This window comes from Ursus arctos, unplaced genomic scaffold, assembly GCF_023065955.2.
Source record: "Ursus arctos isolate Adak ecotype North America unplaced genomic scaffold, UrsArc2.0 scaffold_1, whole genome shotgun sequence".
Classification (NCBI taxonomy): Eukaryota; Metazoa; Chordata; class Mammalia; order Carnivora; family Ursidae; genus Ursus; species Ursus arctos.
In genome coordinates this window covers 110196-181309 of record NW_026622763.1, presented here as the reverse complement: position 1 = coordinate 181309, position 71114 = coordinate 110196, and the positions used below count along the sequence as shown (strand labels likewise).

General features: G+C 50.6%; 1 long non-coding RNA gene across 4 annotated transcripts; it reads right to left on the bottom strand.

The window, feature by feature from the left end:
* Positions 1-31917: 31917 nt before the first annotated feature.
* Positions 31918-60991, bottom strand: LOC130544582 (uncharacterized). Of its 4 annotated transcripts, none has more exons than XR_008960986.1 (4): positions 60867-60991; positions 59598-59799; positions 58922-59031; positions 31918-31964 (listed from the first exon to the last, which is right to left on the bottom strand). It is a non-coding gene; the product is annotated as an uncharacterized LOC130544582 (long non-coding RNA). The 4 variants fall into 4 exon arrangements; XR_008960984.1 differs by lacking the exon at positions 31918-31964 and adding an exon at positions 55241-55806; XR_008960989.1 differs by lacking the exons at positions 31918-31964; positions 60867-60991 and adding exons at positions 55241-55806; positions 59991-60249.
* Between the last annotated feature and the right edge of the window lie 10123 nt (positions 60992-71114).

The following is a 71114-nucleotide window of genomic DNA, read 5'->3' as shown; positions in this document are numbered from 1 at the left end:
GGCACTGTGGTTTCTTCCAGAGAAGTGCATGGCATTTGCTTTACCTTGCCACAACCACTTGGGATAGGGTCTGCACCTCAGGAAAACTGTCTCCGTGGGAAGCCGGCTTTTTGCAAAGGGGTCTCAGGGCCGTGTGCCTCGGCTGTCCCTCCGGCTCCCCAAAGCACAGGGACGAGGTGAGGGGCTTAGACCATGCCTGGGCAATGTTGTTTCTTACACCTGGGTGTGTGGCATTTTGTTGAGCTGGCTACCCCCACTTGGGATAGTGTTCCACAGCAAGCACCTATTGTTTGTCGGAAGCCGTTTTTGCCCCAGGGGTCTCCGGGCTGTGTTCGTTGTGGTTGAACTCCTGCTAGCAAAACCGCCGGGTTGAGGGAAGGGTTCAGACTGTGCCTGGGCCCTGTGGTCTCTTCCAGGTCAGTGTATGGCATTTCCTTCCCCTTGCCCCAGGCACCTGGGAGCATGTCTGCACGTGGAGAAAGACTTTCCCGTGGGAAGCCGGGTTTTGTCAAACGGGTCCCAGTGCTCTGCTCCTCTCTTTTCACTCCTGCTGCCAGAAGCCCAGGGAGGATGGGAGGGCTTAGAACATGGCTGGGCACTGTGGTTTCTTCCAGAGAAGTGGAGGGCATTTGCTTTACCTTGCCACAACCACTTGGGATAGGGTCTGCACCTCAGGAAAACTGTCTCCGTGGGAAGCCGGCTTTTTGCAAAGGGGTCTCAGGGCCGTGGGCCTCGGCTGTCCCTCCGGCTCCCCAAAGCACAGGGACGAGGTGAGGGGCTTAGACCATGCCTGGGCAATGTTGTTTCTTACACCTGGGTGTGTGGCATTTTGTTGAGCTGGCTACCCCCACTTGGGATAGGTGTTCCACAGCAAGCACCTATTGTTCGTCGGAAGCCGTTTTTGCCCCAGGTGTCTCCGGACTGCGTTCATTGGGGTTGAACTCCTGCTAGCAAAACCGCCGGGTTGAGGGAAGGGTTCAGACTGTGCCTGGGCCCTGTGGTCTCTTCCAGGTCAGTGTATGGCATTTCCTTCCCCTTGCCCCAGGCACCTGGGAGCATGTCTGCACGTGGAGAAAGACTTTCCCGTGGGAAGCCGGGTTTTGTCAAACGGGTCCCAGTGCTCTGCTCCTCTCTTTTCACTCCTGCTGCCAGAAGCCCAGGGAGGATGGGAGGGCTTAGAACATGGCTGGGCACTGTGGTTTCTTGCAGAGAAGTGGAGGGCATTTGCTTTACCTTGCCACAACCACTTTGGATAGGGTCTGCACCTCAGGAAAACTGTTTCCGTGGGAAGCCGGCTTTTTGCAAAGGGGTCTCAGGGCCGTGTGCCTCGGCTGTCCCTCCGGATCCCAAAGCACAGGGACGAGGTGAGGGGCTTAGACCATGCCTGGGCAATGTTGTTTCTTACACCTGGGTGTGTGGCATTTTGTTGAGCTGGCTACCCCCACTTGGGATAGGTGTTCCACAGCAAGCACCTATTGTTCGTCGGAAGCCGTTTTTGCCCCAGGGGTCTCCGGGCTGTGTTCGTTGGGGTTGAACTCCTGCTAGCAAAACCGCCGGGTTGAGGGAAGGGTTCAGACTGTGCCTGGGCCCTGTGGTCTCTTCCAGGTCAGTGTATGGCATTTCCTTCCCCTTGCCACAGGCACCTGGGAGCATGTCTGCACGTGGAGAAAGACTTTCCCGTGGGAAGCCAGGTTTTGTCAAACGGGTCCCAGTGCTCTGCTCCTCTCTTTTCACTCCTGCTGCCAGAAGCCCAGGGAGGATGGGAGGGCTTAGAACATGGCTGGGCACTGTGGTTTCTTCCAGAGAAGTGGAGGGCATTTGCTTTACCTTGCCACAACCACTTGGGATAGGGTCTGCACCTCAGGAAAACTATCTCTGTGGGAAGCCGGCTTTTTGCAAAGGGGTCTCAGGGCCCTTGGCCTCGGCTGTCCCTCCGGCTCCCCAAAGCACAGGGACGAGGTGAGGGGCTTAGACCATGCCTGGGCAATGTTGTTTCTTACACCTGGGTGTGTGGCATTTTGTTGAGCTGGCTACCCCCACTTGGGATTGGTTTTCCACAGCAAGCGCCTATTGTTCGTCGGAAGCCGTTTTTGCCTCAGGGGTCTCCGGGCTGTGTTCGTTGGGGTTGAACTCCTGCTAGCAAAACCGCCGGGTTGAGGGAAGGGTTCAGACTGTGCCTGGGCCCTGTGGTCTCTTCCAGGTCAGTGTATGGCATTTCCTTCCCCTTGCCCCAGGCACCTGGGAGCATGTCTGCACGTGCAGAAAGACTTTCCCGTGGGAAGCCGGGTTTTGTCAAACGGGTCCCAGTGCTCTGCTCCTCTCTTTTCACTCCTGCTGCCAGAAGCCCAGGGAGGATGGGAGGGCTTAGAACATGGCTGGGCACTGTGGTTTCTTCCAGAGAAGTGGAGGGCATTTGCTTTACCTTGCCACAACCACTTGGGATAGGGTCTGCACCTCAGGAAAACTGTCTCTGTGGGAAGCCGGCTTTTTGCAAAGGGGTCTCAGGGCCGTGGGCCTCGGCTGTCCCTCCGGCTCCCCAAAGCACAGGGACGAGGTGAGGGGCTTAGACCATGCCTGGGCAATGTTGTTTCTTACACCTGGGTGTGTGGCATTTTGTTGAGCTGGCTACCCCCACTTGGGATTGGTTTTCCACAGCAAGCGCCTATTGTTCGTCGGAAGCCGTTTTTGACTCAGGGGTCTCCGGGCTGTGTTCGTTGGGGTTGAACTCCTGCTAGCAAAACCGCCGGGTTGAGGGAAGGGTTCAGACTGTGCCTGGGCCCTGTGGTCTCTTCCAGGTCAGTGTATGGCATTTCCTTCCCCTTGCCACAGGCACCTGGGAGCATGTCTGCACGTGGAGAAAGACTTTCCCGTGGGAAGCCGGGTTTTGTCAAACGGGTCCCAGTGCTCTGCTCCTCTCTTTTCACTCCTGCTGCCAGAAGCCCAGGGAGGATGGGAGGGCTTAGAACATGGCTGGGCACTGTGGTTTCTTCCAGAGAAGTGGAGGGCATTTGCTTTACCTTGCCACAACCACTTGGGATAGGGTCTGCACCTCAGGAAAACTGTCTCCGTGGGAAGCCGGCTTTTTGCAAAGGGGTCTCAGGGCCGTGGGCCTCGGCTGTCCCTCCGGCTCCCCAAAGCACAGGGACGAGGTGAGGGGCTTAGACCATGCCTGGGCAATGTTGTTTCTTACACCTGGGTGTGTGGCATTTTGTTGAGCTGGCTACCCCCACTTGGGATAGGTGTTCCACAGCAAGCACCTATTGTTCGTCGGAAGCCGTTTTTGCCCCAGGTGTCTCCGGACTGCGTTCATTGGGGTTGAACTCCTGCTAGCAAAACCGCCGGGTTGAGGGAAGGGTTCAGACTGTGCCTGGGCCCTGTGGTCTCTTCCAGGTCAGTGTATGGCATTTCCTTCCCCTTGCCACAGGCACCTGGGAGCATGTCTGCACGTGGAGAAAGACTTTCCCGTGGGAAGCCGGGTTTTGTCAAACGGGTCCCAGTGCTCTGCTCCTCTCTTTTCACTCCTGCTGCCAGAAGCCCAGGGAGGATGGGAGGGCTTAGAACATGGCTGGGCACTGTGGTTTCTTGCAGAGAAGTGGAGGGCATTTGCTTTACCTTGCCACAACCACTTTGGATAGGGTCTGCACCTCAGGAAAACTGTTTCCGTGGGAAGCCGGCTTTTTGCAAAGGGGTCTCAGGGCCGTGTGCCTCGGCTGTCCCTCCGGATCCCAAAGCACAGGGACGAGGTGAGGGGCTTAGACCATGCCTGGGCAATGTTGTTTCTTACACCTGGGTGTGTGGCATTTTGTTGAGCTGGCTACCCCCACTTGGGATAGGTGTTCCACAGCAAGCACCTATTGTTCGTCGGAAGCCGTTTTTGCCCCAGGGGTCTCCGGGCTGTGTTCGTTGGGGTTGAACTCCTGCTAGCAAAACCGCCGGGTTGAGGGAAGGGTTCAGACTGTGCCTGGGCCCTGTGGTCTCTTCCAGGTCAGTGTATGGCATTTCCTTCCCCTTGCCACAGGCACCTGGGAGCATGTCTGCACGTGGAGAAAGACTTTCCCGTGGGAAGCCAGGTTTTGTCAAACGGGTCCCAGTGCTCTGCTCCTCTCTTTTCACTCCTGCTGCCAGAAGCCCAGGGAGGATGGGAGGGCTTAGAACATGGCTGGGCACTGTGGTTTCTTCCAGAGAAGTGGAGGGCATTTGCTTTACCTTGCCACAACCACTTGGGATAGGGTCTGCACCTCAGGAAAACTGTCTCTGTGGGAAGCCGGCTTTTTGCAAAGGGGTCTCAGGGCCCTTGGCCTCGGCTGTCCCTCCGGCTCCCCAAAGCACAGGGACGAGGTGAGGGGCTTAGACCATGCCTGGGCAATGTTGTTTCTTACACCTGGGTGTGTGGCATTTTGTTGAGCTGGCTACCCCCACTTGGGATTGGTTTTCCACAGCAAGCGCCTATTGTTCGTCGGAAGCCGTTTTTGCCTCAGGGGTCTCCGGGCTGTGTTCGTTGGGGTTGAACTCCTGCTAGCAAAACCGCCGGGTTGAGGGAAGGGTTCAGACTGTGCCTGGGCCCTGTGGTCTCTTCCAGGTCAGTGTATGGCATTTCCTTCCCCTTGCCCCAGGCACCTGGGAGCATGTCTGCACGTGCAGAAAGACTTTCCCGTGGGAAGCCGGGTTTTGTCAAACGGGTCCCAGTGCTCTGCTCCTCTCTTTTCACTCCTGCTGCCAGAAGCCCAGGGAGGATGGGAGGGCTTAGAACATGGCTGGGCACTGTGGTTTCTTCCAGAGAAGTGGAGGGCATTTGCTTTACCTTGCCACAACCACTTGGGATAGGGTCTGCACCTCAGGAAAACTGTCTCTGTGGGAAGCCGGATTTTTGCAAAGGGGTCTCAGGGCCGTGGGCCTCGGCTGTCCCTCCGGCTCCCCAAAGCACAGGGACGAGGTGAGGGGTTAGACCATGCCTAGGCAATGTTGTTTCTTACACCTGGGTGTGTGGCATTTTGTTGAGCTGGCTACCCCCACTTGGGATTGGTTTTCCACAGCAAGCGCCTATTGTTCGTCGGAAGCCGTTTTTGACTCAGGGGTCTCCGGGCTGTGTTCGTTGGGGTTGAACTCCTGCTAGCAAAACCGCCGGGTTGAGGGAAGGGTTCAGACTGTGCCTGGGCCCTGTGGTCTCTTCCAGGTCAGTGTATGGCATTTCCTTCCCCTTGCCACAGGCACCTGGGAGCATGTCTGCACGTGGAGAAAGACTTTCCCGTGGGAAGCCGGGTTTTGTCAAACGGGTCCCAGTGCTCTGCTCCTCTCTTTTCACTCCTGCTGCCAGAAGCCCAGGGAGGATGGGAGGGCTTAGAACATGGCTGGGCACTGTGGTTTCTTCCAGAGAAGTGGAGGGCATTTGCTTTACCTTGCCACAACCACTTGGGATAGGGTCTGCACCTCAGGAAAACTGTCTCTGTGGGAAGCCGGCTTTTTGCAAAGGGGTCTCAGGGCCCTTGGCCTCGGCTGTCCCTCCGGCTCCCCAAAGCACAGGGACGAGGTGAGGGGCTTAGACCATGCCTGGGCAATGTTGTTTCTTACACCTGGGTGTGTGGCATTTTGTTGAGCTGGCTACCCCCACTTGGGATTGGTTTTCCACAGCAAGCGCCTATTGTTCGTCGGAAGCCGTTTTTGCCTCAGGGGTCTCCGGGCTGTGTTCGTTGGGGTTGAACTCCTGCTAGCAAAACCGCCGGGTTGAGGGAAGGGTTCAGACTGTGCCTGGGCCCTGTGGTCTCTTCCAGGTCAGTGTATGGCATTTCCTTCCCCTTGCCCCAGGCACCTGGGAGCATGTCTGCACGTGCAGAAAGACTTTCCCGTGGGAAGCCGGGTTTTGTCAAACGGGTCCCAGTGCTCTGCTCCTCTCTTTTCACTCCTGCTGCCAGAAGCCCAGGGAGGATGGGAGGGCTTAGAACATGGCTGGGCACTGTGGTTTCTTCCAGAGAAGTGGAGGGCATTTGCTTTACCTTGCCACAACCACTTGGGATAGGGTCTGCACCTCAGGAAAACTGTCTCTGTGGGAAGCCGGATTTTTGCAAAGGGGTCTCAGGGCCGTGGGCCTCGGCTGTCCCTCCGGCTCCCCAAAGCACAGGGACGAGGTGAGGGGTTAGACCATGCCTAGGCAATGTTGTTTCTTACACCTGGGTGTGTGGCATTTTGTTGAGCTGGCTACCCCCACTTGGGATAGGTGTTCCACAGCAAGCACCTATTGTTCGTCGGAAGCCGTTTTTGCCCCAGGGGTCTCCGGGCTGTGTTCGTTGGGGTTGAACTCCTGCTAGCAAAACCGCCGGGTTGAGGGAAGGGTTCAGACTGTGCCTGGGCCCTGTGGTCTCTTCCAGGTCAGTGTATGGCATTTCCTTCCCCTTGCCACAGGCACCTGGGAGCATGTCTGCACGTGGAGAAAGACTTTCCCGTGGGAAGCCGGGTTTTGTCAAACGGGTCCCAGTGCTCTGCTCCTCTCTTTTCACTCCTGCTGCCAGAAGCCCAGGGAGGATGGGAGGGCTTAGAACATGGCTGGGCACTGTGGTTTCTTCCAGAGAAGTGGAGGGCATTTGCTTTACCTTGCCACAACCACTTGGGATAGGGGCTGCACCTCAGGAAAACTGTCTCCGTGGGAAGCCGGCTTTTTGCAAAGGGGTCTCAGGGCCGTGGGCCTCGGCTGTCCCTCCGGCTCCCCAAAGCACAGGGACGAGGTGAGGGGCTTAGACCATGCCTGGGCAATGTTGTTTCTTACACCTGGGTGTGTGGCATTTTGTTGAGCTGGCTACCCCCACTTGGGATAGGTGTTCCACAGCAAGCACCTATTGTTCGTCGGAAGCCGTTTTTGCCCCAGGTGTCTCCGGACTGCGTTCATTGGGGTTGAACTCCTGCTAGCAAAACCGCCGGGTTGAGGGAAGGGTTCAGACTGTGCCTGGGCCCTGTGGTCTCTTCCAGGTCAGTGTATGGCATTTCCTTCCCCTTGCCCCAGGCACCTGGGAGCATGTCTGCACGTGGAGAAAGACTTTCCCGTGGGAAGCCGGGTTTTGTCAAACGGGTCCCAGTGCTCTGCTCCTCTCTTTTCACTCCTGCTGCCAGAAGCCCAGGGAGGATGGGAGGGCTTAGAACATGGCTGGGCACTGTGGTTTCTTGCAGAGAAGTGGAGGGCATTTGCTTTACCTTGCCACAACCACTTTGGATAGGGTCTGCACCTCAGGAAAACTGTTTCCGTGGGAAGCCGGCTTTTTGCAAAGGGGTCTCAGGGCCGTGTGCCTCGGCTGTCCCTCCGGATCCCAAAGCACAGGGACGAGGTGAGGGGCTTAGACCATGCCTGGGCAATGTTGTTTCTTACACCTGGGTGTGTGGCATTTTGTTGAGCTGGCTACCCCCACTTGGGATAGGTGTTCCACAGCAAGCACCTATTGTTCGTCGGAAGCCGTTTTTGCCCCAGGGGTCTCCGGGCTGTGTTCGTTGGGGTTGAACTCCTGCTAGCAAAACCGCCGGGTTGAGGGAAGGGTTCAGACTGTGCCTGGGCCCTGTGGTCTCTTCCAGGTCAGTGTATGGCATTTCCTTCCCCTTGCCACAGGCACCTGGGAGCATGTCTGCACGTGGAGAAAGACTTTCCCGTGGGAAGCCAGGTTTTGTCAAACGGGTCCCAGTGCTCTGCTCCTCTCTTTTCACTCCTGCTGCCAGAAGCCCAGGGAGGATGGGAGGGCTTAGAACATGGCTGGGCACTGTGGTTTCTTCCAGAGAAGTGGAGGGCATTTGCTTTACCTTGCCACAACCACTTGGGATAGGGTCTGCACCTCAGGAAAACTGTCTCTGTGGGAAGCCGGCTTTTTGCAAAGGGGTCTCAGGGCCCTTGGCCTCGGCTGTCCCTCCGGCTCCCCAAAGCACAGGGACGAGGTGAGGGGCTTAGACCATGCCTGGGCAATGTTGTTTCTTACACCTGGGTGTGTGGCATTTTGTTGAGCTGGCTACCCCCACTTGGGATTGGTTTTCCACAGCAAGCGCCTATTGTTCGTCGGAAGCCGTTTTTGCCTCAGGGGTCTCCGGGCTGTGTTCGTTGGGGTTGAACTCCTGCTAGCAAAACCGCCGGGTTGAGGGAAGGGTTCAGACTGTGCCTGGGCCCTGTGGTCTCTTCCAGGTCAGTGTATGGCATTTCCTTCCCCTTGCCCCAGGCACCTGGGAGCATGTCTGCACGTGCAGAAAGACTTTCCCGTGGGAAGCCGGGTTTTGTCAAACGGGTCCCAGTGCTCTGCTCCTCTCTTTTCACTCCTGCTGCCAGAAGCCCAGGGAGGATGGGAGGGCTTAGAACATGGCTGGGCACTGTGGTTTCTTCCAGAGAAGTGGAGGGCATTTGCTTTACCTTGCCACAACCACTTGGGATAGGGTCTGCACCTCAGGAAAACTGTCTCTGTGGGAAGCCGGATTTTTGCAAAGGGGTCTCAGGGCCGTGGGCCTCGGCTGTCCCTCCGGCTCCCCAAAGCACAGGGACGAGGTGAGGGGTTAGACCATGCCTAGGCAATGTTGTTTCTTACACCTGGGTGTGTGGCATTTTGTTGAGCTGGCTACCCCCACTTGGGATTGGTTTTCCACAGCAAGCGCCTATTGTTCGTCGGAAGCCGTTTTTGACTCAGGGGTCTCCGGGCTGTGTTCGTTGGGGTTGAACTCCTGCTAGCAAAACCGCCGGGTTGAGGGAAGGGTTCAGACTGTGCCTGGGCCCTGTGGTCTCTTCCAGGTCAGTGTATGGCATTTCCTTCCCCTTGCCACAGGCACCTGGGAGCATGTCTGCACGTGGAGAAAGACTTTCCCGTGGGAAGCCGGGTTTTGTCAAACGGGTCCCAGTGCTCTGCTCCTCTCTTTTCACTCCTGCTGCCAGAAGCCCAGGGAGGATGGGAGGGCTTAGAACATGGCTGGGCACTGTGGTTTCTTCCAGAGAAGTGGAGGGCATTTGCTTTACCTTGCCACAACCACTTGGGATAGGGTCTGCACCTCAGGAAAACTGTCTCCGTGGGAAGCCGGCTTTTTGCAAAGGGGTCTCAGGGCCGTGGGCCTCGGCTGTCCCTCCGGCTCCCCAAAGCACAGGGACGAGGTGAGGGGCTTAGACCATGCCTGGGCAATGTTGTTTCTTACACCTGGGTGTGTGGCATTTTGTTGAGCTGGCTACCCCCACTTGGGATAGGTGTTCCACAGCAAGCACCTATTGTTCGTCGGAAGCCGTTTTTGCCCCAGGTGTCTCCGGACTGCGTTCATTTGGGTTGAACTCCTGCTAGCAAAACCGCCGGGTTGAGGGAAGGGTTCAGACTGTGCCTGGGCCCTGTGGTCTCTTCCAGGTCAGTGTATGGCATTTCCTTCCCCTTGCCCCAGGCACCTGGGAGCATGTCTGCACGTGGAGAAAGACTTTCCCGTGGGAAGCCGGGTTTTGTCAAACGGGTCCCAGTGCTCTGCTCCTCTCTTTTCACTCCTGCTGCCAGAAGCCCAGGGAGGATGGGAGGGCTTAGAACATGGCTGGGCACTGTGGTTTCTTGCAGAGAAGTGGAGGGCATTTGCTTTACCTTGCCACAACCACTTTGGATAGGGTCTGCACCTCAGGAAAACTGTTTCCGTGGGAAGCCGGCTTTTTGCAAAGGGGTCTCAGGGCCGTGTGCCTCGGCTGTCCCTCCGGATCCCAAAGCACAGGGACGAGGTGAGGGGCTTAGACCATGCCTGGGCAATGTTGTTTCTTACACCTGGGTGTGTGACATTTTGTTGAGCTGGCTACCCCCACTTGGGATAGGTGTTCCACAGCAAGCACCTATTGTTCGTCGGAAGCCGTTTTTGCCCCAGGGGTCTCCGGGCTGTGTTCGTTGGGGTTGAACTCCTGCTAGCAAAACCGCCGGGTTGAGGGAAGGGTTCAGACTGTGCCTGGGCCCTGTGGTCTCTTCCAGGTCAGTGTATGGTATTTCCTTCCCCTTGCCACAGGCACCTGGGAGCATGTCTGCACGTGGAGAAAGACTTTCCCGTGGGAAGCCAGGTTTTGTCAAACGGGTCCCAGTGCTCTGCTCCTCTCTTTTCACTCCTGCTGCCAGAAGCCCAGGGAGGATGGGAGGGCTTAGAACATGGCTGGGCACTGTGGTTTCTTCCAGAGAAGTGGAGGGCATTTGCTTTACCTTGCCACAACCACTTGGGATAGGGTCTGCACCTCAGGAAAACTGTCTCTGTGGGAAGCCGGCTTTTTGCAAAGGGGTCTCAGGGCCCTTGGCCTCGGCTGTCCCTCCGGCTCCCCAAAGCACAGGGACGAGGTGAGGGGCTTAGACCATGCCTGGGCAATGTTGTTTCTTACACCTGGGTGTGTGGCATTTTGTTGAGCTGGCTACCCCCACTTGGGATTGGTTTTCCACAGCAAGCGCCTATTGTTCGTCGGAAGCCGTTTTTGCCTCAGGGGTCTCCGGGCTGTGTTCGTTGGGGTTGAACTCCTGCTAGCAAAACCGCCGGGTTGAGGGAAGGGTTCAGACTGTGCCTGGGCCCTGTGGTCTCTTCCAGGTCAGTGTATGGCATTTCCTTCCCCTTGCCCCAGGCACCTGGGAGCATGTCTGCACGTGCAGAAAGACTTTCCCGTGGGAAGCCGGGTTTTGTCAAACGGGTCCCAGTGCTCTGCTCCTCTCTTTTCACTCCTGCTGCCAGAAGCCCAGGGAGGATGGGAGGGCTTAGAACATGGCTGGGCACTGTGGTTTCTTCCAGAGAAGTGGAGGGCATTTGCTTTACCTTGCCACAACCACTTGGGATAGGGTCTGCACCTCAGGAAAACTGTCTCCGTGGGAAGCCGGCTTTTTGCAAAGGGGTCTCAGGGCCGTGGGCCTCGGCTGTCCCTCCGGCTCCCCAAAGCACAGGGACGAGGTGAGGGGCTTAGACCATGCCTGGGCAATGTTGTTTCTTACACCTGGGTGTGTGGCATTTTGTTGAGCTGGCTACCCCCACTTGGGATAGGTGTTCCACAGCAAGCACCTATTGTTCGTCGGAAGCCGTTTTTGCCCCAGGTGTCTCCGGACTGCGTTCATTGGGGTTGAACTCCTGCTAGCAAAACCGCCGGGTTGAGGGAAGGGTTCAGACTGTGCCTGGGCCCTGTGGTCTCTTCCAGGTCAGTGTATGGCATTTCCTTCCCCTTGCCCCAGGCACCTGGGAGCATGTCTGCACGTGGAGAAAGACTTTCCCGTGGGAAGCCGGGTTTTGTCAAACGGGTCCCAGTGCTCTGCTCCTCTCTTTTCACTCCTGCTGCCAGAAGCCCAGGGAGGATGGGAGGGCTTAGAACATGGCTGGGCACTGTGGTTTCTTGCAGAGAAGTGGAGGGCATTTGCTTTACCTTGCCACAACCACTTTGGATAGGGTCTGCACCTCAGGAAAACTGTTTCCGTGGGAAGCCGGCTTTTTGCAAAGGGGTCTCAGGGCCGTGTGCCTCGGCTGTCCCTCCGGATCCCAAAGCACAGGGACGAGGTGAGGGGCTTAGACCATGCCTGGGCAATGTTGTTTCTTACACCTGGGTGTGTGGCATTTTGTTGAGCTGGCTACCCCCACTTGGGATAGGTGTTCCACAGCAAGCACCTATTGTTCGTCGGAAGCCGTTTTTGCCCCAGGGGTCTCCGGGCTGTGTTCGTTGGGGTTGAACTCCTGCTAGCAAAACCGCCGGGTTGAGGGAAGGGTTCAGACTGTGCCTGGGCCCTGTGGTCTCTTCCAGGTCAGTGTATGGCATTTCCTTCCCCTTGCCACAGGCACCTGGGAGCATGTCTGCACGTGGAGAAAGACTTTCCCGTGGGAAGCCAGGTTTTGTCAAACGGGTCCCAGTGCTCTGCTCCTCTCTTTTCACTCCTGCTGCCAGAAGCCCAGGGAGGATGGGAGGGCTTAGAACATGGCTGGGCACTGTGGTTTCTTCCAGAGAAGTGGAGGGCATTTGCTTTACCTTGCCACAACCACTTGGGATAGGGTCTGCACCTCAGGAAAACTGTCTCTGTGGGAAGCCGGCTTTTTGCAAAGGGGTCTCAGGGCCCTTGGCCTCGGCTGTCCCTCCGGCTCCCCAAAGCACAGGGACGAGGTGAGGGGCTTAGACCATGCCTGGGCAATGTTGTTTCTTACACCTGGGTGTGTGGCATTTTGTTGAGCTGGCTACCCCCACTTGGGATTGGTTTTCCACAGCAAGCGCCTATTGTTCGTCGGAAGCCGTTTTTGCCTCAGGGGTCTCCGGGCTGTGTTCGTTGGGGTTGAACTCCTGCTAGCAAAACCGCCGGGTTGAGGGAAGGGTTCAGACTGTGCCTGGGCCCTGTGGTCTCTTCCAGGTCAGTGTATGGCATTTCCTTCCCCTTGCCCCAGGCACCTGGGAGCATGTCTGCACGTGCAGAAAGACTTTCCCGTGGGAAGCCGGGTTTTGTCAAACGGGTCCCAGTGCTCTGCTCCTCTCTTTTCACTCCTGCTGCCAGAAGCCCAGGGAGGATGGGAGGGCTTAGAACATGGCTGGGCACTGTGGTTTCTTCCAGAGAAGTGGAGGGCATTTGCTTTACCTTGCCACAACCACTTGGGATAGGGTCTGCACCTCAGGAAAACTGTCTCTGTGGGAAGCCGGATTTTTGCAAAGGGGTCTCAGGGCCGTGGGCCTCGGCTGTCCCTCCGGCTCCCCAAAGCACAGGGACGAGGTGAGGGGTTAGACCATGCCTAGGCAATGTTGTTTCTTACACCTGGGTGTGTGGCATTTTGTTGAGCTGGCTACCCCCACTTGGGATTGGTTTTCCACAGCAAGCGCCTATTGTTCGTCGGAAGCCGTTTTTGACTCAGGGGTCTCCGGGCTGTGTTCGTTGGGGTTGAACTCCTGCTAGCAAAACCGCCGGGTTGAGGGAAGGGTTCAGACTGTGCCTGGGCCCTGTGGTCTCTTCCAGGTCAGTGTATGGCATTTCCTTCCCCTTGCCACAGGCACCTGGGAGCATGTCTGCACGTGGAGAAAGACTTTCCCGTGGGAAGCCGGGTTTTGTCAAACGGGTCCCAGTGCTCTGCTCCTCTCTTCACTCCTGCTGCCAGAAGCCCAGGGAGGATGGGAGGGCTTAGAACATGGTTGGGCACTGTGGTTTCTTCCAGAGAAGTGGAGGGCATTTGCTTTACCTTGCCACAACCACTTGGGATAGGGTCTGCACCTCAGGAAAACTGTTTCCGTGGGAAGCCGGCTTTTTGCAAAGGGGTCTCAGGGCCGTGTGCCTCGGCTGTCCCTCCGGCTCCCCAAAGCACAGGGACGAGGTGAGGGGCTTAGACCAAGCCTGGGCAATGTTGTTTCTTCCACCTGGGTGTGTGGCATTTTGTTGAGCTGGCTTCCACCACTTGGGATAGGTGTTCCAGGGGAAGCACCTATTGATCGTCGGAAGCCGTTTTTGCCCCAGGGGTCTCCGGCCTGTGTTCGTTGGGGTTGAACTCCTGCTAGCAAAACCGCCGGGTTGAGGGAAGGGTTCAGACTGTGCCTGGGCCCTGTGGTCTCTTCCAGGTCAGTGTATGGCATTTCCTTCCCCTTGCCACAGGCACCTGGGAGCATGTCTGCACGTGGAGAAAGACTTTCCCGTGGGAAGCCGGGTTTTGTCAAACGGGTCCCAGTGCTCTGCTCCTCTCTTTTCACTCCTGCTGCCAGAAGCCCAGGGAGGATGGGAGGGCTTAGAACATGGCTGGGCACTGTGGTTTCTTCCAGAGAAGTGGAGGGCATTTGCTTTACCTTGCCACAACCACTTGGGATAGGGTCTGCACCTCAGGAAAACTGTCTCCGTGGGAAGCCGGCTTTTTGCAAAGGGGTCTCAGGGCCGTGTGCCTCGGCTGTCCCTCCGGCTCCCCAAAGCACAGGGACGAGGTGAGGGGCTTAGACCATGCCTGGGCAATGTTGTTTCTTACACCTGGGTGTGTGGCATTTTGTTGAGCTGGCTTCCCCCACTTGGGATAGGTGTCCCACAGCAAGCACCTATTGTTCGTCGGAAGCCGTTTTTGCCCCAGGGGTCTCCGGACTGCGTTCGTTGGGGTTGAACTCCTGCTAGCAAAACCGCCGGGTTGAGGGAAGGGTTCAGACTGTGCCTGGGCCCTGTGGTCTCTTCCAGGTCAGTGTATGGCATTTCCTTCCCCTTGCCCCAGGCACCTGGGAGCATGTCTGCACGTGGAGAAAGACTTTCCCGTGGGAAGCCGGGTTTTGTCAAACGGGTCCCAGTGCTCTGCTCCTCTCTTTTCACTCCTGCTGCCAGAAGCCCAGGGAGGATGGGAGGGCTTAGAACATGGCTGGGCACTGTGGTTTCTTCCAGAGAAGTGGAGGGCATTTGCTTTACCTTGCCACAACCACTTGGGATAGGGTCTGCACCTCAGGAAAACTGTTTCCGTGGGAAGCCGGCTTTTTGCAAAGGGGTCTCAGGGCCGTGTGCCTCGGCTGTCCCTCCGGCTCCCCAAAGCACAGGGACGAGGTGAGGGGCTTAGACCATGCCTGGGCAATGTTGTTTCTTACACCTGGGTGTGTGGCATTTTGTTGAGCTGGCTACCCCCACTTGGGATTGGTTTTCCACAGCAAGCGCCTATTGTTCGTCGGAAGCCGTTTTTGCCTCAGGGGTCTCCGGGCTGTGTTCGTTGGGGTTGAACTCCTGCTAGCAAAACCGCCGGGTTGAGGGAAGGGTTCAGACTGTGCCTGGGCCCTGTGGTCTCTTCCAGGTCAGTGTATGGCATTTCCTTCCCCTTGCCCCAGGCACCTGGGAGCATGTCTGCACGTGCAGAAAGACTTTCCCGTGGGAAGCCGGGTTTTGTCAAACGGGTCCCAGTGCTCTGCTCCTCTCTTTTCACTCCTGCTGCCAGAAGCCCAGGGAGGATGGGAGGGCTTAGAACATGGCTGGGCACTGTGGTTTCTTCCAGAGAAGTGGAGGGCATTTGCTTTACCTTGCCACAACCACTTGGGATAGGGTCTGCACCTCAGGAAAACTGTCTCTGTGGGAAGCCGGATTTTTGCAAAGGGGTCTCAGGGCCGTGGGCCTCGGCTGTCCCTCCGGCTCCCCAAAGCACAGGGACGAGGTGAGGGGTTAGACCATGCCTAGGTAATGTTGTTTCTTACACCTGGGTGTGTGGCATTTTGTTGAGCTGGCTACCCCCACTTGGGATTGGTTTTCCACAGCAAGCGCCTATTGTTCGTCGGAAGCCGTTTTTGACTCAGGGGTCTCCGGGCTGTGTTCGTTGGGGTTGAACTCCTGCTAGCAAAACCGCCGGGTTGAGGGAAGGGTTCAGACTGTGCCTGGGCCCTGTGGTCTCTTCCAGGTCAGTGTATGGCATTTCCTTCCCCTTGCCACAGGCACCTGGGAGCATGTCTGCACGTGGAGAAAGACTTTCCCGTGGGAAGCCGGGTTTTGTCAAACGGGTCCCAGTGCTCTGCTCCTCTCTTCACTCCTGCTGCCAGAAGCCCAGGGAGGATGGGAGGGCTTAGAACATGGTTGGGCACTGTGGTTTCTTCCAGAGAAGTGGAGGGCATTTGCTTTACCTTGCCACAACCACTTGGGATAGGGTCTGCACCTCAGGAAAACTGTTTCCGTGGGAAGCCGGCTTTTTGCAAAGGGGTCTCAGGGCCGTGTGCCTCGGCTGTCCCTCCGGCTCCCCAAAGCACAGGGACGAGGTGAGGGGCTTAGACCAAGCCTGGGCAATGTTGTTTCTTCCACCTGGGTGTGTGGCATTTTGTTGAGCTGGCTTCCACCACTTGGGATAGGTGTTCCAGGGGAAGCACCTATTGATCGTCGGAAGCCGTTTTTGCCCCAGGGGTCTCCGGCCTGTGTTCGTTGGGGTTGAACTCCTGCTAGCAAAACCGCCGGGTTGAGGGAAGGGTTCAGACTGTGCCTGGGCCCTGTGGTCTCTTCCAGGTCAGTGTATGGCATTTCCTTCCCCTTGCCACAGGCACCTGGGAGCATGTCTGCACGTGGAGAAAGACTTTCCCGTGGGAAGCCGGGTTTTGTCAAACGGGTCCCAGTGCTCTGCTCCTCTCTTTTCACTCCTGCTGCCAGAAGCCCAGGGAGGATGGGAGGGCTTAGAACATGGCTGGGCACTGTGGTTTCTTCCAGAGAAGTGGAGGGCATTTGCTTTACCTTGCCACAACCACTTTGGATAGGGTCTGCACCTCAGGAAAACTGTTTCCGTGGGAAGCCGGCTTTTTGCAAAGGGGTCTCAGGGCCGTGTGCCTCGGCTGTCCCTCCGGATCCCAAAGCACAGGGACGAGGTGAGGGGCTTAGACCATGCCTGGGCAATGTTGTTTCTTACACCTGGGTGTGTGGCATTTTGTTGAGCTGGCTACCCCCACTTGGGATAGGTGTTCCACAGCAAGCACCTATTGTTCGTCGGAAGCCGTTTTTGCCCCAGGGGTCTCCGGGCTGTGTTCGTTGGGGTTGAACTCCTGCTAGCAAAACCGCCGGGTTGAGGGAAGGGTTCAGACTGTGCCTGGGCCCTGTGGTCTCTTCCAGGTCAGTGTATGGCATTTCCTTCCCCTTGCCACAGGCACCTGGGAGCATGTCTGCACGTGGAGAAAGACTTTCCCGTGGGAAGCCGGGTTTTGTCAAACGGGTCCCAGTGCTCTGCTCCTCTCTTTTCACTCCTGCTGCCAGAAGCCCAGGGAGGATGGGAGGGCTTAGAACATGGCTGGGCACTGTGGTTTCTTCCAGAGAAGTGGAGGGCATTTGCTTTACCTTGCCACAACCACTTGGGATAGGGTCTGCACCTCAGGAAAACTGTCTCTGTGGGAAGCCGGCTTTTTGCAAAGGGGTCTCAGGGCCCTTGGCCTCGGCTGTCCCTCCGGCTCCCCAAAGCACAGGGACGAGGTGAGGGGCTTAGACCATGCCTGGGCAATGTTGTTTCTTACACCTGGGTGTGTGGCATTTTGTTGAGCTGGCTACCCCCACTTGGGATTGGTTTTCCACAGCAAGCGCCTATTGTTCGTCGGAAGCCGTTTTTGCCTCAGGGGTCTCCGGGCTGTGTTCGTTGGGGTTGAACTCCTGCTAGCAAAACCGCCGGGTTGAGGGAAGGGTTCAGACTGTGCCTGGGCCCTGTGGTCTCTTCCAGGTCAGTGTATGGCATTTCCTTCCCCTTGCCCCAGGCACCTGGGAGCATGTCTGCACGTGCAGAAAGACTTTCCCGTGGGAAGCCGGGTTTTGTCAAACGGGTCCCAGTGCTCTGCTCCTCTCTTTTCACTCCTGCTGCCAGAAGCCCAGGGAGGATGGGAGGGCTTAGAACATGGCTGGGCACTGTGGTTTCTTCCAGAGAAGTGGAGGGCATTTGCTTTACCTTGCCACAACCACTTGGGATAGGGTCTGCACCTCAGGAAAACTGTCTCTGTGGGAAGCCGGATTTTTGCAAAGGGGTCTCAGGGCCGTGGGCCTCGGCTGTCCCTCCGGCTCCCCAAAGCACAGGGACGAGGTGAGGGGTTAGACCATGCCTAGGCAATGTTGTTTCTTACACCTGGGTGTGTGGCATTTTGTTGAGCTGGCTACCCCCACTTGGGATTGGTTTTCCACAGCAAGCGCCTATTGTTCATCGGAAGCCGTTTTTGACTCAGGGGTCTCCGGGCTGTGTTCGTTGGGGTTGAACTCCTGCTAGCAAAACCGCCGGGTTGAGGGAAGGGTTCAGACTGTGCCTGGGCCCTGTGGTCTCTTCCAGGTCAGTGTATGGCATTTCCTTCCCCTTGCCCCAGGCACCTGGGAGCATGTCTGCACGTGGAGAAAGACTTTCCCGTGGGAAGCCGGGTTTTGTCAAACGGGTCCCAGTGCTCTGCTCCTCTCTTCACTCCTGCTGCCAGAAGCCCAGGGAGGATGGGAGGGCTTAGAACATGGTTGGGCACTGTGGTTTCTTCCAGAGAAGTGGAGGGCATTTGCTTTACCTTGCCACAACCACTTGGGATAGGGTCTGCACCTCAGGAAAACTGTTTCCGTGGGAAGCCGGCTTTTTGCAAAGGGGTCTCAGGGCCGTGTGCCTCGGCTGTCCCTCCGGCTCCCCAAAGCACAGGGACGAGGTGAGGGGCTTAGACCAAGCCTGGGCAATGTTGTTTCTTCCACCTGGGTGTGTGGCATTTTGTTGAGCTGGCTTCCACCACTTGGGATAGGTGTTCCAGGGGAAGCACCTATTGATCGTCGGAAGCCGTTTTTGCCCCAGGGGTCTCCGGCCTGTGTTCGTTGGGGTTGAACTCCTGCTAGCAAAACCGCCGGGTTGAGGGAAGGGTTCAGACTGTGCCTGGGCCCTGTGGTCTCTTCCAGGTCAGTGTATGGCATTTCCTTCCCCTTGCCACAGGCACCTGGGAGCATGTCTGCACGTGGAGAAAGACTTTCCCGTGGGAAGCCGGGTTTTGTCAAACGGGTCCCAGTGCTCTGCTCCTCTCTTTTCACTCCTGCTGCCAGAAGCCCAGGGAGGATGGGAGGGCTTAGAACATGGCTGGGCACTGTGGTTTCTTCCAGAGAAGTGGAGGGCATTTGCTTTACCTTGCCACAACCACTTGGGATAGGGTCTGCACCTCAGGAAAACTGTCTCCGTGGGAAGCCGGCTTTTTGCAAAGGGGTCTCAGGGCCGTGTGCCTCGGCTGTCCCTCCGGCTCCCCAAAGCACAGGGACGAGGTGAGGGGCTTAGACCATGCCTGGGCAATGTTGTTTCTTACACCTGGGTGTGTGGCATTTTGTTGAGCTGGCTTCCCCCACTTGGGATAGGTGTTCCACAGCAAGCACCTATTGTTCGTCGGAAGCCGTTTTTGCCCCAGGGGTCTCCGGACTGCGTTCGTTGGGGTTGAACTCCTGCTAGCAAAACCGCCGGGTTGAGGGAAGGGTTCAGACTGTGCCTGGGCCCTGTGGTCTCTTCCAGGTCAGTGTATGGCATTTCCTTCCCCTTGCCCCAGGCACCTGGGAGCATGTCTGCACGTGGAGAAAGACTTTCCCGTGGGAAGCCGGGTTTTGTCAAACGGGTCCCAGTGCTCTGCTCCTCTCTTTTCACTCCTGCTGCCAGAAGCCCAGGGAGGATGGGAGGGCTTAGAACATGGCTGGGCACTGTGGTTTCTTCCAGAGAAGTGGAGGGCATTTGCTTTACCTTGCCACAACCACTTGGGATAGGGTCTGCACCTCAGGAAAACTGTTTCCGTGGGAAGCCGGCTTTTTGCAAAGGGGTCTCAGGGCCGTGTGCCTCGGCTGTCCCTCCGGCTCCCCAAAGCACAGGGACGAGGTGAGGGGCTTAGACCATGCCTGGGCAATGTTGTTTCTTACACCTGGGTGTGTGGCATTTTGTTGAGCTGGCTACCCCCACTTGGGATTGGTTTTCCACAGCAAGCGCCTATTGTTCGTCGGAAGCCGTTTTTGCCTCAGGGGTCTCCGGGCTGTGTTCGTTGGGGTTGAACTCCTGCTAGCAAAACCGCCGGGTTGAGGGAAGGGTTCAGACTGTGCCTGGGCCCTGTGGTCTCTTCCAGGTCAGTGTATGGCATTTCCTTCCCCTTGCCCCAGGCACCTGGGAGCATGTCTGCACGTGCAGAAAGACTTTCCCGTGGGAAGCCGGGTTTTGTCAAACGGGTCCCAGTGCTCTGCTCCTCTCTTTTCACTCCTGCTGCCAGAAGCCCAGGGAGGATGGGAGGGCTTAGAACATGGCTGGGCACTGTGGTTTCTTCCAGAGAAGTGGAGGGCATTTGCTTTACCTTGCCACAACCACTTGGGATAGGGTCTGCACCTCAGGAAAACTGTCTCTGTGGGAAGCCGGATTTTTGCAAAGGGGTCTCAGGGCCGTGGGCCTCGGCTGTCCCTCCGGCTCCCCAAAGCACAGGGACGAGGTGAGGGGTTAGACCATGCCTAGGCAATGTTGTTTCTTACACCTGGGTGTGTGGCATTTTGTTGAGCTGGCTACCCCCACTTGGGATTGGTTTTCCACAGCAAGCGCCTATTGTTCGTCGGAAGCCGTTTTTGACTCAGGGGTCTCCGGGCTGTGTTCGTTGGGGTTGAACTCCTGCTAGCAAAACCGCCGGGTTGAGGGAAGGGTTCAGACTGTGCCTGGGCCCTGTGGTCTCTTCCAGGTCAGTGTATGGCATTTCCTTCCCCTTGCCCCAGGCACCTGGGAGCATGTCTGCACGTGGAGAAAGACTTTCCCGTGGGAAGCCGGGTTTTGTCAAACGGGTCCCAGTGCTCTGCTCCTCTCTTCACTCCTGCTGCCAGAAGCCCAGGGAGGATGGGAGGGCTTAGAACATGGTTGGGCACTGTGGTTTCTTCCAGAGAAGTGGAGGGCATTTGCTTTACCTTGCCACAACCACTTGGGATAGGGTCTGCACCTCAGGAAAACTGTTTCCGTGGGAAGCCGGCTTTTTGCAAAGGGGTCTCAGGGCCGTGTGCCTCGGCTGTCCCTCCGGCTCCCCAAAGCACAGGGACGAGGTGAGGGGCTTAGACCAAGCCTGGGCAATGTTGTTTCTTCCACCTGGGTGTGTGGCATTTTGTTGAGCTGGCTTCCACCACTTGGGATAGGTGTTCCAGGGGAAGCACCTATTGATCGTCGGAAGCCGTTTTTGCCCCAGGGGTCTCCGGCCTGTGTTCGTTGGGGTTGAACTCCTGCTAGCAAAACCGCCGGGTTGAGGGAAGGGTTCAGACTGTGCCTGGGCCCTGTGGTCTCTTCCAGGTCAGTGTATGGCATTTCCTTCCCCTTGCCACAGGCACCTGGGAGCATGTCTGCACGTGGAGAAAGACTTTCCCGTGGGAAGCCGGGTTTTGTCAAACGGGTCCCAGTGCTCTGCTCCTCTCTTTTCACTCCTGCTGCCAGAAGCCCAGGGAGGATGGGAGGGCTTAGAACATGGCTGGGCACTGTGGTTTCTTCCAGAGAAGTGGAGGGCATTTGCTTTACCTTGCCACAACCACTTGGGATAGGGTCTGCACCTCAGGAAAACTGTCTCCGTGGGAAGCCGGCTTTTTGCAAAGGGGTCTCAGGGCCGTGTGCCTCGGCTGTCCCTCCGGCTCCCCAAAGCACAGGGACGAGGTGAGGGGCTTAGACCATGCCTGGGCAATGTTGTTTCTTACACCTGGGTGTGTGGCATTTTGTTGAGCTGGCTTCCCCCACTTGGGATAGGTGTTCCACAGCAAGCACCTATTGTTCGTCGGAAGCCGTTTTTGCCCCAGGGGTCTCCGGACTGCGTTCGTTGGGGTTGAACTCCTGCTAGCAAAACCGCCGGGTTGAGGGAAGGGTTCAGACTGTGCCTGGGCCCTGTGGTCTCTTCCAGGTCAGTGTATGGCATTTCCTTCCCCTTGCCCCAGGCACCTGGGAGCATGTCTGCACGTGGAGAAAGACTTTCCCGTGGGAAGCCGGGTTTTGTCAAACGGGTCCCAGTGCTCTGCTCCTCTCTTTTCACTCCTGCTGCCAGAAGCCCAGGGAGGATGGGAGGGCTTAGAACATGGCTGGGCACTGTGGTTTCTTCCAGAGAAGTGGAGGGCATTTGCTTTACCTTGCCACAACCACTTGGGATAGGGTCTGCACCTCAGGAAAACTGTTTCCGTGGGAAGCCGGCTTTTTGCAAAGGGGTCTCAGGGCCGTGTGCCTCGGCTGTCCCTCCGGCTCCCCAAAGCACAGGGACGAGGTGAGGGGCTTAGACCATGCCTGGGCAATGTTGTTTCTTACACCTGGGTGTGTGGCATTTTGTTGAGCTGGCTACCCCCACTTGGGATTGGTTTTCCACAGCAAGCGCCTATTGTTCGTCGGAAGCCGTTTTTGCCTCAGGGGTCTCCGGGCTGTGTTCGTTGGGGTTGAACTCCTGCTAGCAAAACCGCCGGGTTGAGGGAAGGGTTCAGACTGTGCCTGGGCCCTGTGGTCTCTTCCAGGTCAGTGTATGGCATTTCCTTCCCCTTGCCCCAGGCACCTGGGAGCATGTCTGCACGTGCAGAAAGACTTTCCCGTGGGAAGCCGGGTTTTGTCAAACGGGTCCCAGTGCTCTGCTCCTCTCTTTTCACTCCTGCTGCCAGAAGCCCAGGGAGGATGGGAGGGCTTAGAACATGGCTGGGCACTGTGGTTTCTTCCAGAGAAGTGGAGGGCATTTGCTTTACCTTGCCACAACCACTTGGGATAGGGTCTGCACCTCAGGAAAACTGTCTCTGTGGGAAGCCGGATTTTTGCAAAGGGGTCTCAGGGCCGTGGGCCTCGGCTGTCCCTCCGGCTCCCCAAAGCACAGGGACGAGGTGAGGGGTTAGACCATGCCTAGGTAATGTTGTTTCTTACACCTGGGTGTGTGGCATTTTGTTGAGCTGGCTACCCCCACTTGGGATTGGTTTTCCACAGCAAGCGCCTATTGTTCGTCGGAAGCCGTTTTTGACTCAGGGGTCTCCGGGCTGTGTTCGTTGGGGTTGAACTCCTGCTAGCAAAACCGCCGGGTTGAGGGAAGGGTTCAGACTGTGCCTGGGCCCTGTGGTCTCTTCCAGGTCAGTGTATGGCATTTCCTTCCCCTTGCCACAGGCACTTGGGAGCATGTCTGCACGTGGAGAAAGACTTTCCCGTGGGAAGCCGGGTTTTGTCAAACGGGTCCCAGTGCTCTGCTCCTCTCTTCACTCCTGCTGCCAGAAGCCCAGGGAGGATGGGAGGGCTTAGAACATGGTTGGGCACTGTGGTTTCTTCCAGAGAAGTGGAGGGCATTTGCTTTACCTTGCCACAACCACTTGGGATAGGGTCTGCACCTCAGGAAAACTGTTTCCGTGGGAAGCCGGCTTTTTGCAAAGGGGTCTCAGGGCCGTGTGCCTCGGCTGTCCCTCCGGCTCCCCAAAGCACAGGGACGAGGTGAGGGGCTTAGACCAAGCCTGGGCAATGTTGTTTCTTCCACCTGGGTGTGTGGCATTTTGTTGAGCTGGCTTCCACCACTTGGGATAGGTGTTCCAGGGGAAGCACCTATTGATCGTCGGAAGCCGTTTTTGCCCCAGGGGTCTCCGGCCTGTGTTCGTTGGGGTTGAACTCCTGCTAGCAAAACCGCCGGGTTGAGGGAAGGGTTCAGACTGTGCCTGGGCCCTGTGGTCTCTTCCAGGTCAGTGTATGGCATTTCCTTCCCCTTGCCACAGGCACCTGGGAGCATGTCTGCACGTGGAGAAAGACTTTCCCGTGGGAAGCCGGGTTTTGTCAAACGGGTCCCAGTGCTCTGCTCCTCTCTTTTCACTCCTGCTGCCAGAAGCCCAGGGAGGATGGGAGGGCTTAGAACATGGCTGGGCACTGTGGTTTCTTCCAGAGAAGTGGAGGGCATTTGCTTTACCTTGCCACAACCACTTGGGATAGGGTCTGCACCTCAGGAAAACTGTCTCCGTGGGAAGCCGGCTTTTTGCAAAGGGGTCTCAGGGCCGTGTGCCTCGGCTGTCCCTCCGGCTCCCCAAAGCACAGGGACGAGGTGAGGGGCTTAGACCATGCCTGGGCAATGTTGTTTCTTACACCTGGGTGTGTGGCATTTTGTTGAGCTGGCTTCCCCCACTTGGGATAGGTGTTCCACAGCAAGCACCTATTGTTCGTCGGAAGCCGTTTTTGCCCCAGGGGTCTCCGGACTGCGTTCGTTGGGGTTGAACTCCTGCTAGCAAAACCGCCGGGTTGAGGGAAGGGTTCAGACTGTGCCTGGGCCCTGTGGTCTCTTCCAGGTCAGTGTATGGCATTTCCTTCCCCTTGCCCCAGGCACCTGGGAGCATGTCTGCACGTGGAGAAAGACTTTCCTGTGGGAAGCCGGGTTTTGTCAAACGGGTCCCAGTGCTCTGCTCCTCTCTTTTCACTCCTGCTGCCAGAAGCCCAGGGAGGATGGGAGGGCTTAGAACATGGCTGGGCACTGTGGTTTCTTCCAGAGAAGTGGAGGGCATTTGCTTTACCTTGCCACAACCACTTGGGATAGGGTCTGCACCTCAGGAAAACTGTTTCCGTGGGAAGCCGGCTTTTTGCAAAGGGGTCTCAGGGCCGTGTGCCTCGGCTGTCCCTCCGGCTCCCCAAAGCACAGGGACGAGGTGAGGGGCTTAGACCAAGCCTGGGCAATGTTGTTTCTTCCACCTGGGTGTGTGGCATTTTGTTGAGCTGGCTTCCACCACTTGGGATAGGTGTTCCAGGGGAAGCACCTATTGATCGTCGGAAGCCGTTTTTGCCCCAGGGGTCTCCGGCCTGTGTTCGTTGGGGTTGAACTCCTGCTAGCAAAACCGCCGGGTTGAGGGAAGGGTTCAGACTGTGCCTGGGCCCTGTGGTCTCTTCCAGGTCAGTGTATGGCATTTCCTTCCCCTTGCCACAGGCACCTGGGAGCATGTCTGCACGTGGAGAAAGACTTTCCCGTGGGAAGCCGGGTTTTGTCAAACGGGTCCCAGTGCTCTGCTCCTCTCTTTTCACTCCTGCTGCCAGAAGCCCAGGGAGGATGGGAGGGCTTAGAACATGGCTGGGCACTGTGGTTTCTTCCAGAGAAGTGGAGGGCATTTGCTTTACCTTGCCACAACCACTTGGGATAGGGTCTGCACCTCAGGAAAACTGTCTCCGTGGGAAGCCGGCTTTTTGCAAAGGGGTCTCAGGGCCGTGTGCCTCGGCTGTCCCTCCGGCTCCCCAAAGCACAGGGACGAGGTGAGGGGCTTAGACCATGCCTGGGCAATGTTGTTTCTTACACCTGGGTGTGTGGCATTTTGTTGAGCTGGCTTCCCCCACTTGGGATAGGTGTTCCACAGCAAGCACCTATTGTTCGTCGGAAGCCGTTTTTGCCCCAGGGGTCTCCGGACTGCGTTCGTTGGGGTTGAACTCCTGCTAGCAAAACCGCCGGGTTGAGGGAAGGGTTCAGACTGTGCCTGGGCCCTGTGGTCTCTTCCAGGTCAGTGTATGGCATTTCCTTCCCCTTGCCCCAGGCACCTGGGAGCATGTCTGCACGTGGAGAAAGACTTTCCCGTGGGAAGCCGGGTTTTGTCAAACGGGTCCCAGTGCTCTGCTCCTCTCTTTTCACTCCTGCTGCCAGAAGCCCAGGGAGGATGGGAGGGCTTAGAACATGGCTGGGCACTGTGGTTTCTTCCAGAGAAGTGGAGGGCATTTGCTTTACCTTGCCACAACCACTTGGGATAGGGTCTGCACCTCAGGAAAACTGTTTCCGTGGGAAGCCGGCTTTTTGCAAAGGGGTCTCAGGGCCGTGTGCCTCGGCTGTCCCTCCGGCTCCCCAAAGCACAGGGACGAGGTGAGGGGCTTAGACCATGCCTGGGCAATGTTGTTTCTTACACCTGGGTGTGTGGCATTTTGTTGAGCTGGCTACCCCCACTTGGGATTGGTTTTCCACAGCAAGCGCCTATTGTTCGTCGGAAGCCGTTTTTGCCTCAGGGGTCTCCGGGCTGTGTTCGTTGGGGTTGAACTCCTGCTAGCAAAACCGCCGGGTTGAGGGAAGGGTTCAGACTGTGCCTGGGCCCTGTGGTCTCTTCCAGGTCAGTGTATGGCATTTCCTTCCCCTTGCCCCAGGCACCTGGGAGCATGTCTGCACGTGCAGAAAGACTTTCCCGTGGGAAGCCGGGTTTTGTCAAACGGGTCCCAGTGCTCTGCTCCTCTCTTTTCACTCCTGCTGCCAGAAGCCCAGGGAGGATGGGAGGGCTTAGAACATGGCTGGGCACTGTGGTTTCTTCCAGAGAAGTGGAGGGCATTTGCTTTACCTTGCCACAACCACTTGGGATAGGGTCTGCACCTCAGGAAAACTGTCTCTGTGGGAAGCCGGATTTTTGCAAAGGGGTCTCAGGGCCGTGGGCCTCGGCTGTCCCTCCGGCTCCCCAAAGCACAGGGACGAGGTGAGGGGTTAGACCATGCCTGGGCAATGTTTTTTCTTACACCTGGGTGTGTGGCATTTTGTTGAGCTGGCTACCCCCACTTGGGATTGGTTTTCCACAGCAAGCGCCTATTGTTCGTCGGAAGCCGTTTTTGACTCAGGGGTCTCCGGGCTGTGTTCGTTGGGGTTGAACTCCTGCTAGCAAAACCGCCGGGTTGAGGGAAGGGTTCAGACTGTGCCTGGGCCCTGTGGTCTCTTCCAGGTCAGTGTATGGCATTTCCTTCCCCTTGCCACAGGCACCTGGGAGCATGTCTGCACGTGGAGAAAGACTTTCCCGTGGGAAGCCGGGTTTTGTCAAACGGGTCCCAGTGCTCTGCTCCTCTCTTCACTCCTGCTGCCAGAAGCCCAGGGAGGATGGGAGGGCTTAGAACATGGTTGGGCACTGTGGTTTCTTCCAGAGAAGTGGAGGGCATTTGCTTTACCTTGCCACAACCACTTGGGATAGGGTCTGCACCTCAGGAAAACTGTTTCCGTGGGAAGCCGGCTTTTTGCAAAGGGGTCTCAGGGCCGTGTGCCTCGGCTGTCCCTCCGGCTCCCCAAAGCACAGGGACGAGGTGAGGGGCTTAGACCAAGCCTGGGCAATGTTGTTTCTTCCACCTGGGTGTGTGGCATTTTGTTGAGCTGGCTTCCACCACTTGGGATAGGTGTTCCAGGGGAAGCACCTATTGATCGTCGGAAGCCGTTTTTGCCCCAGGGGTCTCCGGGCTGTGTTCGTTGGGGTTGAACTCCTGCTAGCAAAACCGCCGGGTTGAGGGAAGGGTTCAGACTGTGCCTGGGCCCTGTGGTCTCTTCCAGGTCAGTGTATGGCATTTCCTTCCCCTTGCCACAGGCACCTGGGAGCAGGTCTGCACGTGGAGAAAGACTTTCCCGTGGGAAGCCGGGTTTTGTCAAACGGGTCCCAGTGCTCTGCTCCTCTCTTTTCACTCCTGCTGCCAGAAGCCCAGGGAGGATGGGAGGGCTTAGAACATGGCTGGGCACTGTGGTTTCTTCCAGAGAAGTGGAGGGCATTTGCTTTACCTTGCCACAACCACTTGGGATAGGGTCTGCACCTCAGGAAAACTGTCTCCGTGGGAAGCCGGCTTTTTGCAAAGGGGTCTCAGGGCCGTGTGCCTCGGCTGTCCCTCCGGCTCCCCAAAGCACAGGGACGAGGTGAGGGGCTTAGACCATGCCTGGGCAATGTTGTTTCTTACACCTGGGTGTGTGGCATTTTGTTGAGCTGGCTTCCCCCACTTGGGATAGGTGTTCCACAGCAAGCACCTATTGTTCGTCGGAAGCCGTTTTTGCCCCAGGGGTCTCCGGACTGCGTTCGTTGGGGTTGAACTCCTGCTAGCAAAACCGCCGGGTTGAGGGAAGGGTTCAGACTGTGCCTGGGCCCTGTGGTCTCTTCCAGGTCAGTGTATGGCATTTCCTTCCCCTTGCCCCAGGCACCTGGGAGCATGTCTGCACGTGGAGAAAGACTTTCCCGTGGGAAGCCGGGTTTTGTCAAACGGGTCCCAGTGCTCTGCTCCTCTCTTTTCACTCCTGCTGCCAGAAGCCCAGGGAGGATGGGAGGGCTTAGAACATGGCTGGGCACTGTGGTTTCTTCCAGAGAAGTGGAGGGCATTTGCTTTACCTTGCCACAACCACTTGGGATAGGGTCTGCACCTCAGGAAAACTGTTTCCGTGGGAAGCCGGCTTTTTGCAAAGGGGTCTCAGGGCCGTGTGCCTCGGCTGTCCCTCCGGCTCCCCAAAGCACAGGGACGAGGTGAGGGGCTTAGACCATGCCTGGGCAATGTTGTTTCTTACACCTGGGTGTGTGGCATTTTGTTGAGCTGGCTACCCCCACTTGGGATAGGTGTTCCACAGCAAGCACCTATTGTTCGTCGGAAGCCGTTTTTGCCCCAGGGGTCTCCGGGCTGTGTTCGTTGGGGTTGAACTCCTGCTAGCAAAACCGCCGGGTTGAGGGAAGGGTTCAGACTGTGCCTGGGCCCTGTGGTCTCTTCCAGGTCAGTGTATGGCATTTCCTTCCCCTTGCCCCAGGCACCTGGGAGCATGTCTGCACGTGGAGAAAGACTTTCCCGTGGGAAGCCGGGTTTTGTCAAACGGGTCCCAGTGCTCTGCTCCTCTCTTTTCACTCCTGCTGCCAGCAGCCCAGGGAGGATGGGAGGGCTTAGAACATGGCTGGGCACTGTGGTTTCTTCCAGAGAAGTGGATGGCATTTGCTTTACCTTGCCACAACCACTTGTGATAGGGTCTGCACCTCAGGAAAACTGTTTCCGTTGGAGGCCGGCTTTTTGCCAAACGGGTCTCACTGCCGTGGGCCTCGGGGGTCCTTCTAGCTACCGAAAGCACAGTGACGACGTGAGGGGCTTAGACCATGTCTGGGCATCGTTGTTTCTTACACCTGTGTGGCATTTTGTTTACCTGGCTACCCTCACTTGGGATCGGTTTTCCAAAGCAAGCCCCTATTGTTCGTCGGAAGCCGTTTTTGTCCCAGGGGTCCCCGGGCTGTGTTCGTTCGGGTTGAACTCATGCTAGCAAAACCGCCCGGATGAGGTAAGGGCTCAGACTGTTCCTAGGCACTGTGGTCTCTTACAGATCAGTGTACGGCATTTACTTCACCTTGCCACTGGCACTTTTGAGCATGTTTGCACGTTATGAAAGATTTTTCCGTTCGAAGCCGGTTTTTCTCAAATGGGTCTCCGTGCTTGCTCCTCTGTTTTCACTCATGCTGCCAGAAGCCCAGTGATGATGTTAGGGCTTAGAACATGGCTGGGCACTGTGGTTTCTTCCAGAGAAGTGGATGGCATTTCCTTTACCTTGCCACAACCACTTGTGATAGGGTCTGCTCCTTAGGAAAACTGTTTCCGTTGGAAGTCGTTTTTTTGCCAAATGGGTCAGGGATTTGGGGCTCGGGTTTCCCTCATGCTACCAAAAGCACAGTGACGATGTCTGGGCTTAGACCATGCCTGGGGAATGTTGTTTCTTACACATAAGTGTGTGGCATTCTGTTTACTTTGCTACAACCACTTTGGATAGGTTTTCCACATCAAGAACTTATTTTTCGGCGGAAGCCGTTTCTGCCTCAAGTGTCCCATTTTGTGTTCGTTCGGGTTTATCTCCTGCTAGCAAACTGTGGTCTCTTACAGATCAGTGTATGGCATTTACTTCACCTTGGCACAGGCACTTGTGAGCATGTTTGCACGTTACGGAAGATTTTTCCGTTGGAAGCCGGTTTTTGTCAATCTCATAGGGAAGAAACAGAAACTCTTTGGCATAACCTGACTCACCCAGCATCAGTAAAGCAGTTCCAGAACTCAGCCCAGGGCCCCTGTCGCCTACCCAATTGAAGCCACCACCATGCCTCTATCGAAAGGAATTCCCAAAGACTCTCCTCTGACTCCACCACCAAAGAAACAGCAGATTGAATATGGCACTTCAAAATATTGAGATGATACATCTGGTATAGTTAGATACACAAGGTTTACCTTTATTTTTTTATTGTTTTTTATTACATAATGTTATAGTCTCCATACAGTACAGTAAATTTCGATGATACATTAGTTGCATATTACACCCAGTGCACCATGCAATATGTGCCCTCCTTACTACCCATCACCAGCATATATTTTAAACAGGAAAATGCTGCTCTGAATAATTTTGAATTTTCCCTCGACCCCCATTGTATCTCTTGGGATGAAAAGACTAATCAGTGATGAAACATCACCTTTGACAATTGGAAAGACATCATCCATATTTGTATGTGACGACAAAAGGCCATCTAACACTAAATGGTGGCCACTCACCCATATCTTAGGCCCAACTGTATAAACACTGTCAAACGTATATCTTAAAAATAGACAAAGAGTAAACCTCACCTTCCCTTTCTAATGAAAGAGTGTTTCTAGGAAACAGCTGTTCAAAATACATTCATAAGCAGTCAATGAACAGAGAAAATGGGATCCCCTGCAAAGTGCTCCAAGCTCAGAAACTAAGTACCTCCTTCACCAAATTCAGAACGCTGACAACTATTACTTAAGTTTTACTTCATGGCTCAACTAGAGAAAAGAGAAAAACCCAGGAGATGGTGGGTTAATGAGAGGTTTTACTTCCAGTCCTGATGTGGATATGACATTTCTCCAAATGGACCTGCCGCTTTCTCTGAATGCTGGATCCCGTGTCAAGCTGCCTCACTGACTCAGATGCAGACGTTCAGAACGTCGGGTCTCGCGGAGCCAGAGCAGAGAAGTGTTGTCAGATGGGGAGAAGCAGCTCCTCGGACCTAAAGCCTGCACACCTGCTGTGGTTTCTGGGAGAAGGGGAAACATAGACTTGTCTTTTAGTAGTAATTATCTCCCAGCCCATTGCCACCATTCCCAGGAAACAGCTAGCACAATGCTGAAGTTGGGTAACGGCTCTGGGCCTTCCTAGCGCCACACCTGTGCCTGAGGGAACAGGGAATACCCTGCTGAACTCGGGGAACTGCTCAAGGTCCATTACCTGCACTGTGTCGGGGGACAGGGGCACCGCACTGAAGTTGGGGACTGTGCGGTCCTTTCTCTCGCTCTTCCTGGGGAACACGGGAAACCCTGGAATGTCTGCGAACCATCCCACAAAAGCTTTGCTGAGCGGGTGCCCTGGAGTTCCTGGGTCTGGGGTGTATGGCCAGTTGATGGAGACTAGGCAGAAGAGACTTTCAAGGGAAAAAGGAAAGAAAACTGAGTCTCCATGATGAACTCTCTCAACATGCCCTTCCAGAACCCCGCCTCTTACCCGGGGTACCCCTACTCCCAGAAAGCCCACCTATGGCCACACAGCATGCACTCACCCAGCCAGGAACTCCACAGGTCCACTCTCTCAAAACTCCACTTCCTTGGCTCCTGGTCTGCGTCCTTGGGCTGCTCCGGATCTGCACACAGAGACGTAGCTCCACCCCCATGGGGTGATTGCTTGGGGAGTATGATGCTTCCAACTCCTTGAATGCCAGGCAACCGGCCCCATGACTCACAACTCTGGGAGTGCAGAGGTCCAGGAGGCACCTCCTTGGCTAAACGCCCTGAGCAGGCATGACGGGGATCATGGGCAGGGCTGCAATCACACACACACACACACACACACACACACACACACACACACACACACGGCCCCTTTCGCGGACCCCTCTACCTGCAGACCACCCTCAGAGCCCTGCCCCTTCCCTTCTGCACCAACCCTTCCTGCAAGGGTGTGCCTGGTTCCTGGCAAGGTCAGCTGCTCTCAGACTGTTCCAGCCTTGGGCTTTAGGAAATGCAATGCTTTTATGCATATCCAAGGCAATTTTAAGCGCCAAAAGGAATGCTCCAAGCGGGAATAGCTTTGCCTTCTTGTCTCACCCATGGAGTGGATAGTGCTTCTCAGACCTTCAAAACATCCTTCTAGGGTGAGCCCATTTGTGCTGCAATCTATATACACATGCTTAGTTCTACAGGGAAGGAAGGAAAAGCCGGCCTTCTGTTCTGTCGCGGTTGTGAACCAGGAACATTTATTTTTCACTTGAAAACAGTGTTATTGTCGACACTAAATGAAGGAACCTTTTAAAACATTTTAGAGAGGAAGGAAGAGAGTTTTATTCAAACCCAAGTCAAAGACAGCTGCCTGGGAGACACAATCTTCACAAAGAAGGGAGTGCTCCAGGGAAGGAACATTTAGGGCAGGGTCATATATTTGTTCTGAGTTGTGCTACGTACAGTTATACATCACGATGAGGAAGAAGGTTCCAGAAAGTGACAGACTTTTTCTTATGTTTTCAGTATGTACAAATCAGTATGACTTTAATCTTATGGGAGCAAGAAAGGTTCTTTTGTGTTCTCACCTTGATGTTGGCAAAGGCATTTTTTGGTTCTCTTTTTCTTTTTGATGCATATGGACAATAAGTGCTGGGGGCAGAAATAGGGCCCATGCTTTGAGGGTTTGCCCAGTCATTTTGAGCTGGGTAAAATGTTAAAGGAGAGCTTTCCTGGGAGGCCAAGATCAGGCCTCACAGATGGTATGACATAAAAATTACTCTTATCCTTATCATCACTACCAAATGGTGGAACATGAGATGAAAGCACCTTTCCAATAGTAAAGAGACATCAAAGGACCCCTACAGAAGGTTACCTGCTCCATGGTCAACACAGGTAACGGAGGCGTTCATGGTCTCTGGACTCCTCCCCTTGTCCTGCCCAAATCTCTGAAACATAGAGATCATTTACAGTCAGAATTTTACACATCTTAGAGATGTCTGGCACCATTCCCTTGGACTACAGAATACAACAGAATAGCTCACTGTCACAACACGAAAGTGCCCCTGGATACACTAAGTTCTTTCTCCGCAACGTTGGCCTTAATGAAATCATAATCGTAACATAGAAACACTACGATGGTTGGGAATAAATAATCACAGGTAAGGGAATATTTAGGAAATCTTTAGAAGCATTGTCTCACTCTATAGAAGAGGCTAACTGCTTTAAATACTATTTCCGACCTTACAGGACACTCTACAGACCAGAGCCTCCATCAATTAAAAAAGCATAGTTCTTTCAGTCACTTTAATATCAGAAAAATAGTATAGTATCTCTATTCCTAGGGATCTTTAAGTCTCCGACTCAAAGGTCCTCCACTGAGAGAATTATCTTCATGATCATGATGGGCAGAGGTGAAAAGGCAGCCAAATTCATTCCATTTGGCCACACAACAAGAAAATCCTAATACTTCCTAGGTTTCCAGATTGAGAAGACCTGGGGTAGAGCGAAATGGTACCTTGTATGGAAGAACAAGGGATTTGGAGTCAGTTTGGAGATCACACTTAGGTTTCTGACACTAAAATCCTCTGTAATTCATATCATTTCTGAGCCTTTGTCTATCCATCTAAAAATGGGACTCATTCTATCTACACCCCAGTTGAGAAGTTTACGAGGGAGAATGCTACTCAGAGCCAGTATGGATTCTCCCAAGAGCAGGTGCTCAGGAGCCATAATTACCATTGGGTCTATATCTTTTCCAGAGAAAAGAACACATGGTGAAACCGTGTTTCGAAAAGATGACTCACAAGATGATTTTCACACTTTCATGAAGGTCAAGAAACTGCTATTTTGTTGTAATTCTCTCAGAAATCATGTTATTAGCTTGGTGGGGACAATAGCAACATCATCACTAGGAGTGGGGAGCTTCTCATCTCCATATGGCTATGTTGACTACCTTAACACAATGCCACCAGAAAGGAAAGCTGGAGGGAGGTGTGTGTGGGCACAGGCCAAGGCTGCCAGGTGTGCCTGGGACATGCAGAACCCTGATAGGAGGCTTAAGTCCTGTCTATGTTAGGATAGTCAGTGCTCTTCAGAGACAAAGGGCCATTGTGTGTGAGCCCTGATGTAGAAAAGGTGGAAAATGTCCATTGCGATTCCCTCTCTGACCCTTAGGATATGCAGCAAAGTTACATTGAATTTTTAAACATGGAGGGATTTCCTGGTCTTCTTTTCGTGAGGACTCGGGCTCTATTCCTTGGTGGCCTAAGAATAGAATCTAGTTAGTTTCAGGATGTTAAAATGTAGACATGATTCATGGAACAACATATCATCTGTTTGGGTAAATAGTCTATGACCACTGGAAATAATGTATTCTGCACGTATTATGCAATATTACATAGACGTCAATTAGGTCACATTTGTTACCAATGTTTTGTCTGCTTTTTCCATCAGATATTGAGAAAGGCATATTAAAATTTCCAAACAAAATTTCCAAAAAAAGAGGATGCCGATCAAAAATGTTGTGTGAAAACGAAAAGAAAGTGCCATCACTCCATTCAGTGAATCAGGTTTGTGCAGAGAGACGGTAACGTTGATCACTGAAGACACCAGGGTTTTCCAATATGTGTGTTGAACCTTAAGGAAACTGCCATAGACGTAACTCTCAGTAAGAATAGCATGGTAAGGGTCTTCCAACTCCCATCCTCTGTCATGATGATGGAAGCATGTTGCAGAGTGGGAATGAAAGCATAAGGGCCACTAACCAATCTTCAAGAAGAACATTGTATCAAAGCCATCATTCACCTGACATCTTCGGTCGTGAAGATGAAACTATTGGCACAGGTGTCTAAGAAAACATAGGGAAAGTGCCATATACTGAAGTCCACGAAAGAACACCATAGAGAAAGCATCTTGCATCTCACAGTCTTCTGTCATAAAAACGGAAGTATGTGCAAACCTGTCTGTGAAAACAGACGCATAAAGCGCGTTGTTTCACTCTATACAGGAACACTGTATTGACACCATGTCTCAACTCACAACTTCTGTAGTGAAGACGGAAGCCTTGGTAAGAATGTGTGCGAGCTCATAAAGAAGTGCCGTCTACTTAATTCTAAGAACCAAATCTGTGTAGATAGAAAACAATATCAAACCAACCTCCTGACAAATGGATCAACCGGGGTTTCTTTCCTGTGTGTTGAACCTTAATGAAAGTGCCATAAACTTAATAGTAGGTGAGAGCACTGGGTAGATAGCATCTTTCAACCAACAAATTCTGTCATGAAGATGGAAACGTTTGCATCATTGCCCTGAAAGCATAAGGAAAGTGGCAGAGACTTAGCTTCAAGAAACGACCGTACCGAATCCATCCTTCAAGGCACGTCTTCTTTTACGAAGTTGGAAGCATTCTCAGCAGTGTTTCTCAGCATAAGGGAATTATCGTACGCTTAACTTTATGAGGGAAATCCGTAGGACACTGTCTGAAACTCAGATCTTTTCTCATGAGGCTGAAAGCATTGGCTCAAGGGTAAAGGAACTTGTAAAGAAATGACGTTTACTCCACTCTGAGCACCAAGGTTCTGTATAGAGAATGAAACTTCAAACATCCTGATGCATGAAGAGAGAAGCTTTTTCAAATATCTGTGTTGAACGGTAAAAGAAGTGCCATACGCTTAGCACTATTAAAGAGCACCATCTGGAGACAACTTTCCAAATCAAGTTCATGAGGGTGGATGTATGTTACAAAATCTGCATGAAACCTAAGGAACATTCTGTATACTCAGGTAAGAACACCCTTGGAAAAAAATCTTTCAACTCACATCTTCTGTAATGAAGATGGGAGTACTTGCAGAAGTGCAAGTGAAAGCATAAGGAGAGGTCCTATCTAAGTAGTTGTGAGAAACAACTCCGTGTTGATAGAAGGCAACATCGAAGTAACATGGTGACCCATGAATATACACCCGTTGTCCAGCACGTGCCTTGAACCTTAAGGAAAAGGGCACTATATACAAATCTCAGTCAGAACACCGAATGGACACCATCTTCCAAGTCACAGCTTCTGTGAGGATGATCGCAAGTTTTTCAAGTGTCTACGAATGCATAAGGAAGGTGTCACCTACTTTACACTAGGAGAGAATACTCTATCTAAAAGCATCTTGCACCTCACATCTTTTCTCATGAAGTGGGAGCATTGTGCAAAACAGTGCCTGCGAGCATCAAGATAATGCACTTCGTTTAAAACTGTAATAATACTACACAGAAAGCATCACTCAACTCACTTCTTTCATGAGGATGAAAGCCGTTCGAAAAGGTTGTGTGAAAACAAAAAGAAAGTGCAATCAGTCAATTAGCTAAAGAGTTTGTGTAGAGAGACGGCAACTTTGATCAGTGAAGACGCTAGGGCTTCCCTATATGTGTTTCCTTAAGGTTCACTTAAGGAAACAGCCCCAGATGTAACTCTCAGTAATAGGAGTGCATGGAAACAGTCTTCCAACTCCCGTCGTCTGTCATGATGATGGAAGAATGTTTCAGAGTGGGAATAAAAGCATAGGGAAAGGGCCAATAACGAATATTTAAGACAGAATATTGTATCGAAGCCATCTTTCACCTCACGTATTCTATCATGAAGATGAAAGCATTTCAACAGGCGTCTAAGAAAACATAAGGAAAGTGCCATATACTGAAGTCTCTGAAAGAACACCATAGAGAAAGCATCTTGCATCTCACAGTTTTTCTTTTTTTTTCTTTTTTTAATGTTTTATTATGTTTGTCAACATACAGTGCATCCCCGGTTTCCGATGTAAGGCTCGATGATTCATTAGTTGCGTATAACACCTAGTGCACCATGCAATACGTGCCCTCCTTACCACCCATCACCGGTCTATCCCATTCCCCCACCCCCCTCCCTTCTGAGGCCCTCAGTTTGTTTCTCATAGTCCATAGTCTCTCATGTTTCATTCCCCCTTCTGATTACCCCCCCTTTCTTTATCCCTTTCTTCTCCTACCGATCTTCCTAGTTCTTTTGTTCCATAGATGAGAGAAATCATATGATAGTTGTCTTTCTCTGCTTGACTTATTTCACTTAGCATTAGCTCCTCCAGTGCCATCCATGTTGTAGCAAATGTTGAGAACTCGTTCTTTCCGATAGCTGAGTAATATTCCATTGTATGTATGGACCACAACTTCTTAATCCAGTCATCTGTTGAAGGGCATCTCGGCTCCTTCCATGATTTAGCTATTGTGGACATTGCTGCTGTGAACATTGGGGTGCATATGGCCCTTCTCTTCACTACGTCTGTATCTTTGGGGTAAACACCCAGTAGTGCAATGGCTGGATCATAAGGTAGCTCGATTTTTAACTTTTTAAGGGACCTCCACACTGTTTTCCAGAGTGGCTGTACCAACTTGCATTCCCACCAACAATGTAGGAGGGATCCCGTTTCTCCACATCCTCTCCAACAATTGTTGTTTCTTGCCTTGTCTATTTTTGCCATTCTAACTGGCGTAAGGTGGTATCTCAGTGTGGTTTTGATTTGAATTTCTTTGATGGCTAATGATTTTGAACATTTTTTCATGTGTCTGTTAGCCATTTGTATGTCTTCATTGGAAAAGTGTCTGTTCATATCTTCTGCCCATTTTTTGATTTGTTTATTTGTTTCTCGTGTATTGAGTTTGAGAAGATCTTTGTAGATCTTGGATACCAGTCCTTTATCTGTAGTGTCATTTGCAAATATATTCTCCCATTCAGTGGGATGCCTCTTTGATTTTCTGTTTCCTTGACTGTGCTGAAACTTTTAATCTTGATGAAGTCCCATAAATTCATTGTATCTTTTGTTTCTCTTGCCTTTGGGGATGTATCATGAAAAAGGTTGTTTTGGCCGATGTCGTGGAGGTTGCTGCCTATGTTCTCCTCTAGAATTTTGATGGATTCCCATAGAGGTCTTTCATCCATTTGGAGTTTATTTTTGTGTATGGTGTGAGATAGTGGTCAAGTTTCATTCTTTTGCATGTAGCTGTCCAATTTTCCCAGCACCATTTATTGAAGAGACTTTTTTCCCCACCGGATGTTTTTTCCTCCTTGCTCAAATATTAGCTGCACAAAGAGCCGAGGGTCCATTTCTCTGTTCTCTATTCTGTTCCATTGGTCTATGTGTCTGCTTTTGTGCCAGTACCATGCTGTCTTTGTGATCACAGCTTTGTAGTACAGCTCGAAATCTGGCATTGTGATGCCCCCAGCTTTATTTTTCCTTTTCAACAGTTCCTTGGAGATTCATGGCTTTTTCTGTTTCCATGCAAATTTAAGGACTATTTGTTCCAGTTCTTTGAAAAATGTCCTCAGTATTTTGATCGGGATAGCATTGAAAGTGTAGATGGCTCTGGGTAGCATGGACATTTTAACTATGTTAATTCTTCTGATCCTTGAGCATGGAATACCTTTCCATCTTTTTATGTCTTCCTTAATGTCTTTCAAGAGTGATTTATAGTTTCTAGAATATAGGTCCTTTACGTCTCTGGTTAATTCTAAGGTAACGTACGGTTTTTGGTGCTATTGTAAATGGGATGGATTCCCTAATTTCTCTTTCTTCGGTCTCGTTATTCGTGTACAGAAATGCAACTGATTTCTGAGCATTAATTTTGTATCCCACCACATTACTGAATTGCTCTATAACTTCTAATAGTTTGGGAGTGGCTTCTTTTGGGTTTTCCACATAGAGTATCATGTCATCTGCAAAGAGAGACATTTTGACTTCTTCTTTGCCGATTTGAATACCTTTGATCCCTTTTTGTCGTCTGATTGCTGTTGCAAAGACTTCCAGTACGATGTTGAATAATAGTGGCGAGAGTGGGCATCCTTGTCGAGTTCCTGATCTTAAGGGAAAGGCTTCCAGCTTTTCCCCATTGAGAATAATATTTGCAGTAGGCTTTTCACAGATGGCTTTTATGAGATTGAGAAATGTACCCTCTATTCCTACACTCTGAAGGGTTTTAATCAGGAAAGGATGCTGTATTTTGTCAAATGCTTTTTCGGCATCGATTGAGAGGATCATATGGTTCCTGAGTCTTTTCTTGTTGATATATCACGCTGATGGATTTGCGAATATTGAACCACGCTTGCATCCCAGGTATGAATCCCACTTGATCGTGATGGGTAATTCTTTTAATGTACTGTTGGATTTTATTAGCAAGTATCTTGTTGAGGATTTTGGCGTCCATATTCATTAGGGAAATTGGTCTGTAATTCTCCTTTTTGAGGGGGTCTTTGCCTGGTTTGGGGATCAAGGTAATATTGGCCTCATAGAATGAGTTTGGTAGCTTTCCTTCTGTTTCTATTTTTTGAAATAGCTTTAGGAGAGTAGGTATTATTTCTTCTTTGAATGTTTGGTAGAATTCCCCAGGAAAACCATCCGGGCCTGGAGTTTTGTTATTTGGAAGGTTGTTTATCACTGACTCAATTTCTTCATCATTAATTGGCCTGTTTAAGAAATCAATTTCTTCCTCTTTCAATCTTGGTAGTTTATAGGTTTCCAGGAAGGATTCCATCTCTTCCAGATTGCTTAGTTTATTGGCATATAGCTGTTGATAAAAATTTCTAATAATCCTTCCAATTTCAATGGTGTTCATCGTGACCTCTCCTTTTTCATTCATAATATTAATATTCGGGTCCTTTCTCTTTTCTTTTGGATAAATCTTGCCAGTGGTCTGTCAATTTTATTGATTCTCTCAAAGAACCAGCTTCTAGTCCTGTTGATCTGCTCTACTGTACTTCTGGTTTCTGCTTGATTGATTTCAGCTCTAATTTTGGTCAACTGCTTCCTCGTGCATGGATTAGGCCTGTCCCTCTGTTGCTGTTCCAGCTTCTTGAGGTGAGAATATAAAAACTGCATTTTAGATTTTTCTATTCTTTTGAGTGAGGCTTGGATGGCTATGTATTTCCTCCTTAGGACTGCCTTTGCAGTATCCCATAGGTTTTTGGACTGTTGTATTTTCATTCCCATTGGTCTCCATAAATTGTTTAATTTGATTTTTGATTTCCTGGTTTATTGAGTCATTCCTGAGCAGGATGGTTCTTAGTCACCAGGTGTCTGAGTTTCTTCCAAATTTTTCCTTGTGGTTGAGTTTCGATTTCAGAGCGTTGTGGTCTGAGAATACGCACGGGATAATTTCAATCTTTTGGTATCGGTTGAGACCTGTTTTGTGTCCCAAAACATGGTCTATTCTTGAGAATGTTCCATGGGCATTAGAATAGAATGAGTATTCTTTGGTTCTGGGGTGTAGTGTTCTTTATATATCTATGAGGTCCAACTTGTCAAGTATGGCATTCAAAGCCTTTGATTCTTTGCTTAGTTTTTGCCAGGGTGTTCTGTCTATTTCTGAGAGTGGAGTGTTGAGGTCCCCTACTATTAATGTATTTTTATTTATATGTCTCTTTATTCTGGTTAAGAGTTGGCTTGTGTATCTTGCTGCTCCCCTGTTGGGGGCATATATATTTATAATTGTCATATCCACTTGTTGAATACTTCCTTTAAGAATAATATAGTGCCCTTCTGCATCTCTAACAATAGTCTGTAGTTTAAAATCCAATTTATCTGATATGAGAATTGCTACCCCAGCTTGCTTTTGAAGTCCATTTGCGTGAAAGATGGTACTCCATCCCCTTACTCTCAGTCTGAATGCATCTTTGGGTTCGAAATGAGTCTCTTGTAGACAGCAAATGGATGGGTCATTTCTTTTTATCCAATCTGCAACCCTTCTTTTTCTTTTGTTTTAAGATTTCATTTATTAATTTGACAGCAAAACAGCCAGTGAGAGAGGGAACACAAGCAGGGGGAGTAGGAGAGGAAGAAGCAGGCTCACAGCGGAGGAGCCTGATGTGGGGCTCGATCCCACAATGCCGGGATCACGCCCTGGCTGAAGGCAGACGCTTAAGTGCTGTTCCACCCAGGCGCCCTGCATCTCACTGTCTTCTGGCATGAAAAAGGAAGCATGTGAAAAAGTGTGTACAAAAAAGATGCATAAAGCGCGTTGCCTCACTCTATAGAAGAACACTGTATAGACATCATGTCTCAACTCACAACTTCTGTTGTGAAGATGGAAGCCTTGGCAAGAGTGTGTGCAAGCACGTAGAGAAAGGGCTGTCTACTTAATTCTGAGAACCAAATCTGTCTAGATAGAAAACGATATCGAACCCACCTCCTGACAAATGGATCAACCAGGGTTTTCTTCCCTATGTGTTGAAACTTAAGGAAAGTGCCATAAACTTAGTAGGTGAGAGCACTGGGTAGATAGCATCTTACAAACCACGGCTTCTGTCATGAAGACGAAAATGTTTGCAACGTTGTGGTGAAAACATAAGGAAAGTGGCAGAGACATGGCTCCAAAAAAGGACAGTACCTAACCCATCTTTAAAGGCACGTGTTCTTTCATGAAGCTGGAAGCATATACAAGAGAGTGTTTCTCAGCTTAAGGGTTTTATCGTATGCTTAACTTTACAAGAGAACTCCATAGAATACCCTCTGAAACATCTTTTCACATGACCCTGGAAGCATTGGCTAAAGGGTGAGGGAATGTGTAAAGAAATGCCATTTACTCGACTCTGAGCACCAATGTTCTGTATAGAGGAAGAGATTTCAAACATCCTGATGTATGAAGAGAGATTTTCAAATATCTCTGTTGAACCGTAAGAGAAGTGCCATATGCTTAACACTAAGAAAGAGCACCATCTAGAGACAACCTTCCAAATCACAACTACCTTCATGAAGATGGATGTATGTTCCAAAACTGTATGAAAACCTAAGGAACATGCTGTATGCTCAGGTAAGAACACCCTTGGAAAAAATCTCCCAACTCACATCTTCTGTAATGAAGATGGAAGTACATGCAGAAGTGTGAGTGAAAGCATAAGGAGAGGTCCTAAGTAGTTGTGAGTACCAGGTCAGTGTTGATAGGCAACATCGAAGTAACATGGTGACCCAGGAATATATATGCGTTGTCCAATACGTGCGTTGAACCTTAAGGAAAGAACAATATACCCAAATCTCAGTCAGAACACCGAATGGACACCCTCATCCAAGTCACATCTTCTGTTAGGAAGATGTCAAGATTTTCAAAAGTGTCTACAAATGCATAGGAAAAGGGACACCTACTTTACTCAAGGAGAGAACACTCTATATAAAAGCGTCTTGCACCTCACATCTGGTGTCATGAATTGGGAGCATTGTACAAAACTGTGCCTGCAAGCATCAAGATAATGCCTTTTGTTGAACCATGTAAGAACACTACAAGGAAAGCATCTCTCAACTCACATCAGTCATGAGGAGGAAAGCCCTTCAAAAGTTGTGTGAAAACGAAAGGAAAGTGCCATCAGTCAATTCAGCGAACCATGTTTTTGTAGAGACAAGGCAACATTGATCAGTGAAAACAGCAGGGTTTACCAATACGTGTGTTGAACCTTAAGGAAACAGCCATAGACGTAATCTCAGGAAGAAGAGGGTATGGAAAGGGTTTTCCAAGTCCCATAATCTGTCATGATGATGGAAGCATGTGTCTGATTGGGAATAAAAGCATAAGTAAAGGGAGGTGAACCAACTTTAGGAAAGAACATTGTACCGAAGCCATCTTTGAAGTCACGTCTTCAGTCTTGAAGATGAAACCGTTTGTACAAGTGCCTAAGAAAACATAAGGAAAGTGCCATGTACTGAATCTACGAAGGAACACCGTAGAGAAACCATCTGGCATCTCACAGTCCTCTGTCATGAAAACGGAAGCTTGTGCAAATGTGTGTAAGAAAGAGACACATAAAGCTCCTGGAGCATGCAGGGGCGGCTGGCGGTGTTAGAAACACAGACAGAGAGACACTGGCCCTGTAGGTGAGAGCTGGGAAGCCAGGTGTGGGGCTCACATCCTGGACAGTGCAGGGTTGAGCAGCACCAACAGAAACAGAGTTAAAGTGGCCAGAACATCAGTGGAGAATGGTCCGCAATCCATCTGTTCTGAGACAGAGGCTGAGATTCGGCCACTGCTGCTCTGACTCTCAGAAGAAGCACAGCAAACCACCAGGGAAAGCCGCCAGAGAAAAGAAGCCTGGAAAGACCGGCTCACAGTGTGCCCACCCCCATCCCCCTTCGCAGGGTACACAGAGACTCTACCCAAACAGGGTTGCCCAAGTATCGGCACGGCAGGCCCCTACCTCAGAAGGCAGGCTGAAAAATCAAGAAGCCCCCATACCTAAGATGCCTATAAAACAAGGGCGCACGGCCTGGGTCGTGGTCAATAATTTGGGCTCTGGACAACACCACAACCTCTCCTCATCTGAATGATGAGGAGAAGTCCCCCCCCCCCCAGCAAAGAAAAGACAATGAGTTTGTGGCCTCTGCCACAGAACTTATGGATATGGATATAACCAAATTATCAGAAATGGAATTCAGAGTAACAATGGTCAAGATGATTTGTAGACTTGAAAAAAATATTGACAAAATTGTTAATGAGAACATAGAATCTCTAAGGGCAGAAATGTGAGCGAATCTGGCAGAAATTAAAAATTCTAGGAGCCAAATGCAGTCAAAACTAGAGGCTCTGTTGGCCAGGGTGAATGAGGCAGAAGGACGTATCAGCGAATTGGAAAATGGGTCAGTAGAGGAAAAAGCTAAAAGAGAATCTGGACTCAAAAAAAATCCACACACAGGAATGTAGGTTACGGGAAATGACTGACTCAATAAAACGTTCCAGTGTCAGAATCATCGGCATTCCTGAGGACGTAGAGAAAAACAGAGGTCTAGAAGAGATATTTGAACAAATTGTAGCTGAAAACTTCCCTAATCTAGCAAGGGAAACAAACATTCGTGTCCAAGAGGCAGAGAGGACCCCTTCCAAGCTCAACCACGACAAACCCACGCCACGTCACGTCATAGTGCATTTCGCAAATATTAGATGCAAGGATACAGTATTGAAAGCGGCCAGGGCAAAGAAGTTTCTCACGTACCAAGGCAAAGATATCAGAATTACGTCTGACCTCTCTCCACAGACCTGGAATGAGATAAAGGGTTGGGGGGCATTTTTAAATCTCTTTCAGAGAAAAACATGCAGCCAAGGATCCTTTATCCAGCAAGGCTGTCATTCAGAATTCATGGAGAAATAAAGACCTTCCAGAATCGTGGTCATTGACCAATTTTTTTAACCACAAAACCAGCCCTACAGGAGATATTAAGGGGGGGGTTCTATAAAAGTAAAAAGGCCCCAAGAGTGATACAGAACATAAAGTCACAATCTATGGAAACAAAGACTTTACTGGCAATATGGCATCATTAAAATCACATCTCTCAATAATCCTTCTCAATGTAAATGGCCTAAATGCTCCCATAAAACACCACAGGGTTGCTGATTGGATAAAAAGACATGACCCATCCATTTGCTGTCTACAAACACTCATTTTGAACCTAAAGATACATTCAGACTAAAAGGATGGAATACCATCTTTCACGGCAATGGACCTGAAAAGAAAGCTGGGGTAGCAATTCTCATGTCAGACACATTGGATTTGAAACTAAAGACTATGGTTAGAGACACATAAGGGCACTATATTATTCTTAAAGGATGTATCCAACAAGTGGATATGACAATTATAAATATATATGCCCCCAACAGGGGAGCAGCAAGATACACAAGCCAACTCTTAACCGGAATAAAGAGATATATAGATAAAAATACATTAATAGTAGGAACCTCAACACTCCACTATCAGCAACAGACAGAGCACCGGAGCAGAAAACCAACATAGAAACAAGAGCTTTGAATGCCATGCTAGATGAGATAGACCTCATAGATATATATAGAACACTGTACCCCAGAACCAAAGAAATACTCATTCTATTCTAATGCCCATGGAACATTCTCAAGATTAGACCATGTTCTGGGACACAAATCAGGTCTCAACTGATACCAAAAGACTGAAATTATCCCGTGCATATTCTCAGAGCACAACACTCTGAAATTGGAACTCAAAAACAAGGAAGATTTTGGAAAAAAACTCAAACACTTGGAAACTAAGAACCATCCTGCTCAGGAATGACCCAATGAACCAGGAAATCAAAAATATATTTAAACAATTTATGGAGACCAACGGGAATGAAAACACAATGGTCCAAAACCTATGGGATACTGCAAAGGCAGTCCTAATGGGGAAATACATAGCCATCCAAGCCAGTGAATAGATTGAGCCAGTGATAAACAACCTTCCAAATAACAAAACTCCAGGCCCGGACGGTTTTCCTGGGGAATTCTACCAATCATTCAAAGAAGAAATAATACCTATTCTCCTAAAGCTATTTCAAAAAATAGAAACAGAAGGAAAGCTACCAAACTCATTCTATGAGGCCAATATTACCTTGATCCGCAAAACAGGCAAAGACCCCCTCAAAAAGAAGAATTACAGACCAATTTCCCTAATGAATATAGATGCCAAAATCCTCAACCAGATTCTGGCTAATAGAATCCAACAGTACATTAAAACGATTATCCATCATGAACAAGTGGGATTCATCCCTGGGATGAAAGCGTGGTTCAATATTCGCAAATCGATCAGCGTGATACATCATATCAACAAGAAAAGACTCAGGAACCATATGATCCCTTCAACTGATCCAGAAAAAACATTTGACAAAATACAGCATCCTTTCCTGATTAAAACCCTTCAGAGTGTAGGAATAGAGGGTTCATTTCTCAATCTCATAAAAGCCATCTATGGAAAGGCTACAGAAAATATTCTCAATGGGGAAAAGCTGGAAGCCTTTCCCTTAAGATCAGGAACTCAACAAGGATGCCCACTCTCGCCACTATTATTCAACATAGTACTAGAAGTCCTTGCAACAGCAGACAACAAAAAGGGATAAAAGGTATCCAAATCAGCAAAGAAGTCAAAATGTCTCTCTTCACAGATGACATGATACTCTATATGGAAAACCCAATAGAATACACGCGCAAAATATGAGAAGTTATAGAGCAATTCAGTAATGGGGTGGGATAGAAAATCAATGCTCAGAAATCAGTTGCATTTCTATACACGAATAATGAGACTGAAGAAAGAGAAATTAGGGAATCCAGCCCATTTACAATAGCACCAAAAACCATATGTTACCTAGGAATTAACCAGAGACATAAAGGACCTATATTCTAGAAACTATAAATCACTTTTGAAAGACATAGAGGAAGACACAAAGAGATGGAAAAATACTCCATGCTCATGGATCGGAAGAATTAACATAGTTAAAATGTCCATGCTACCCAGAGCAATCTACACTTTCAATGCTATCCCGATCAAAATACCGATGAGATTTTACAAAGAACTCGAAAACACAGCCCTTAAATTTGTATGGAACCAGAAAAGGCCCCGAATCGCCAAGGAATTGTTGAAAAGGAAAAACAAAGCTGGAGGCATCACAATGCCAGATTTCAAGCTGTACTACAAAGCTGTGATCACAAAGACAGCATGGTACTGGCACAAAAGCAGACACATAGACCAATGGAACAGAATAGAGAACCCAGAAATGGGCCCTCGAATCTGGGCAACTGATTTTTGACAAAGCAGGAAACAACATCCAGTGGAAAAAAGACAGTCTCTTCAATACATGGTGCTGGGGAAATTGGACAGCTACATGCAAAAGAATGAAATGTGACCACTCCCTAACACCATACACAAAGAGAAACTCTAAATGGATGAAAGACCTCAATGTGAGACAGAAATCCATCAAAATCCGAGAGAAGAGCATAGGCAGCAACCTCTATGACATCAGCCACAGCAACCTTTTTTATGACACATCTCCAAAGGCAAGAGAGACAAAAGATAAAATGAACTTGTGGGATTTCATCAATATAAAAACTGTTGCACAGCCAAGGAAACAGAAAACCAAAGAGGCAGCCCACGGAATGGGAGAATACATTTGCAAATGATACTACAGAGAAAAGACAGGTATCCAAGATCTACAAAGAAGTTCTCAAACTCAATACGTGAGAAACAAATAAACATCATAAAATTGGCAGAAGATATGAACTGACACTTTTCCAGTGAAGACATACAAATGGCTAACAGACACATGAAAAAATGTTCAAAATCATTAGCCATCAAGGAAATTCAAATCAAAACTTCACTGAGATACCACCTTACGCCAGTTAGAATGGCAAAAATAGACAAGGCAAGAAACAACAATTGTTGGAGAGGATGTGGAGAAACGGGATCCCTCCTACATTGTTGGTGGGAATGCAAGTTGGTACAGCCACTCTGGAAAACAGTGTGGAGGTCCCTTAAAAAGTGAAAAATCGAGCTACCTTATGATCCAGCCATTGCACTACTGGGTGTTTACCCCAAAGATACAGACGTAGTGAAGAGAAGGGCCATATGCACCCCAATGTTCACAGCAGCAATGTCCACAATAGCTAAATCGTGGAAGGAGCCGAGATGCCCTTCAACAGATGACTGGATTAAGAAGTTGTGGTCCATATATACAATGGAATATTACTCAGCTATCAGAAAGAACGAGTTCTCAACATTTGCTACAACATGGACGGCACTGGAGGAGAAAATGCTAAGTGAAATAAGTCAAGCAGAGAAAGACAACTATCATATGATTTCTCTCATCTATGGAACATAAGACCTCGGAAGATCGGTAGGGGAAGAAAGGGATAAAGAAAGGGGGGGTAATCAGAAGGGGGAATGAAACATGAGAGACTATGGACTATGAGAAACAAACTGAGGACTTCAGAGGGGAGGGTGTGGGGGAATGGGATAGGCCGGTGATGGGTAGTAGGGAGGGCACATATTGCATGGTGCACTGGGTGTTATACACAACTAATGAATCATCGAGCCTTACATCGAAAAGCGGGGATGTACTGTATGGTGACTAACATAATATAATAAAAAATCATTATAAAAAAAAAGTGTCTACGAATGCATAGGGAAAGGGTCACCTACTTTACTCAAGGAGAGAACACTCTATGTGAAAGCATCTTGCACCTCACATCTGGTGTCATGAAGTGGGAGCATTGTGCCAAACGGTGTCTGCAAGCATCAAGATAATGCCCTTCATTTAACGACGTAAGAACACTACACAGAAAGCATCTCTCAACTCACATCAGTCATGAGGAGGAAAGCCCTTCAAAAAGGTTGTGTGAAAACGAAAGGAAAGTGCCATCAGTCAATTCAGTGAACCATGTTTTTGTAGAGACAAGGCAACGTTGATCAGTGAAAACACCAGGGTTTACCAATACGTGTGTTGAAACTTAAGGAAACAGCCATAGACGTAATCTCAGGAAGAAGAGGGTATGGAAAGGGTTTTCCAAGTCCCATAAACTGTCATGATGATGGAAGCATGTGTCTGATTGGGAATAAAAGCATAAGGAAAGGGACGTGAACCAATCGTAGGAAAGAACATTGTACCGAAGCCATCTTTGAAGTCACGTCTTCGGTGGTGAAGATGAAACCGTTTGTACAGGTGCCTAAGAAAACATAAGGAAAGTGCCATATACTGAATCAATGAAGGAACACCGTAGAGAAACCATCTGGCATCTCACAGTCCTCTGTCATGAAAACGGAAGCATGTGCAAAAGTGTGTAAGAAAGAGACACATAATGCTCCTGGAGCATTCAGGGGCCGCTGGTGGCTGGCGGTGTTAGAAACACAAAGGACAGAGACATACTGGCCCTGTAGGTGAGAGCTGGGATGCCAGGTGTGGGGCTCACATCCCGGACAGTGCAGGGTTGAGCAGCACCAACAGAAACAGAGTTAAAGTGGCCAGAACATCAGTGGAGAACTGTCCACAATCCCTCTGAGACAGAGGATGAAATTTGGCCACTGCTGCTCTGGCTCTCAGAAGAGGCACAGCAAAACACCAGGGAAAGCCACCAGAGAACAAAAGCCTGGAAATACCGAATTACTCTGTGCCCATCCCCATCCCTCCTTGCAGGGGACACAGAGACTATACCCAAACAGGGTTAACCTTAATATCGGCTTGGCAGGCCCCTCCCCCAGAAGGCAGGCTGAAAAATCAAGAAGCCCACATCCCTAAGATCCCCATAAAACAAGGGCTCATGGCCTGGGTCCCAGTCAATAATTTGGGCTCTGGACAAACCCACAACTTCTCATTAGATTGTCTAGAAGGAGAAATCCACCCCAGCAAAGAAAAGAAAATGAGTCTGTGGCTTCTGCCACAGAACTAATGGATATGGACATAACCAAATTATCAGAAATGGAATTCAGAGTAACAAAGGTGAAGATGGTGTGTAGACTTGAAAAAGTATTAACGAAAATATTGATGAGAATATAGAATCTCTAAGGGCAGAAATGAGACCAAATCTGGCAGAAATTAAAGTAAAAAAATAACAAATAATGTACAGTATCTTTGCTCAGTGTAGAATTCCTATCGTAAGTGGTTGTGGCAACGTAAAGAACATGCCATAAACTAATCTGTAAGAAACAACAGTGTACAAGAACAAATTAGCCCTAACACCATCATTCGTGAACATGGAAGCATTAACGAAAATGGTCGTGGAAGCCTACGAAAGTGCAAAACACGTATCTCTGAGAGACAACACTATACAAGGAAAGACCAATGAACACCATCTTTCATGATTATGGAAGCATGAATGAAAAGGTTCTGGAATTACCAAGACTTTGCCCCATCCTTTAGGTAATAAACCACCGTGTACAGGAAAACACCTTCAACTCATATCAACCTCCTCAATAGTGATCCCAACTCAACACTGGGTGTGTTGGCCTAGGGAAATGTCCACATACTTAGAGATAAGAAACAACAGTGTCAGCATAATTCCCTTCAAGTCACATCAGACTTCCTGAAGATGGAAGGAGGAATCAAAGTGGTTATGGTACCGTTAGGAAAGGCCTTCGAACATAAAGCTGAGAAAAAACAGTGTACAGGAACCCTCTTACAACATACAGTATCTTTGGTTAATGTGGAATCTCTATCGTAAGTGGTTGTGGCATCGTAAAGAAAATCCTTAAGCTTTTTTATATGAAACAACAGTGTACAGGAACCCGCTTAGCCCTAACATCATCCTTCGTGAATATGGAAGCAGTAACCAAATTGGACGTGAAATCCTGACTAAAGTGCCAAACACTTATCTCTGAGACACAACACTATACAAGGAAAGACCAATGAACATAATCCTTCACAAGTAAGGAAGAATTAATGAAAAGGTTCTGGAATCTCGGGGACTCTGCCCAATCCTTATTGTTAATGAACCACTGTGTACAGGAAGACACCTTCAACTCACATCAGCCTCCTCAACACTGATCCCGATTCAATTTTGGCTCTGTAGGCCTAGGTAAAGGTTCACATACTTATAGCTAAGAAACAACGGTGTCAGGATAATGCCCTTCAAGTTACATCAGCCTTCCTGAAGATGGAAGCAGGAATCTAGGTGGTTATAGTACCATTAGGAAAAGCCTACTGAAATATACCTGAGAAACCACAGTGTACAGGAAATATATTACAACGTACAATTTTTTGTAAGTGGTTCTGGCAACATAACTACAATGCCAAAAATTTATCTGTAAGAAACAACAGTGTACGGGAACCCACTTAGCCCTGACATCATTAATAATGAGTATGGAAGCATTCACCAACGTGGTCGTGGAGCCTTACGAAAGTGCCAAAAACTTATCTCTGAGACACAACAGTATACAGGAAAGGAAAGACCAATGATTTCTCAACATTTGCTGCAACATGGACGGTACTGGAGGAGGTAATGCTAAGTGAAATAAGTCAAGCAGAGAAAGACAATTATCATATTTTTTCTCTCAATTATGGAACATAAGAACTAGGAAGATTGGTAAGAGAAGAAAGGGATAAAAAGGGGGGGTAATGAGAAGGGGGAATAAAGCATGGCAGATAATGGACTCTGAGATAGAAACTGATTGTTTCAGAGGGGTGAGGGGTGAGGGAATGGGAGAGGCTGGTGATGGGCATTAAGGAGGGTACGTATTGTATGGTGCACTGGGTGTTATACGCAACTAATGAATCATTGAAATTTACATCAAAAACAAGGGATATACTGTATGGTGACTAACATAAAATAATTTAAAAAACACTAAAAAAAAGAAAATAGGGGGTTATGAATCACCAAAGGCACGCATACATATATCTAAGAAACAACAGTGTACAGGAAAGAACCCCTTACAATGGATATCAGCATTCACGCATATGGAAATATGATCCAAGGTGGAGGTGGAATTAGAGGGAAAGGACCACATACATATCCCAAGACAATACCACTTTAGAGAATAGCATTAACAATTAACATCATCTTTCATGAATATGGAAACATTAATGAAAAGTTTTTATTTTTTATTTTTATTTTTTAAAGATTTTATTTATTTATTTGACAGAGATAGAGACAACCAGTGAGAGAGGGAACACAAGTAGGGGGAGTGGGAGAGGAAGAAGCAGGCTCATAGCAGAGGAGCCTGATGTGGGGCTCGATCCCATAACTCCAGGATCACGCCCAGAGCCGAAGGCAGACGCTTAACCGCTGTGCTACCCAGGCGCCCCTAATGAAAAGTTTGTAAATCTTGAGGACCGTGCCCCAACCTTATTGGTAATATACCACCGTATACAGGAAAACACCTTCAACTAATATCAGCCTCCTCAACACTGATCCCTATTCAAGATTGGGTGTGTACGCCTAGGGAAAGGTCCACATAATTATAGCTAAGAAACAACAGTGTCAGGATAATGCCTTTCAAGTCACATCAGCCTTCCTAAAGACGAAAGCATCGGTCAAGGTCACTAGGGTACCCTCTGGTAAGGCCTACGAACATAAAGCTGAGAAACAACAGTGTACAGGAGCCATCTTACGACGTACAATATCTTTGGTTAATGTGGCATCCTTATCGTAAATGGTTGTGGCAATGTAATGAAAAGGCCATAAACTTATCTGTAAGAAACAACAGTGTACGGGAACCCACTTAGCCCTAATATCAAAATTCATGAATATGGAAGCATTAACCAAAATGGTTGTGGAAGCCTGACAAGAGTGCCAAAAACTTATCTCTGAGACGCAACACTATACAAGGAAAGACCAATGAACATCATCTTTCAAGAGTAAGGAAGATTTTACCATAGTGGTCTTGAAACATGAAATTTGTGCCCCATTCTTGTACGTAATAGATAGCAGTGTCTTTGAACCATCCTCCAATTAAAGCAACCTCCTGCATAGGGATCCCTTCGCAAAATTGTGTTGCAGTCCTAGGGAAATGACCACACCCTTCTCTCTAGGAAACAACAGTGTCAGGATAATGTCTACCAATAATATCACTGATTAGAAATAGGGAAGCATGACTCAAAGTGGTTGTCGAAGCTTTAGGAAAGGTCTAAGTACATATCTGTAAGAAACAACAGTGTATAGGGACTGCCCTCAGCTAAAATCACCCTCATGATTATACAATTCTTCAGAAAATAGGGTGTGTATGAATCACCAAACCACATACATATATCTAAGAAAAAACCGTGTAGAGGATAGAACCCCTTACAATGAACATCACCATTCACGAATATGGAAACATGAACCAAGGAGGAGGTAGAATCAGAAGAAAAGGACCACATACCTATCCCTTGACAACACCACTTTACAGAATAGCATTAACAATTAACAGCATCTTTCATGAATATGGAAGCATTAATGAACAGTTTCTTGAATCTTGAGGACTATTCCCCATCCTTATTGGTAATGAACCACCGTGTACAGGAAAACACCTTCAACTAACATCAGCCTAATCAATACTGATGCCTATTCAACATTGTGTGTGTAGGCCTAGGGAAATTTTCCCATACTTATAGCTAAGAAACAATGGTGTGAGGATAATGCCCTTCAAATCACATCAGCCTTCTGAAGATGGAAGCATGAATCAAGGTGGTTATGGTTCCATTGGGTAAGTCCTCCGAACATATAACTGAGAAACAACAGTGTACAGGAACCATCTTACAACATACAATATCTTTGGTTAATGTGGACTCCCTATCGTAAGTGATTGCAGCAACCTAACCAAAGTGCCATAAACTTATAGGTAAGAAAGAACATTGTACAGGAACCCACTTACCCATAATATCATCATTCATGAATATGGAAGCATTCATCAAATTGGTCACGGACGCCTGATGAAAATGAAAAACACTTATCTCTGAGACACAACACTATACAAGGAAAGACACAACACTATACATGGCTGCCATTTGGGACTCCAGAAAGCACTCTGAGACGGGGAAACCTCAGGGAACACCTGACCCAAGCCCAGACGAAACCAATTCCAGCAGATTCCTGGCCCCTAAACACTGTGCCGACAGTCTCCCCAACCCACTCTCCTCAGCCCCGATAGGGTCGCAGAGCCAGCCGATTGAGATTTCCATCCTCCTAGGGCCTGACATTAACATTAGGTTGGGTTCTCAGGGTTTCACTCCTAGAGACACAGCACAAAGATATAGGTATTGGGGAAGCCTGAGCCCGATTGGGGCCAAAGCATGCCACACAGAAAGAAAGAGTGCCATCTGGGACTCTAGAGGCTATTAGGAGCAGGAGAAATCTGCATATCCCACACAGTCAATCCCGTCCAGCTCCCGCATTCAGGAGACCCTTGGATGAAAACCCTGAGCCTTCCTTTCTCCACAACCCACCTACTCAAATCAGGACACGGCAATGCTGAGTTCAAAACCAAGATATGGTCTTTCCCATGCTCCTGAGCCCTAAGCCAAATGCTCCGTTGGGTTCCCAGAGACCATTCCAGGAGCCAAGCACCAAACACACAGGGACTGGGGAAACCTGAGCCACATTGGTGAATCAGCATGCCACAGAGAGGGAAACCGTACCATTTGGACCTGCAGAGGAAGAGAAATAAGAATGCCTACCTGATCCAATCCCAGCGAGACACCACTTCCACAGACCCCCTGTGGGCAACTCCTGTGTCTGACATTCAACCCAAAGCACACCCTCCTCTTAGGCCCCTGGAATCTCACATCGGATGGCTCATCTGAACAGCCATACACCTAGACCCGTGCCCTTACTACACGTTGAGTAGTGTGAGGTCCATTCCGAGACATCTAGCTCCAAGGACCAGGGAATGGGGACTGCTGAGCAATGTCAGGACACAAAGCCTGCCACACAGAAGGAAAGGTTGTCATCTGGGACTCCAGAAAGCACTCTGAGAAGGAGAAACCTCAGGGAACACCTGACCAAAGCAAAGAGAAAATCACTTCCAGTGGATTCCTGACCCCTAAACACTGTGCCGACAGTCTCTCCAGCCCACTCTCCTGAGCCTGAACAGGGTGGCAGAGCCAGTCGATTGGGCTTTGCAGCCTCCTAGGGCGTGACACTCACCATAGCTTGGGTACTCAGGGGTCCACTCCTAGAGAGATGGCACAAAGATAGGGATTTGGGAAACCTGAGCCCTATCTGAGGCCTCAGCATGCCACACAGAAAGAAAACGTACCATCTGGGATGCAGAGGTATTCGGGGGCTGAAAAATCTGCATATCCCACTGAATCAATTCTAGCTGGCTCCCGCATTCAGGGTCCCCTTGGACCAAAACCCTGAGCCTTCCCTTCTCCACAACCCACCTACTCAAATCAGGACACAGCAATGGTGAGCTCAAAACCAGGAGATGGTCCCTCCCAGGCTCCTGAGCCCTAAGCCAAATGTTCCGTTGGCTTCCAAGAGGTCTTTCCAGGAGGCAAACACACAGCGACTGGGGAAACCTGAGTCATACCTGCAAATCAGCATGCCATGCAGATGGAAACTGTGCCATTTGGACCCGCAGAAGGAATGCAGAGCAGAAGTTATGAATTCCCAGCTGTTCCAAACCCAACGAACCCCACATTCAAAGCCCCCCTGCCTGCAACTGCTGTGTTTCAGATGCAACCCAAATCATGCCCTACTCTTGGCCCCTGGAAGGTCGCATCTGCTGGCTGATCTTTAGGGCCATGCCCCTAGACCCACGCCTTAATTCTAGTTTGGGGTCTGTTAGGTTTATTCCCATACGCCTGACTCCAAAGCACAGGGATCAGGTACCACTGAGCAATGTTAGGCAGTAGCCTGCCACACAGAACTAAAATATGCCATTTGGGACTCCAGAAAGTTTTGCGAGAAGAAACCTAAGTGAACACCTGACCTAAGCCCAGCAAATCTCCACTTTCAGCGGAACTCTAGGCCCTCATCCGTGACACTGGCACTCTCCTCAGCCCCCAGGTCAGGTTGTTTAGAGCCGGTCAATCGGGCTTTCCATCCTCCCCTCCATGACAGTAATCATAGGTTGGATTCTGAGTAGTCCACTCCCAGAGGTCTGCCTCCAAAGATACGGAGATGAAGAAGCCTGAGTCATACCTAAGGCCTCAGTATGCCACCCAAAGCGAAACCGTTTTATTTGGGACTCCAGAAAGGAGGTCGAGGGGGAGAAATCCTAATTACTTCTGTACTTGATTCCCTCGATCCCCCGCATTCACTGGCTCATGGGCACAAACCCACTGCTTCACACTCACCCCAACCCATGCCATCAATCCCCGCCCCCACCGTGGAAATTCTGGACACATCCACCCTATTGGAACTCTCATTCTCCTATGCCTTACCCCTAACCCTAGATTTGGTGTGAGAGGTCCATTCTGAAAAGGCTGGAGTGGGAGACATGGATCCTGAGGGCGGACCTGTGGACCCCCTCCAAGGCCGGGCATCATCCTTGCCTCACAGGGGATCCATGAAAGTGCTCTATCAGATGACTGATGGGGCTCCCTCCTGAAGAACTCAGACACAGAAAGGCAATTACAGATGCTCACATGTACATACAACATGGGGAAAGAAATTACTGAACACATAGATATGGAGAATAGATTTGTGGGTGCCTGATTCAGAGGAGGATGGGAAGGGTGAAGGTGGTCAAAGATACAGGTTTGTGTGTTAAAATCCGACAGCCATGGAATGTTCTGTGCAGCATGGAGACTAAAGTGAACCCCGCAGGATGGGGTACAGGTTCCCCAGCTCTTTGAAAGTACAGTACTCCTAGGAAACCTTTCAGAGCAGAAAGGGTGTAAAGAAGGAATGACCATTAATTAATATGGAAAAATTAGTGACCATGCTCAGACTCCTAAATTTACTTATTGTTGGCATTTCTCAGGACCCAGGACACAATTCCTAATGGATGCCGAAAATAAAGGGAGAGAAAGCACAGCAGATGCTCACAAACAGAATTCAAAGCGCTGGTGGCTGGACACGGAGAGCGGTTTACAGGAAGGAGCTGGTTACGGTGCACACTGCGTCTGTCGTGCTTCTCCCCAAACAGATGCTGAATGCAAAGCTCACCGTTCAACTATTTTCATAAGGAACATCCTCTTCAGGTTTCTTCCCATTAGTGAAACCAGGTGATAACGGAGATCTTTCCAAAAAGCCAAGTGTCTTCCCATGAACTTTTAAAAAATGGGGAATACTTATACTTCACCGTTGCTGAGGGAGGAGATGTGAAAGCTTCTCCTGGAAACAAACCTCAGCAGATCCACCCAGAAAGGCACCTTCCTCAGCATGCCGAACGCAGACTACCTCCTACCCCCAGATACCTTCTCCTTCCCCTCGCTCAGGACAACCCACAACAGCTGGGAGCTACCCCAGTTCCTCCTTTCTCCCATCCTCAATATCTAAGCTGTCGGCAAATCCTGTGAGCTCCATCTTCAAGACGTACCCACCGTAGGACTCACCACTCCTTTCAAGGCCGCCTGTCTGGACCACACTGGAGCCCATCTCTTGCCTGAGTTCCTGGAAAAGGGTCATCATTGACCTCCCTTGCCCAACCTCAACCCTCTGTCATCTGTTCTCAACCCTGCAGCCAGGATGACCCAGTGAAACAGGGTCCCATGGGGTCACAGCCCTGCTATGGCTTTCTGTCACTCTGTCACCTTGATGATGCAAGTCCTAAGCTGTCGCCTGTGGTCACAGGGCCATCTTGTAGCTCATGGATGCACCTGGTATGCTCCTTCCCTGGGGCCTTTGCACATGCTTTCCATTCTGTTTAGAATGCTCTTCATGTGATATCACTGACCTTCCCTAGATCTTGACTCAAGCATCACCCTCCTAGTGAAGTACCACCTGACCCCTATGTGAATACCAAACACCATCCCCACCTTCCCTTCAGCACCCCCAGTCCTGTCTCCTCCTTTATATTTCCATAGCACTTATTTTAATCTCCAGTTCATCTTGGCAGGGAAGAAACTGAGGCATCAACTGATGGCTTCATCACCTACTGCTCCCAATTTCCTGGTCCAAAGTCTAGGGGAAAAGGTGCCCCAGGACTCTTACACAGCCAGGATGCCCGGGACGAGGGGGTCCATCCACCTCCTGCACCCTGAACACCATCAGGTAAGGGAGCCATATGAGGAATTCACCTGTACACGAAACCTGAAACCAGAAACCTTCCTCGATGACAGGTGAGCACACACATTCACTCCTCTTCCCTGAGGTGCTCATCCAAGAAACCTGAGCAGAGATGCTGCCCAGAGCCCAAATATCCCTCTGGCCAAAATCCTGGGAAACAGACATCTGATCTCAGCACCCTGCCAGGCTTGGATCCGCTCAGTGAGTCCTAAGACCCAGAGACTTCTTTCCACTCCAGCTCAATCCTTCTCACAGAGAAGCAAACTCCAGCCTCACAAACGTGCTCATCATTAGCTCTGGAATTCCCTGGGTTGTGTCTACACTGGCCCACACAGTGGTCCTATGCAGAACACTCCACAAATGTCCTAGGTTTACAAGCCACTTTCAAGCTGCCCTTAGAAAGGCAGAAACTGGCCCAATTAGGCAGACCAGCCAAGTGTCTCGATGTGCTGCAAACTCGGACAACATCCTCCCTGAACACCAATGCTTCCGAGTCCAAGCGTCCAAACTTCGCTCACTGGGCACTGAGAACCATGTAAGCATGAACACTGCTCTTTCGATTCACTGACCTCCCAGGCCTTCCAATCAGAACCAAGCTCCAGTCACCACTCTATTTTCCCTTCAGAGAGAGAGGTCAAATGATGGAATAAAACACTCCCTGTGTACAGCACACTTTTATCCACATAGAATTCCTTGGTCTTTCTCATTCGGGCAGCCCTACAAGACCCACACCAATGAGAGATACCACAAGTTCAATCATCACGTATATATTTGACCTTGTGTTCTTTCTTTTGATAATTTTATTTCAAAGTCAATGTCTCTCTTGCTTCTTAAAATAATAATAATAATTAATAATCATGATAATGATGATGATGATATGGTCACCTAAGGATTTGGATCTCCATTGCCAGATGGCATGGCTCTTGTCCAGATAAGGATGAAGACAAAACCTCAGCCCATAAAGCAAAGCCCACAACCTCAGGGATCCCGACACGCCTCATGGGTGAAGAGTTCCAATGCTACATGGACGTGTCTGAGTCCAAATTATACAGGCAAACTCCAGCATTCATTCTGTTTTCTTCATTAATTCCCCAGCTCAAGTCGCAAGTGACTCACCGGGTCAAGCTTCCAGAGCCCTGGATGGGTCTCCAGGTAAGCACCCCCACCCCGGGGGGGGGGGGGGGACATGAACACCAACAAAGGATTCTTTTAATATTTCACAAGACTGTTTTCCCATTCTTTAATTAAACTGGGAAATAACGCACAGATAGCCCCTTCTACTAGCCGGTCCGATTCACTTCACTGGTCGATATAAGAGCAGGAAATAAAAGAGTTACGGATTTTCTGAGGACCCATCATGTCCACCACTTCAGGTTTGAAACTTCACACACATGCAAGGAAAGAAGCTCCAGCAAACATCTCGGCCTGGCAACTCTGACTGCCTGAATTGGAGTGACAGGGACAAACGATGATTCTGTGTGTGCTGGCTGAGGCTGGTGGCCCTGAAGAAGGGACTCGGCCAGCTCTCCACCTGTGCCTCAACTGTCCTCAGCCAGGAACCAGCTCACAGCCCTCACCTGTCACAACGTTCACATAGGAGACCACAGCCACCCCAGGAGCGCGCCCTGCCCATACCCTGCTGCAGAATGCACTCAGCTCTCCTCTGGGACCCGTCACCTCTACCCAGACCTGGAACCCCCATCTGCTGCAAAGCTCCAGGATTCCCCCTCTTCTTCCACAATTACACTGGCCCAAGGCTTTCCTGAGAAAGGGAGAAGGCTACCTAATGAATGGTTCACACCTTCTTTCCCTTTCTTTCATATTTATCTCCACTTACCTTCCTACCTGTGCAAACTGTTAAGTGATGTATGCATGGAACATGAACGTGTTCTGAGATCTCAATCTTTCATTGCAGCCTTCTCAGGCCTCCTTATGCAATAAAATACCATATCCCTAGGACAGGGAGTTTTAAAATTATTATTTACAGAATAATAGAGCCCAAATCACCTCGTTTTTAGTTGCTCTTCAATAGGCAGAACAGTTTCTGTGTAAAAAGACTTTCCACAGATATGACCTCCCATCAATTTCTTTATTTTCTTTTTTAATTTTTTTTTTTATTATGTTATGTTAGTCACCATACACTACATCCTTAGTTTTTGATGTAGTGTTCCATGATTCATTGTTTGCGTACAACACCCAGGGCTCCATGCAGTACGTGCCCTCCTTAATACCCATCACCGGCCTATCCCAATCCCCCACCAAACCCCTCTGAAGCCCTCAATTTGTTTCCCAGAGTCCATAGTCTGTCGTGGTTCATTCCCCCTTCTGTTTACCCCACCCTTCATTCTTCCCTTCCTTCTCCTACTGAGCTCCCTGCTATTTCTCCTGTTCCATGAATGAGTGAATCCGTATCAAAATTGCCTTTCTCTGCTTGACTTATTTCACCTTCCAGCAATCTCATAAGGAGGAAACAGAAACTCTGTGGGATAACCTGACTCACCGGCGTCAAGCAAGTAGTTCCAGAACTCAGCCCAGGGCTCCCGTCACCAGGCCCCTTGAAGCCACCAGCATGACTCTATCCAAAAGAATTCCCAAAGACTCTCCTTCTGACTGCACCACCAAAGAAATGACAGAGAGAATATGGCACCTTAAAATATTGAGTTGATACATCTAGTAAAGCTAGATAGTCAAGCTTAACTTTTAAACAGGAAAAGGCTGCTTTAAATAATTTTGAATTTTCCCTCGACCCTCATTGTAATTCTTGGGATGAAAAGACTAATCAGTGATGAAACATCACCTTTGACAAATGACAAGACATCATCCATATCTGTATCTGACGACAAAAAGCCATCTAACCCTAAATGGTGGCCACTCACCCATATCGTAGGCCCAACTGAATAAACACTGTTAGATGTATATCTTAAAAATACACAAAGAGTAAATCTAACCTTCCCTTTCTAATGAAAGTGTTTCTAGGAAACAGCTGTTCAAAATACATTCATAAGCAGTCAATGAACAGAGAAAATGGGATCCCCTGCAAAGTGCTCTAAGTTCAGAAACTAAGTACCTCCTTCACCAAATTCAGAACACTGACACTATTACTAAAGTTTTACTTCATGGCTCAACTAGAGAAAAGAGAAAAGCCCAGGAGATAGTGGGTTAATGAGAGGTGTTACCTCCAGTCCTGACGTGGATATGACATTTCTCCAAATGGACCTGCCGCTTTCTCTGAATGCTGGTGTCCTGTGTCAAGCTGCCTCACTGACTCAGATGCAGATGTTCAAAACCTCGGGTCTCACGGAGCCAGAGAAGAGAAGTGTTGTCAGGTGGGGAGAAGGCGGCTCCTCGGACCTAAAGCCAGCATGCCTGCTGCAGTTTCTGGGAGAAGGGGAAACACAGACTTGTCTTTTAGTAGTAATTATCTTCCAGCCCATTGCCACCATTCCCAGGGAACAGGCAGCACAATGCTGAAGTTGGGTAACGGCTCTGGGTTTTCCTAGTGCCACACATGTGCCTGAAGGAACAGGGAACACCCTGCTGAACTTGGGGAAATGCTCAAGGTCCATTACCTGCACTGTGTCAGGGGACAGGGGCACCGCACTGAAGTTGGGGACCGTGCGGTCCTTACTCTCGCTCTTGCTGGGGAACAAGTGAAACCCTGGAATGTCTGTGACCAATATCACAAAAGCTCTGCTGAGCAGGTGCCCTGGAGTCCATGGGTTTGCTATGTAAGGCCAGTTGACAGAGAGTAGGCAGAAGAGACTATCAAGGGAAAAAGAAAACTCAACTGAATCTCCAAATGAACTCCCTCCACATGCCCTTCCAGAACCCCACCTCTCACCTGGGGTGCCCCTACTCCCAGACCATGCCCCACACAGGCACACAGCATGCATTCACTCAGACAGGAACTCCACACTTTGAATCTCTCAGAGCTCCCCTTCCCTGGTTCCCAGTCTGCATCTTAGGTCTGCTCTGGGTTTGCCCACAGAGACGTAGCTCCACCCCCATGGGGTGATTGGTTTGGGAGTGTGCGGTTTCCATCCCCTTGAATGCGGGGCAACCGGCCCCATGACTCACAACTCTGGGAGTGCAAGGGGTCCAAGACCTGCCTCCTTGGCTCAATGCCCAGCGCAGGCATGACTGTGATCACGGGCAGGGCCCCAAGCGCACGCGCACGCACACACACACACACACACACACACACACACACACACTGCCCCTTCCGCGGACCCCTCTAGCTGCAGAACACCCTCAGAGCCCTGCCCCTTCCCTTCTGCACCAACCCTTCCTACAGGTGTGTGCCTGGATTCTGGCTAGGTCAGCTGCTCTCAGACTGTTCCAGCTTTGGGCTTTAGGAAATGGCAATGCTTTCATGCATGTCCAAGGCAATTTTAAGCCCCAAAAGGAATGCTCCAAGCGGGAATAGCTTTGCCTTCTTGTCTCACCCATGGAGTGGATAGTGCTTCTCAGACCTTCAAAGCATCCTTCTAGGATGAGCCCATTTGTGCTGGAATCTATATACACATGCTTGGTTCTGCAGGGTAGGGGCCAGGAGGAACAGCCGGCCTTCTGTGCTGTAACGGTTGTGAACCAGGAACATTTATTTTTCACTTGAAAAGAAAACATAGTGTTATTGTCAACACTAAAGGAAGGAACATTTTAAAACATTTTAGAGAGAAATGAAGAGAGTTTTATTCAAACCCAAGTCAGGTCAGATGCCTGGGAGACACAGTCTTCACAAAGAAGGGAGTGCTCCAGGGAAGGAACATTTAGGGCAGGGTTATATATTTGTTCTGTTTTGTGTTAGGTACAGTTACCCATCACGATGAGGCAGAAGATTCCAGAAAGTGACAGACTTTTCTTATCTTTTCAGTATGTACAAGTCGGTATGACTTTAATCTTACGGGGGACAGAGAGGTTCTTTTGTGTTCTCACCTTGATGTTGGCAAGGGCATTTTTTTGTTCTCTTTTTTCTTTTTGAAACAGATGGACAATATGTGCTGGGGGCAGAAATAGGGCCCATGCTTTGAGGGTTTGCCCGGTCATTTTGAGCTGGGTGAAATGATAAAGGAGGGTTTCCCTAGGAGGTCAAGATCAGGGCCCACAGATGGTATGAGATAAAAATTACTCTTATCCTTATCACCACTACCAAATGGAGGAGCTTGAGATGAAAGCACCTTTCCCATAGCTCAGAGACATCAAAAGGACCCCTACAGAAGGTTACCTGCTCCATGGTCAACACAGGTAACAGAGGCGTTTACGGTCTCTGGACTCCTCCCTTGTCCTGCCCAAATCTCTGAAGCATACAGATCATTTACAGTCAGAATTTTAGACATCTTAGAGATGTCTGGCACCATTCCCTTGGACTACAGAATACAACAGAATAGCTCACTGTCACAATACGAAAGTGCCCCTGGATACACTAAGTTCTTTCTCCGCAACTTTTGCCTCATGGAAATCGTAATCCTAACATAGAAACACTGCGATAGTTGGGAAGTAAATAATCAGAGGTAAGGGAATATTTTAGCAATCTTTAGAGGCATTGTCTCACTCTGTAGAAGAGGCTGAGTGTTTTCTTTTTTTTTTTTTTTTTTAAAGATTTTATTTATTTATTTGACAGAGATAGAGACAGCCAGCGAGAGAGGGAACACAAGCAGGGGGAGTGGGAGAGGAAGAAGCAGGCTTATAGCGGAGGAGCCTGATGTGGGGCTCGATCCCATAACGCCGGGATCACGCCCTGAGCCGAAGGCAGACGCTTAACCACTGTGCCACCCAGGCGCCCCGAGGCTGAGTGTTTTCAAATAGTCTTTCCAACCTTTCCACCAAGAGCTTCCATCAATTAAAAAAGGATAGTTCTTTCAGGCACTTTAATATCAGAAAAATAGTATAGTATCTCTATTCTAAGGGATCTTTAAGTCTCTTACTCAAAGGTCCTCCACTGAGATAATTATCTTCATGGTCATGATGGGCAGAGGTGAAAAGGCAGCCGAATTCGTTCCATTTGGCCACACAACAAGAAAATCCTAATACTTCCTAGGTTTCCAGATCAACAAGACCAGAGGTAAGAGTGAAATGGTACCCTGTATGGAAGAACAAGGGTTTTGGAGTCAGTTTGGAAATCCCACTTAGGTTTCTGACACTAAAATCCTCTGTAATTCATATAATCTCTGAGCCCTTGTCTATCCATCTAGGAAATGGGACTCATTCTATATACACCCTAGTTGAGAAGTTTAAGAGGGAGAATGCTAAACAGAGCCACTATGCAATCTCCCAAGAGCAGGTGCTCAGGAGCCATAATTACCATTGGGTCTGTTTCTTTTCCAGAGAAAAGAACACATGGTGAAACCGTTTTTTGAAAAGATGACTCACAAGATGATTTTTAAACCTTAAGGAAGGTCAAGAAGCTGCTATTGTGTCGTAATTCTCTCAGAAATCATGTTGATAGACTGGTGGGGACAATAGCACCATCATCACTAGGAGAGGGGAGCTCCCATCTCCATATGGCTATGTTGACTCCCTTAACTCAATGCCACCAAGAAGGAAAGCTGGAGGGAGGTGGTGGTGGGCCCAGGCCAAGGCTGCCAGGTGTGGCTGGCACATGCAGAACTCTGATAGGAGGCTTAACTCCTGTCTATGTTAGGATAGTCAGTGTTCTTCAGAGACAAAGGTCCATTGTGTGTGAGCCCTGATGTAGAAAAGGTGGCAAATATCCACTGCGATCCCCTCTCTGACCCTTAAGATATGCAGCAAAGTTACATTGAATTTTTAAACATAGAGGGACTGCCTGGTCTTCTTTTGATGAGGACTAGGGCTCTATTCCTTGGAGGCCTAAGAATAGAATCTAGTTATTTTCAGTATTTTAAAATGTAGACATGATTCATGGTCCAACATATCATCTGTTTGGGTAAATAGTCTATGACCGCTGGAAAATAATGTATTCTGCACTTATTATCGAATGTTCCATAGACGTCAATTAGGTCACATTTGTGACCGAGTTTTGTCTGCTCTATCAAATATTAAGAAAGGCATATTAAAATTTCCAAACAAAATTTCCAAAGAAAAGGAAGAAAGCCATTAGAAAAGGTTGTGTGAACACGAAAAGAAAGTGCCATCAGTCAGTTCAGAGAACCAAGTTTGGGTAGGCAACATTGATCAGTGAAGAGAGCAGGGTTTCCCATTACATGTGTTGAACCTTAAGGGAACTGCCATAGATTTGAAAGAGCACCATCTAGAGACAACATTCCAAATCATATCTACGTTCATGAGGATGGATGTATGTTCCAAAAGTGTGTATGAAAATGTAAGGAACATGCTGTATGCTCAGGTAAGGACACCCTTGGGAAAAGATCTTCCAATTCACATCTTCTGTAATGAAGAAGTACTTGCAGAAGTGCAAGTGAAAGCAGAAGGAGAGGTCCTATCTAAGTAGTTGTGAGAACCAACTCAGTGTTGATAGAAGGCAACATCAAACCAACATCAGGACCAATGAACACACCCAAGTTTTCCAAAAAGTGTGATGAACCTTAAGGGCAATTTTCACAAATCTCAGTCAGAACACCGAATAGACACCATTGTCCAAGTCAAATCTTCTCTTAGGAAGGTGGCAAGTTTTTCAAAAGTGTCCATGAATGCATAAGTAAGGTGTCACCTGCTTTACGCTAGGAGAGAACACTCTATATAAAAGCATCTTGCACCTCACATCTGGTGTCATGGATTGGGAGCATTGTGCAAAATGGGGTCTGCAAGCATCAAGATAATGCCCTTTGTTTAACTACTTAAGAACACTACACAGAAAGCATCTCTCAACTCACATCTGTCATGAGGAGGAAAGCCGTTTGAAAAGGTTTTGTGAAAAGGAAAAGAAAGTGCCATTATTTAATTCAGCGAACCAAGTTTGTGCAGAGAGACAGCAACATCGATTAGTGAAGGCACCAGTGTTTCCCAGTATGTGTGTTGAACATTAATTAAACTGCCATAGACGTAACTCTCAGTAAGAAGAGGGTATGGAAAGGGTCCTCCGAATCCTAACGTCTGTCACGATGATGGATGCATGTTTCCGAGTGGGAATGAAAGCATAAGGAAAGGGCCATTAACCAGTCTTTAAGAAAGAACAATGTGGCAGGATACAAAATCAATGCTCAGAAATCAGTTGCATTTCTATAAACAAATAATGCGACTGAAGAAAGAGAAATTAGGGAATCCATCCCATTTGCAAGAGCACCAAAAACCATATGTTACCTTTGCATTAAGTTAACCGAGACTTAAAGGATCTGTATTCTAAAACTACAAATCACTCTTGAAAGACATTGAGGAAGACAAGAAAAGATGGAATAATATTCCATGCTCATGGATCAGAAGAACTAACATAGTTAAAATGTCCATGCTATCCAGAGCAATCTACACATTCAATGCTATCCCGATCAAAATACCGATGACATTTTTCAAAGAACTGGAACAAATAGTCCTTAAATTTGTATGGAACCAGAAAAGGCCCCAAATCTCCAAGGAACTGTTGATAAGGAAAAACAAAGCTGAGGGCATCATAATGCCGGATTTCGAGCTGTACTACAAAGCTGTGATCACAAAGACAGCATGTACAAGAACAGACACATAGACCAATGGAACAGAATAGAGAACCCAGAAATGGACCTTCAGCTCTTTGGGCAACTAATCTTTGATAAAGCAGGAAAAAACATCCGGTGGGAAAAAGACAGTCTCTTCAATAAATGATGCTGGGAAAATTGGACAGCTACATGCAAAAGAATGAAACATGACCACTCACTCACACCATACACAAAAATAAACTCCAAATGGATGAAAGACCTCGAAGTGAGACAGGAATCCATCAAAATCCTAGAGGAGAACATAGGCAGCAACCTCCACGACATCGGCCAAAGTAAACTTTTTCATGACACATATCCAAAGGCAAGAGAGACAGAAGATAAAACGAATTTGTGGGGCTTCATCAAGACAAAAAGCTTCTGCACTGCCAAGGAAACAGTAAAAAAAAACTAAGCACCAGCCCACGGAATGGGAGAATTTATTTGTAAATGACATTATAGATAAAAGACTGGTATTCAAGATCTACAAAGAACTCCTCAAACTCAATACACAAGAAAAAAATAAGCAAATTATAATATGGGCAGAAGATGTGAACAGACACTTTTCCAATGAAGATGTACAAATGGCTAACAGACACATGAAAAAATGTTCAAAATCATTAGCCATCAGGGAAATTCAAATCAAAACCACACTGAGATAATACCTTATGCCAGTTAGAATGGCAAAAATTGACAAGGCAAGAAACAACAATTGTTGGAGAGGATGTGGAGAAAGGGGATCCCTCCCACTCTGTTGGTGGGAATGCAAGTTGGTATAGCCACTCTGGAAAACAGTGTAGAGGTCCCTTAAAAAGTTAAAAAGTGAGCTACCCTATGATCCAGCCATTGCACTACTGGGTATTTACCTCAAAGATACAGACGTGGTGAAGAGAAGGGCCATATGCACCCCAATGTTCATAGCAGCAATGTCCACAATAGCTAAATCGTGGAAGGAACCGACATGCCCTTCAAGAGATGACTGGAGTAAGAAGTTGTGGTCCATATATACAATGGCATATTACTCAGGTAACAGAAAGAACGAGTTCTCAACATTTGCTGCAACATGGACGGCACTGGAGGAGATAATGCTAAGTGAAATAAGTCAAGCAGAGAAAGACAATTATCATATGATTTCTCTCATCTATGGAACATAAGACCTCAGAAGATCGGTAGGGGAAGAAAGGGATAAAGAAAGAGGGGTAATCAGAAGGGGGAATGAAGCATGAGAGACCATGGACTCTGAGAAACAAACTGAGGGCTTCAGAGAGGATTGCGGTGGGGGATTGGGATAGACTGGTGATGGGTAGTAAGGAGGGCACGTATTGCATGGTGCCTTGGGTGTCATACGCAACTAATGAATCATCGAACTTTACATTGGAAACCCGGGATGTACTGTATGGTGACTAACATAATATTAAAAAAAAACTTAAAAAAAAATTGTATCAAAGCCATCTTTCAACTCATGTCTACGACTCACCCTGCCTCCCCACCGACATCGGGCCCGTTGGTGCGTCGCTGGTCATTCAGGGTGGGAGAACGGGCAGAGCCCTCAAGACTCCGGTGAATTTTGAAGGCCATCTGCGCCAAAACACTGGGGCCCACGCTGGAGCTTGCCAGCACCCTCACCTCGGCCCGCCCCTCCGCTCTGCGCTCTCCGCACAGCTGGCGGATCGGGCCTGCCAGCCTCCTGGGGGCTAACTCTAACCCTAGGTCGGCCCAAGAGAGGGGCCCCTCCAAAGGGACCTGCTGCCACAACGCCAGGGATTGGGGACCCCCGAGCCACAGCACCAGACTCACCCTGCCGCACCGCTGGCACACGAGCCGCTAGGGGTACCACCGTTCATTCAGGGCGGGAGAACGGGCAATGCTCACCATGCCACTAGGGGTACTGCTGGTCATTCAGGGCGGGAGAATGGGCAGGGCCCTAGGAGCCCCCAGCGACCTTCGGAGGACCCCCGCGCCAAAACGATGGGGCCCATGCTCCCGCTAACCTGCGCCCTCACTTCGGCCCGCCCTCCGCTCGCTGCACAGCTGGCAAATCGGGGCTGCCGGCCTCCTGGGGGCTAACCCTAACCCTAGGTCGGCCCCCGAGGGGCCCCTCCCAAAGAGACTGCCGCCGAATGCCGGGGATTGGGGACCCCCGAGTCGCAATGCTGGATTCACCCTTGCGCCCCGCCGACACCCGGGCCACTAGGGCACTGCCGATCATTCAGGGCGGGAGAACAGGCAGGGCCCTCCCTGCCCCGGTAACCTTCGAAGGCCCCCAGCGCCAAAAAGCTGGGGCCCACTCTCCCGCTCGCCAGAGCCCTGATCTTCGACCGCGCTTCCGCTCACCCCAGACGGCGGATCGTGCCTGCCGGCCTCCAGGGGCTAACCTTTACCCTAGGTCGGCCCCTGAGGGGCCCCTCCCAAGGGGCCTGGCGCTGCAACGCTGGGGATTGGGGACCCCCGAGCCCCAGCGCCGGACTCATCCTGCCGCCCCGCCGTCACCCGGGCCGCTAGGGGCGCTGCTGATCATTCATGGCGGGAGAACTGGCAGGGCCCTCCGAGGCCCGGCGACCTTCTAAGGCCCCCCCTGCCAAATGCTTGGGCCTACGCTTCCCTCGCCAGCGCCCTCACATCGGCTTGCCCCTCCGCTCGTGGAACAGCAGAGGGATCGGGCCTGCCGGCCTCCTGGGGGCTAAGCCTGACCCTAGGTCGGCCCCCAAGGGGCCCTTCCCAAGTGGCTTGGCGCCAAACGCAGGGGATTGGGGACCCCTGAGCTGCAGCGCCGGACTCACCCTGCCGCCAAGCCGACACCGGGCCTGCTGGGGCGTCGCCGGTCATTCACGGTGGGAGATCCGGCAGGGCCCTCAAGACTCCGGCGTCTTTCGAATGCCATCCGCGCCAAAACGCCGGGGCCGATGCTCACGCTCGACAGCGCCCTCAACTCGGCCCGCCTCTCCGCTCACCGCACAGCCGGCGGATCGGGACTTCCGGCCTCCTGGGGGCTAACTCTAACCCTAGGTCGGCCCCAGAGGGTTCCCTCCAAGGGGCCTGGCGCCGCAACGCTGGGGATTGGGGATCCCCGAACCATAACGCCGGACTCACCCTGCTGCCCCGCTGCCACCCGGGCCGCTAGGGGCGCCGTCAGTCATTCAGGTCAGGAGAACGGGCAGGGCCCTCCGAGCCCCCAGTGACCTTCGAAGGCCCCCACAGCCAAAACGCTGGGGCCCACGCTCCTGCTCTCTAGCGACCTGACCTCGGCCCACCCCTCCACTTGCCGCACAGGCGGCGGATTGAGCCTGCCGCCTCCTGGAGGGTAACCCTAACCCTAGGTTTTCCCCCGAGGGGCCCATCCTAGGGGCCTGGCGCCGCAACGCCTGGGATTGGGGATTCCGGAGCCACAGCGCCGGACTCACCATGCCGCCCCACCGCCACCTGGGCCCCTAGGGGCGCCACCGGTCATTCAGGGCAGGAGAACGGGTAAGGCCCAACTAGGCCCTGGAGACCTTCCAAGGCCCCCCGTGCCAAAACGCTGGGTACTATGCTCCCGCTCGCCAGCGCTCTCACCTCAGCCCACTCCTCCGCTCGCTGCACAGCGGCAGATCGGGCCTGCTGGCTTCCTGGGTGCTAACACATACCCTAGGTCAGTCCCTGAGGGTCCACTCCCAAGGGGCGTGGCCCCGCAAGGCCCGGGATGGGGACCCCTGAGCCCCAGCAATGTACTCAACCTGCCGCTCCGCCACCACCCAGGCCACTTGGGGCGCCGCCGGTCATTTAGGGTGGGGGAACGGGCAGGGCCCTCCGAGCCCCCGGCGACGTTCGTAGGTCCCCCGCACCAAAACGCTGAGGCCCACGCTCCCGCTCTCCAGCGCCCTCACCTCGGCCCGCCCCCCCCCCCAGCTGCACAGCCGGCGGATCCAGCCTGCCAGGCTCCTCAGGGATAACCCTAACCCTAGGTGGGCCCCAGAGTGGCCTCTCCCAAGAGGCCTGGTGCCGCAACGCCAGGGATTGGGGACCCGCAAGCCGCAGCGCCGGGCTCACCCTGCCGCCCCGCCGCCACGCGGGCCGCTAGGGGCGCCGCCAGTCATTCAGGGCGGGATAACCGGTAGGGCCCTCCGAGCCCCTGGTGAAATACGAAGGCCCCCCACGCCAAAATGCTGGATACCACGCTACGGTTCGACTGCGCCCTACCACGGTCCATCCCTCCGCTCACCGCACAGGCGGCAGATCGGGTCTGCCGGCCTCCTGGGGGCTAATCTAACCTTAGGACAGTCCCCGAGGGGCCCCTCCCAAAGGGCCTGGCGCTGCAACGCTGGGGATTGGGGACCCCCGAGTCCCAGCGCCGGACTGACCCTGCCACCCCGCCGCCACCCGGGGCGCTGGGGGCGTCGCCGGTCCTTCATGGCGGGAGAACGGGCAGGGCCCTCCGAGCCCCCTGTGACCTTCGAAGGTCCCCCAAGCCAAAATGTTGGGGCCCACGCTCCCACTCGCCAGCGACCTCATCTTGGCTCACCCCTCCATTCGCCGCAGAGCCGGTGGATTGAGCCTGCCGGCCTCCTGGGGGCTAACCCTAACCCTAGGTTGGCCCCCGAGGGGCCCCTCCCAAAGGGACTGCCACGGAACGCCAGGGATTGGGGACCCCCGAGTCGCAACGCTGGACTCACCCTTCCACCCCGCCAACACCGGGCCGCTAGGGCACCACCGATCATTCAGGGTGGGAGAACAGGCAGGGCCCTCCCTGCCCCGGTGACCTTCGAAGGCCCCCAGCGCCAAAACGCTGGGGCCCACTCTCCCGCTCGTCAGCTCCCTGATCTTCAACCGCGCCTCCGCTCGCCACAGACGGCAGATCGTGCCTGCCAGGCTCCAGGGGCTAACTTTTACCTTAGGTCGGCCCCGGAAGGGCCCCTCCCAAGGGGCCTGGAGACGCAACGCCGGGCATTGGGGACCCCTGAGCCTCAGCGCCAGATTCACCCTGCTGCCCTGCCGCCACTCAGGCCGCTAGGGGCGCCTCCAGTCATTCAGGGCGGGAGGAGGGGCAGGGCCCTTCGAGCCCCCAGCGACGTTTGAAGGCCTCCCACTTCAAAACGCTTGGGCCCACACTCCCTCTCGCTAGCGCCCTCACCTTGGCCCGCCCCTCCGCTTGCTGCACAGCCGGCAGATCAGGCCTGCCGACCTCCTGGAGGCTAACCCTAACCCTAGGTCGGCCCCCGAGGCGTCCCTCCCAAGGGACCTGGCACCACAATGCCGGGGATTGGGGACGACCGAGCCCCAGCGTCGGACTCACCCTGCAGCCCCGCCGCCACTCAGGCCGCTAGGGGTGCTGCCTTTCATTCAGGGCGGGAGAACAGGCAGGGCCCTCCGAGGCCCCGGTGATCTTCAAAGGCCCGTTGTGCCAAAACGCCAGGGCCCACGCTTTCGCTCGCCAGCGCCTTAACCTCGGCCCGCCCCTCCGTTCACGGCCTAGCCGGAGTATTGGGCCTGACGGCCTCCTGGGAGCTAACTCTAACCCTTGGTCAGCCCCCGAGGGGCCCCTCCCAAGGGGCCTGGCACCGAACTCAGGGGATTGGGGACCCCCGAGCTGCAGCGCGGGAATCACCCTGCCGCCAAGCCCACACCGGGCCCGCTGGGGTGTCGCCGGTCATTCAGGGTTGGTAAACAGGCAGGGCCCTCGAGACTCTGGCGACTTTCGAAGGTCATCCGCACCAAAACGCTGGGTCCTAAGCTCGCGCTCACCGGTGCCCTCAACTCAGCCCGCCCCTCCGCTCACTGCAGAGTTGGTGGATCCGGCCTACCGGCATCCTGGGGGTAACTCTAACCCTACGTTGGCCCCAGAGGGGCCCATCTGAAGGGGCCTGCCGCCACAACGCCGGGGATTGGGGACCCCCAAGCCTCAGCACCGGAATTACCCTGCCGCCCCGCCGCCACCCAGGCTGCTAGGGCTGCCGTCGTTCATTCGGGGTGGGAAAATGGGCAGGGCCCTCCGAGCCCTCGGTGAACTTCGATAGCAGCCGCGCTAAAACGCTGGGGCCCACGCTCCTGCTCGCCAGCGCCCTCACCTCGGCCCGCCCCTCCGCTCCCCGCACAGCAGCGGATCGGGCCTGCCAGCCT